The sequence below is a fragment of the Papaver somniferum genome, chromosome 7 (genome assembly GCF_003573695.1).
Source record: "Papaver somniferum cultivar HN1 chromosome 7, ASM357369v1, whole genome shotgun sequence".
NCBI classification, from domain to species: domain Eukaryota; kingdom Viridiplantae; phylum Streptophyta; class Magnoliopsida; order Ranunculales; family Papaveraceae; genus Papaver; species Papaver somniferum.
This window is the reverse complement of record NC_039364.1, coordinates 223,701,033-223,770,486: the sequence shown is the minus strand read 5'-3', so window position 1 is coordinate 223,770,486 and position 69,454 is coordinate 223,701,033. Positions and strand designations below refer to the sequence as shown.

General features: G+C 38.4%; 2 protein-coding genes and 1 non-coding gene across 4 annotated transcripts; 2 read left to right on the top strand and 1 right to left on the bottom strand.

Annotated features, from left to right (window-relative positions):
- Positions 1–20,114: 20,114 nt before the first annotated feature.
- On the top strand, positions 20,115–22,808 carry LOC113299669 (uncharacterized protein At1g65710-like). Its single transcript, XM_026548742.1, has 2 exons — positions 20,115–21,528; positions 21,641–22,808. The coding sequence occupies exons 1-2, from the start codon at positions 20,299–20,301 to the stop codon at positions 22,598–22,600; spliced, it is 2,190 nt and encodes a 729-aa protein (XP_026404527.1). The 5' UTR covers positions 20,115–20,298; the 3' UTR covers positions 22,601–22,808.
- Positions 22,809–23,800: 992 nt separating this feature from the next.
- TRNAG-UCC lies at positions 23,801–23,872 on the top strand. The gene has a single exon. It is a non-coding gene; the product is annotated as a tRNA-Gly (tRNA).
- A 300-nt stretch (positions 23,873–24,172) lies between these two features.
- On the bottom strand, positions 24,173–26,370 carry LOC113293405 (11-beta-hydroxysteroid dehydrogenase 1B-like). 2 transcript variants are annotated; one of them, XM_026542054.1, is made up of 7 exons: positions 26,046–26,370; positions 25,703–25,949; positions 25,406–25,598; positions 25,233–25,318; positions 25,007–25,138; positions 24,743–24,910; positions 24,173–24,651 (listed from the first exon to the last, which is right to left on the bottom strand). In XM_026542054.1, exons 2-7 carry the CDS (start codon positions 25,895–25,897, stop codon positions 24,397–24,399), a joined length of 1,029 nt encoding a protein of 342 aa, XP_026397839.1. In that variant the 5' UTR covers positions 25,898–25,949; positions 26,046–26,370; the 3' UTR covers positions 24,173–24,396. The 2 variants fall into 2 exon arrangements, with proteins under 2 accessions (XP_026397839.1, XP_026397838.1); XM_026542053.1 differs by having other exon boundaries at positions 24,174–24,651; positions 26,059–26,370.
- Positions 26,371–69,454: the final 43,084 nt, after the last annotated feature.

The following is a 69,454-nucleotide window of genomic DNA, read 5'->3' as shown; positions in this document are numbered from 1 at the left end:
CACAAACCTAATTCTAAGAGAATTTTGATCACAAGGAGGATTCAAGCTAGAGGATTTTGAGCTTTTAGAACTCCTTTTCATGCTTCTAGAAATCATCATAAAGAAATATACAAGAGGAAATTACTTACTTGAAGAGAACCTCAAACACCCTTCCTTTTGATTTCTTAAAAAAAAAAGCTTTAATGGTGGAGAAGCACAAACTCTAGTTCACGTACGCGGACGGAAGATGAGAAAGGAGAAGGTACGTGGACCACCAACATATATAAATCCCTCATTCATGGGATTGGGGTGTACACGAACTGTAACTCACAAGAATTAAGGAAAAATCTTAAACCTTTCCATATTAGAGGTAAACAACCAACATAAGTGTGGAAGATAACAGAAGCAATATGAAGTTAATCAATCAACAACATAACTGTACACAACTCAAGCCATTTCTTGTCCCACTTAAAGATATGTACAAATGGGAAAAGCCAGTCTTGTTACCAAGAGGCATAATGCGCAGAGGAGTTCTCATGAGACACGTCTGGTTGATAAGTGTGAACAGTACCTGTAGTATAATCAAAATAATGATGATAATCAGGGCAACTGGAGCTTTCTATCCTTCGTTGGTTCGGGGTAGAAGAAGGATATTTCCGATTTCTAGGTTGTTCAGTATTAACAGTTTTAACACGACCAACACCCTTTCCGGAAAGATTCTTAGACTTAACAGAATTAAGTTTTTCTAAGAATTTAAAAATGCCTTCGAACGCTTTAAACAGATCTTTATCAATTGATCCATCATGATAGTATTCCTCATAGAGATCAAGAGTTAATCTAGTGAGGTTCCATGTCCTTGAGCGTATTGAACGTTTTCCCGATTTTTCCTTCTTTTTATTTTTTCTTTCAGATTGCTTCTTATCATCTAAATCTCCCCTTTTAGATGAAGTAAGATTATCATGAGAACCCAGAGGTTTTAACCATAACAATCTCTGAACAATCTTTAAGGAATTCTGGCGTGCGTTACAGATGCCAGGAGCAAGTTTTCCAAAGAAATTTCCCATAGGGCAATTTATATGGAACGAACAAACAAAAACTTATTAGGTTTACCATGTTTGTCTGCTCTGATACCAATTGAAAAAACGAGGGTCTAACAACACCATCCAATATTTCGCATAGCAATCTATATGGACTAACTCCGAAATACTATGCTAGAGAATCAACTAGACAGACAAACTCAATCTAGATAAAAGTATCTCAAGGAGTTAATATCTCTCTCTTGATTTGATTTTTACTCAAGCTAAAATCAATAGCGAGTCTTTATCAAATACAAGGAATAACTTGGACGGTACCAAAGACCAATGTCCAAGGATGAATCAATATCAATCAACAACCAAAGGTTAGATTTCCAATTGATGATCACGAACGCACAACCAGTATTATTTCAATTATATAAAATATAATGCGGAAAAGAAATAACACAGACACCAGAAGTTTTGTTAACGAGGAAACCGCAAATGCAGAAAAACCCCGGGACATAGTCCAGATTGAATACACACTGTATTAAGCCGCTACAGACACTATCCTACTCCAAGCTAACTTCGGACTGAACTATAGTTGAACCCCAATCAGTCTCCCACCGATCCAAGGTACAATTGTACTCCTACACCTCTGATCCCAGCAGGATACTGCGCACTTGATTCCCTTAGCTGATCTCACCCACAACCAAGAGTTGCTGCAACCCAAAATCGCAGACTTGATAATAAACAAATCTGTCTCACACAGAAAAGTTTATCAAAGGGTAAATCTGTCTCCCACAGATAAACCCTAGGTTTTGTTCCGTCTTAAGATATGAAATCAAGGTGAACAGGAACCAATTGATAATCCGGTCTTATATTCCCGAAGAACAACCTAGATTAATCAATCACCTCTCTACAATCCTTCCTGACTACACAGGAGGTTTGTCGAGGAATCACAAACAGTGAGACGAAGATGTTTGTGACTTCTTTATCTTGCCTATCGGAGAACTCTCACGATCTCAATCCAATCAAAGATTGTACTCGTTGATAGACACATTTTTGTGTCTAAGTTGTCCTCAATTTTCTATATTGTTAGCACTCAATTTTGTACTAATTTTGGTATTTTATGTGTTTGTAGGCATTTTTGGGAAACAAACATTTTTGGAAAAATCGGCTCGAAAAGTTGTCTACAGCACCCCCCGAAGGACATTTTCTATGCGGACTCTCACTTTGGTTAAGGGGCACCTCAATTACTAAGGGGCACCCCAATTACTATTTACGCCCCAGGGGCACCAACTGCTATTCACACCCCCATCTCTGTTAGGGGGAGGTCGTCCCCTTCATTTGAGTTTTCAGTTTGGCGGGAAACTATGTGCATCAATGGCAGAATTTAGGGTTCGCGTTTTGGGCAGAATTGAAGGAGACTCAATGGCTGAAATTTCATGGGAAGGCCTGTTTAGGCTTAACAGGCATGGTATGATCGACATTTTGAGTTATAATTGGCTGGAGATTCAGATTGAAGAAGTCAGGGAGTTGCGTTTTTTTCTTTTAAAAACCCGATTATCCCTGTTTTGGATTTTGAGGAGTTTTAAGGAGATTCCTCTGAGTGTAACAGACGTTGTACAGTCGTTCGGTTCAGCTAGATTTGACTGGAGAATTTGTTATAAGTAAAACAGAGCAGTCATACACGGTGGCTTTATTCTCGGGATTTTGGTGATATTTTTGGGTAGCTGGCATGTGGATAGGCAGTGTTTTGCTCCGACTGATATGAGGATCAACGAGTATGGCATGTGTAAGCCTCCAATATACGCATGCATTGAAGAAAAAGGAATAAAAATATAATCCGGAGCTGGCAGAGTTAATGAGGATTACTCGGATTAATGATCGAAGATTTTTGATGTTGTCCAGTATATATGGGCTGCTGGGATGTTGTAGAGGGATGATGGAGAGTTTGGGAGAGGAATAGAGCACCACAAAGTCGAAAAATCAAGCTGCAGAAACTCTATTTCTGCTGCTGCAAAGCTGAAGAACACGAAGAACAGACTTACCAGGACAGTCGTTTTCCAACAGTGACAACGACACTTAGTCGTGGGTCGTATAGCTACAGTGGTTGCAACACATAGTGACAGTCGTAGAATCTACAACGTCAGTAACAGTTTATTGTTGTATTTGTAACAATTATAACTGTTACAAAGGCCCTGTTTTATACCTTTTCTCCTTGTAAACACCTTTTTGAGCAATGAAAAATGGCTTTGAGTGTGTTTTCACCATGCGGAGCTAGACCCCATTACTGGGACAACGGAGGAAGCAACTTTTCATGATTGTGGTAAATGAATTAATTCTTTTATTGACTTTTTGCATAGATTTAATTGTTTTATGATTTTTGTTAATTATTTGTTATTTTGTTAGATGTCGCATGCTTAGTTCTAAATACTTTAGATGCGTCATGCTTTTAACTTACAAATAATATTTTACGAAATCTATTTTTGGCAAAGAACTAGAGTCACAACTTCTTTTGTTTGAGCTATATTGTCTAGAGTTAATGACTGAACCATAAAAATATGAAAAGTAGTGGAATCCCGCGTCTCAGCGTCTCTTCATCTTGTGACAAATTGTGTATATATATTTTTCCTTATTTTCTTCATTAAGTCTTAAAACAAATTCTCAACAAATCTGAGTGAACGAATCGTCTTACTACAACATCATTGAAAAATACCATCACTCGTACGATAGAAGATGCAAGATCTGATCACACAACTACGATAAAAGTAGTATCGGTCTGGCTTCACAATCCCAATGAAGTCTTTAAGTTGTTAACCTAGTTTTAGAAAAGAAAACCAAAGGTTAAAGGAGAATCGACTCTAGCGAGCGCACTAGTATCACACAGACGTGTGGGTATTAGTTTTGCACAATGCTAGATGTCTCCTTTATATAGCCTTCAAATCAGGGTTTTGCCTTACTTACAAAGCTATCTATATTCACCGTTAGATGAAAACCTTATTTAGATTCAAGCTAATATTTCTCAACCGTTAGATCGAAAACTTAGCTTGTCACACACACTTGGGTAGACGTTTACTGGGTTTGTGAAAACCATGCCCAAACGTGTGTGTGTCTGTTGGTTCAACATAGTAACCCAAAAGGTTAACCATATGAGCATTTCATATTAACCTTTTCACCATAACTAGTTCAATTGACGCAAATGAACTAGTTAGAGAGTTGTTCAATTGCTATGAGATCTTATATAACTACACAAGACACAATTGAAACAAAGATGATTCGATTCGATTGAATCGGCTCATGAACTTTATATCCACGGTTTGCATAAAGCATTCCTTAGTAATTTAAGTTTCATGTTCAGAGCACATCTTTAAATCATAACCTCTTAAGCTCACAAACAAGTTCGCGGACTTAAGACAACCGGTGGATTTTTCCAAACTCAGCAGAATCTCGACAAAGAGACTTTCACCAGTTCGCGGACTAGGTTCCTGGACTGAGTTCGAGTTTTTGGAAAATCCCAGCAGAAATTCTCGGTGCAAGAACTTCCATCAGTTCGCGGACTGGGAAAAGCCAATTCCTCCGGTTTCTCTCAATCAACAAAGTTCAAAAACTTCGGATTAAGGAATACATGGTTATGTAATCTAAACTCTTATTTCAATCATTGAGACATTCTTAGAGGACGTTGTATAGCCGTTATTCACAGACCGTTTCGCGCCAGAGCAATTCTCAAAGTAATTGAAACTTTTCATGACTTTCGTCACTAGGTGAAGATAAACTTGATCAAAGCGAAACGCTTTACCAACACATGATTTCGAGATATAGATAGGCGAGATATACTCGGCTCGAAATATCAAATGTTATGATCCAGTCTATATAGCATACGACTTTTGTCTCATAAGAAGTAGGAGATAGAAGAGATAGACTTTTGAGTGATAGATAAGTTCAAGTCTCCACATACCTTTTTGTTGATGAAGTTCCACGGTTCCTTGAGTAGATCTTCGTCGTTGTATGATGAATCGCCATGAAGTCCTTGAGCTCAACTACACTTTTCTATCCTATTCCGAGACTTAGCTTTGTAAGCTAGAAATCAAGACTCATAGTTTTGATAACTAACATTGACAAACATGCTTGAGATAGCAATGCATGCGAGGTCGACCGAGCTATTCTCTAACAACTATCTCAAGCTTGTTTGTCAAGTTTAGTTGGCAAAACTATAAGTCTTGATTTCTAGTCTATTTATAGCTAAGTCTCGGATTAGGACTGAAAGTGTAGTTGAGCATTAGAATTAACGGCGTTCATCGATTGAAGACGAAGAGCTACTAAGGGGAGCTTGTGGAACTTCATCAACAAAAGGTATGTGGATACTTTAACTCATCTATCACTCAAAAGTCTATCTACTTTATTTCCTATTTGAGACTAAATTTTTATAGCTATATAGACTTTGATTATACACATTTGATATTTCGAGCTGAGTTTAGCTCGCTTACATATTTCTCGAAATATGTGTTGTGTTGGTAAGCTTTCGCTTTAACCGATTTCATCTTATATTCTTGACGAAAGTCAAAAGATGATCATGTGAAAATCGACTTGTAACATCTTACATGATTTGTGTGAGACAGTCATTTGATTTAGACTCGGAATATTTCGTATTGATCATTCGATCACTTGAAAATTGCTTTGAAGCTAATAGTTTGTGTGAGACAGCTATTGTCGTCTTCTAAGAATGTTTAAATGATTGAAATGAGCATTTAGAACAAATAACCATGATTGGATATAATACAATATGCGTACTTGTATGCTAACCGTTGCATGTTATTCCAAGTATGGGAACCATAGTATGCATACCCGTTTGCGTATTGGTTGGTTAATGAAAGTCCGGGAACTTAGTATGCATACCGGTATGCGTACTGGCGTGAATTTCAAGTTCCAGAAATTCAACTGAGTTTGGAAGGTATGCGCATTCGTTCGCATACTGACGAACCCAAACTAAGTCCGGCTACTTAGGTATGCGTACGCGTTTGCATACTTGAGTAGGTTATGTTCTAAAATCGGTTTGTTCATGAACTAATACATTTATATATTAAGGAATGCAATGTTTTGCAAAACGTGGCTATAATGTTCATGAATTGATTTTGCTTCAATTGTATCTTGTATACTTCTATGAGAATATAAACAATTGAACAACTCTAGAACTAGTTTCATTTGAGTCATTTAAACTAGTTATGGTTAAGATGAATATGGTTGATATGAAAGGGTTCATATGGCTAACTTCGGTTAATTATTGTTGAGCCAACAAGGTGTACACGTTATAGGTACGGTTACTCATATCTAAATGAAGTCACTTTTTATTTGTGTGTAACAAGCTAAGTTCGATCTAACGGTTGAAAGATATTATCTTAAGTCTAATCAGGTTTTCATCTAACGGTGAATATTGAATGTGTTTTTACCAAGGTAACATTGATTGCAAACCCTGATTTGAAGACTATATAAGGTAGAACTCTAGCAAATGGGAAACCTAATTCCTACACCTCCTGTCTGATACTAGTTGCGACTAGAGTCGATTATTCTTTAACCTTAGGGCTTTCCAAAACCCTGTAGGTTAACGACTGGAAGACTTCATTGGGATTGTAAAGCCATACCCAACTATTTTCTCTGTAGTTATGTTTTCTGATCTTGCTGTTTTCTATTGTGATTGAGTACTATCTTATCTAAGATTTGCTCGAGATTTAATCTCCGATAGACAAGATAAAAAGTAGTCACAAACGTCTTCGTCTCATCGTTTGTGATTCCACAATATCTTGTTTCGCTACCATACGATTAAGATTATTGTGAGGTGATTGATATTACTAGGCTGTTCTTCGAGAATATAAATCCGGTGTATCAATTGATTCCTATTCACCTTGATTTATCAAAAGACGAAACAAAACTCATAGGTATATCTGTAAGAGACAGATTTATCTATTCAATAGACTTTTCTGTGTGAGACAGATTGGTTTATCAAGTCTTCGACTTTGGGTCGTAGAAAATCTTAGTCGTGGGTGAGATCAGCTAAGGGAATCAAGTGCGCAAAATCCGGCGTGGTTCTAGAAGCGTAAGGAACGCGACTGTACCTTGATCAGCGTGATATTGGTTAGGGCTTAACTACATTCCAGTCCGAAGTTAACTTGAAGTAGGCTAGTGTCTGTAGCGGCTTAATACAGTGTGGTGTTCAAATCTGGATTAGGTCCCGGGGTTTTTCTGCATTTGCGGTTTCCTGGTTAATAAAATTTCTGGTGTCTGTGTTATTTCTTTTCCGCATTATATTTGTTTATATAATTGAAATATCACAGGTTGTGCGTAAGTTCAATCAATTGTGAATCCAACCTTTGGTTGTTGATTAAATTGATTGAAACTTGGATATTGGTTTTTGATACCGTCCAAGTTATTTCTTATATTCAATCGGGCTCGCAATTCCTATTTGTTTGATTGCAGATTGAATTAAGAAATAGAGATATAACTCTTGGATATAGTTTTCTTAAGATTAAGTCTGACTGTCTAATTGATTCTCTTGAAAGTATATTGGAGTTAGTTCATACATATTGCTAAGTGAAATATTGGGTGTGGTTGTTAGACCCCCGCTTTTTCAATTTGTATCAGAGCAGACAAACACTATAAACCTAATAAGTTTGTGTTTGACTGTTCCCTAAAGTCTGTCTCTATGGGAAATTTCTTTGGGAAACTTGCTCTAGGCATCTGTAACGCACGCCAGAATTCCTTAAAGACTGTTTAGAGCTTATTATCCATTAGACCTCTAGTCTCTCATAATAATCTCGTTCCATCTAAGACTTTGGAAAACTTAGATGATGAGAAACAGTCTAAAGGAAAAATTAAAAGTTCTTCTAAGAAAAATCGTTCGAGAAAACGTGGTCAACGCTCAAAGATATGGAATCTCACTAGATTAACTCTTAGTCTTTTTGAGGAATACTATCGTGATGGATCAATTGACAGAGATCTATTTAGAACTTTTGAAAGCGGTTTTAAATTCTTAGAAAATATTAATTCGATTGAGGAAAAGAATCGTTCTGATAAAAGTTCTGTACCTGTCAAATCATGTATTCATGATGTACGAATTATGCTTACTAACAACTCATGTGAAATTGATAAAAAGGTTTCTGGTGAGTTCGGTATAGGTTCTGATTGTCGGTAAACGTCATTCCTTGGTCATAAGAAAAGGGATTTAAAAAATTCTATTAACCCTGAATATCATCATTGCTATGATTATACTTCTGGTACATTTCAAAAATATCAACCGGAAAAGTTGCATGAGGATCTCTCTGCACATCTGGTCCCTAGGTACGTAACAAGCTTGGCTCTACCGTATTTGTATATAACTTGAGATGGGGCAAGTAACGGTTTGATTATTGGTTGTGTTTGGGTTAATTTATTTTTATCCTTTTCTTTGAAAAAAATTCCTTGACAAGGTTAATTAAAGTGATGTAGTTTTTTCTACTATCCTTTTAGTGCACTGTACGGATCCTTTCAATGTGCGAACCTTGGATGTTGAACGCTTTAAAAAGTCTTGCTTTCCTTTTGCGGGTCGCGGTTTATAAACAGGTTCAAGCCCATGTTTGGGTATATAAGAAGTATGGTACGTGTATCCTTCTTCTTCCTTTTCTAGTCCGCGTACGTGAACTTTTTTAGGGTTCATGTTTCATCTCCGTTAAAATTCATCTTTTGAGATTCAAAAGTGACTAAGGGTTTTATTCATCATCAAGGAGCAAATCAAGTAAGTTCTTCCTTCTCCTTGTATTCTCAATTTCTAGGCTCATGGGAAATTTCAAGGTTTTAAAGAAGGTTTCAAAAAACTTGGATTCATCATCTTCTAGCATGACTATGCCTCAAAATCAAGATTCTATTAGAATTAGATTTGTCAATGATTCTAGTAGTAAGATCTTTGAAAGGATTTCTTCTAGTGGTTTCATTCTAGAAAATAAATTGGATATGGTTAGTGGTCATAAAAAAGATTTGATTTGTTTTGAAAAATTTAGTCTTGGAAACATCTTTCATGGTATTGGTGAAGGTTTTGATACTCTCACAAGAATCTTCTATGCTGACATCCATGATGTTGAGCTTGATGACATGGAATTCAAGACCATGATAAATAGAGAAAGGATTCTTGTTAATAGATAGTTGATTTCAAGGATTACCAAAATTCGTTTGGGAAATTTTCTCCTTCCTAGACCAAGGGAAGAAAGACCATCTTATGAAACCATTTCTAATGGTCTTTATGGCAAGAGTGTTGATTGGATTGAAGGGAAATTTTCTACTAATTATCTTAGTCTTGCTTTGATGTCTTTCGGAAAACTTGGTATATCTAATCTTTGTCCCTCCACAATTGAGAATTCTCGGTGGAGTCGTGAGTTTGCGGAGTTAGTCTATTTCCTTGAATTGGGTTCTCAAAATCTTGATATTTGAGGATTCATCATTCTCCAAATGCTCTCAATGACGTCATCCAACAAGAAGTTAGGCTTTCCTTGCTTAATTGAGCAAATTTGTCGAGCATATTCTATTACTCCTATTGGAAACTCTATTGGAACTCCCAAACTTGTTCGTCCTTGTACTTTCAAACATATGAAGGAGAATGCTTGTAAAAGGCAAAGATGTGATTCCCTTAACGGTTCTTGCGATCCTACCACCTTGAGTCTTCTTCATCAATTTCACAAGGGTGTGTGTAAGATAAATTCCAATTTATGGGGGAGAGTTCTTATTTGGACTTGTGCTTAATTTCCAAATCTTTGTGGGGAGTGCGGTTGTGGAATATTGTAGGAGTTTTCTTGTATCTTTATTAACTCCTTGATGAATGCATTTAGTTTCGACTATATGATTGCATCTAAACAAAGTTGATATGTTTTCTTTTAGTCATGAAGAATCTCTATGAGAATTTCATTATGATCTCACTAGTTTTCGTACCTTTGCCAATTTATATTGACAAAAAACGGGAAGAATTAATTACTAGTTCACACTACAAATACATATGGTTTACGAATCATTATGTAGTGGGGGGGGGGGGGGGGGGTGGGGGTGGTTTTCATGTGAGATGAAGTATTGACTATGGGGGAGTGATACATACCACCATAGTATTGTTGTCAAAGTTGTGATACAATTGGACTTTGATGCTGTGTAATAATACTATGACAACACTGTATAACAATACGAAAACATCTTGTTTTTATAGATTATTATAGCTACGGATTTTCAACAACTATGATGCTGAGTTGAACACGTTCAGAATCACTGGAGTACTTGGAAGTGACGAAGATTTCGAGTAATGTTGAAGAACCAAGGAAATCAAGCATTTGTATGAGAAGCTATAAAGTTTATTTAATTTGTAATCCATATGTATTGATAGTTTTGTCACTAAAATTGACAAAGGGGGAGATTGTTAGAGCACTGCTCGGTCTAACTCGTAAGCGTTGATATCTCAAGCTTGTTTGTCAAGTTTAGTTGCCAAAACTATAAGTCTTGATTTCTAGTCTACTTATAGCTAAGTCTCGGATTAGGATAGAAAATGTAGTTGATCATTATACTTCACGGCGTTCATCGATCGAAGACGAAAAACTACTAAGGGGAGATTGTGGAACTTCATCAACAAAAGGTATGTGGAGACTTGAACTCATCTATCACCCAAAAGTCTATCTACTCTATCTCCTATTTGAGACAAAAGTCGTATAGCAATATAGACTTCGATTATACACATTTGATATTTCGAGATGAGTTTAACTCGCTTACATATTTCTCGAAATATGTGTTAGTAAGCTTTCGCTTTACCCAAGTTCATCTTATATTCTTGACGAAAGTCAAAAGATAATCATGTGAAAATCACCTTGTAACATCTTACATGATTTGTGTGAGACAGTCATTTGATGTAGACTCGGAATGTTTCGTACAGATCATTCGATCACTTGAAAATTGCTTTGAAGCTAATAGTTTGTGTGAGACAGCTATTGTCGTCTTCTAAGAATGTTTCAATGATTGAAATGGGAGTTTAGAACTAATAACCATGATTGGATATAACATAGTATGGTACCTGTATGCTAACTGTTGCATGTTATTCCAAGTCCGGGAACCATAGTATGCATACCCGTATGCGTACTGGTTGGCTAATGAAAGTCCGAGAACTTAGTATGCATACTGGTATGCGTACTGGCGTGAGTTTCAAGTTCCGAAAATTCAACTGAGTTTGGAAGGTATGCGTACCCGTTCGCATACTGGCGAACCCAAACTAAGTCCAGCTACTTAGGTATGCGTACCCGTTTGCATACTTGAGTAAGTTCTAAAATCTGTTTGTTCATGAACTAATATTAAGGAATGCAATCTTTTGCAAACAATGGCTATAATGTTCATGAATTGATTCGAGTGGATCAAAATCGATTTTGCTTCAATTGTATCTTGTATACTTCTGTGAGAATATAAACAATTGAACAACTCTAGAACTAGTTTCATTTGAGTCATTTGAACTAGTTATGGTTAAGATGAATATGGTTGATATGAAAGTGTTCATATGGCTAACTTCGGTTAACTATTGTTGAGCCAACAAGGTGTATACGTTTAGGTACGGCTACTCATATCTAAATGAAGTCACTTTTCATTTGTGTGTAACAATCTAAGTTCGATCTAACGGTTGAAAGATATTAGCTTGAGTCTAATCAGATTTTCATCTAACGGTGAATATTGAATGAGTTGTTACCAAGGTCACATTGATTGCAAACCCTGATTTGTAGACTATATAAGGGAGAACTCTAGCAACTGGGAAACCTAATCCCCACACCTCATGTGTGATACTAGTTGCGACTAGAGTCGATTCTCCTTTAACCTTAGGTTTTTCAAAAACCCTGTAGGTTAACGACTTGAAGACTTCATTGGGATTGTGAAGGCAGACCCAACTATTTTCTCTGTAGTTACGTGTTCTGATCTTGATGTTTTCTATCATGATTAAGTACTATCTTCTCTAAGATTTGCTCGAGATTTAATCTCCGATAGGCAAGATAAAAAGTAGTCACAAACATCTTCGTCTCATCGTTTGTGATTCCACAATATCTTGTTTTGCTAACATACGATTAAGATTATGGTGAGGTGATTGATATTACTACGTTGTTCTTCGGGAATACAAGTCCGGTGTATCAATTTGTTCTTGTTCACCTTGATTTATCAAAAGACGGAATAAAACTCATAGGTATATATGTGGGAGACAGATTTAACTATTCAATAGACTTTTCTATGTGAGACAGATTGGTTTATCAAGTCTTCGACTTTGGGCTGTAGCAACTCTTAGTTGTGGGTGAGATCGGCTAAGGGAATCAAGTGCGCAGAACAATGATGGAGCTAAGATTTTTGGGTAGGTGGTGCATTATGGAAATAAAGTTTTTACCTTAACTAATGTTGGTCTTTTTGTAAGCAATTCATAACTTTTTGCATCCAAAACCATAAAGGGAAAGATAGAGTAACTAAAAAAAAAATTATGATCTTAAGCAATTCATAAAGTTTTGCATGAATAATCGGCTATATAGGTAAAAGAAAACATCAATAATCGGCTACAAGAAATAAAAAGGCTAAACATATACCCTTTACCTAAAAAAGCATAAGAAGAATTCATATTGTCCTTTCTGACGTTTCGTTTTCTTGGAAGCTTCCATAAATGGAATTGGAAATAGCCTTTTGTCAATATATGTGATTAAGCAATCGTTAACCACTCAAAATTGATCAAATCTTGGAGAACTAAATCTTAAGACGAGTACAGCTATAGGGTATTTACAACCCCGCAAAAGAGTACTAGAATTGATTTAGTAGAAGAGGTCTCAGTGTTCACGAAATAAAAATGGAAGAAAACTCAAATAATTTAGCCTCTTTCCAGTTTCCAGTGCCTAATCCTTTAATTTGACGTCTACCAATTGACTTTCTATCACTCAAATTCCGAACAAGTATGCTGGTTAAAGACATTTTGAAAGTTTGGGTGGGTCCATGGTACCACCTACCCCATTAACAGCTCCGCCTCTGGTGGAAAATCCGTCGTGGTTCTTGAAGCGTAAGGAACGCGACTGTACCTTGATCAGTGTGAGATTGGTTATGGCTCAATTATATTCCAGACCGAAATTAACTTGGAATATGCTAGTGTCTGTAGCGGATTAATACAGTGTGGTGTTCAAATCTACACTAGGTCCGGGAGTTTTTCTGCATTTGCGGTTTCCTCGTTAACAAAATTTATGGTGTCTGTGTTATTTCTTTTCCGCATTATATTTGTTTATATAATTTAAATATCACAGGTTGTGCATAAGTTCAATCAATGACTCTTGGATATTGGTTTTTGATACCATCCAAATTATTTCTTATATTCAATCGGGCTCGCAAATTCCTATTTGTTTGATCGCAAATTGAATTGAGAAATAGAGATATAACTCTTGGATATACTTTTCTCAAGATTGAGTATGTCTGTCTAGTTGATTCTCTTGAAAGTATATTGGAGTTAGTCCATACATATTGCTAAGAGAAATATTGGGTGTGGTTGTTAGACCCCCGCTTTTTCAGTTGTGTTTTCATTATGTGCTGTAGTAAGAAGAATGGGACAACGATCACGAGTAATTGTTACAAGTTGATAAACTACAGTTGTAGGGAAGTTAAATAACTAATCAATGGTAGGAGCTACATTATCAAGTCTATCTAGAATAACATATTCTCTTGTTCTTCTATTTCTCCAGGTAAAAGGGTCAAAATAAGACACAAAATGAAGATTAGCATTGTCCAAAAGGTCTTTGAACTTATCAATTGATTCTGACTCACTTGTGTACTTCCTTCTTTTTCACTTTGACTTATAATGAAAATTAAATCACCTATAACAACCCATGGAAACTTGAGCTATAGATGTCATGGAATCCCATCGTTCGTTCCTTATATTAGGATCAAAAGAGTCATATCTAAAAGACATAAGAGAATGATTTGTTCTAGCATCTATTATTACGAAACAATTTATCACATTTAACTTACATTCAACTACTTGAATATCAATGTCATCCTTTCATAATAAGCAAAGGCCACCAGAGTGACCTATTGGCTCAAAAAAACAGTATTCAGATAGTTGAAACCAGAGACATAGAGTTTCATTTTCCTAAGCTGGTTTTTTGTTTCACTTAGGAACATAATGTCAGGTTTGTTGGTTCTTATTAAATCTCTAAGATGTTGCCTTGTGTATTTTTTACCAAAATCATATATATTCCAAGACATGAATTTCATATTGTAAGGAGAGAACATTTTATAGTAAGCAGACATGTAAGGTGATAATATGAAAGGCAATATGAATTTGTAAGTACGAGTAATTGAGTAAATGAGATGAACAATAGAAATTACATGTTCCCCTCTTGATCCAACCACAAAGTTCTATTCTATTGCAGAAACTTGCTTGCCATCCAGTGTTGTGATAGTAGTTGTTATGTTAATCATCAAAGAGTTGTTACTTGGATCATATTTTCGAATGGACTGTGACCTAGAGCTTCTTTGTCTCTTTCCAATTCTTGTATCTCTTTCCTCGTCCTCCTTTTCAATCATCTTTGCTTCAGAACTTGCATTTACGCTTATCATTTTTTTCACCAATACACCATCTTTAGGTGGAACAAATAGTGTAGCCTTATTCATTTTCCTCACAGTAATTTTTGGTGCTTGATTAGGGATTTTTCCTTTCATTGCACTTGATTTTTTTTCCCTTTAGCAACACATTCCAAAGTAATAGGGGCTCTTCCGATCTTTTCTCATATTCACACTTAAAGTGGTCTAGGACATAGCATTCTGGGCATATATTATGTAGCTTTTTCTCATAAAAAAAACCTTACACACCTTGTATGGCCAGAAGCAATTACAACCAAAAATTCATCTTCTTAATGGGGTTTTGGGATCGATGTTGACACACACCTTATGAGTTGCTCTATCTACAGAGCACCCATTTTCCGGTTGAAGAGCAATCACTTCTTCCATTATAGACACCATTTCTTTAAGTACCTTAGCATTCATAAATTCATGAAGCAGATGTTTTATTTGAATCCAAAAATACCGATGATCCCAATCAACAATCAAGATCCTGTTGTACTAATCCATCATAGCAATTATGCAGAACCACCAGATTACCTCCAATGCTTTATCTCTCATCAAAAACCTTATTTAGCTGAATCCAGTTTGCAAATTTGAAAACAAGTATTTTAGGATTAATTTCAATGATTTTGAGATATTATTCGATAATAACCAAGTGAAACCAATGTTATTCTCTACAACTTTTGAAGAAAATTTTCCTTCCTTGATTATCTTTTGTTGGAAATAGTTAACTGAGACTTACTCACATGAGTCGAAGTTCTACTATGTTGAAACGTGAAGATTATATGCACAGAAGGAAAGTGATGTGAAGATTATATGCACACAAATTTAAACAAGAAAATGCGGTACACTGTTGCTTGACAATCAAGCATTGAAGTTTCTAGAAGGTGTTTTTTTTTAGGAATGACTTGAGTTTTGAATATTCTAGAAGAGTTCTATTTTGGAGTTTGGTTTATGTTAGGAAAATGTCTTTGTTTAGAGTTTGATCTTTGATAGGAAAGTTCTTTGAGTGGTCGTCAAGTTTGTGAACACTATCAATAGGTTGTTGAGCCATGAGAGTTTGTACACAAAACTGATTATCAATGTAATCGTTTATTTGCTTTCGCTTGTGCTCTTCTCTCTCTTGCTCGATCCTACATTTGGTATCAGAGCCAAGTTAGAGGAAGAGAGAGGAGAAGGAGATAGAGTTAGAGAAGATTCAAAAGTTTTTCGGTGGTAAAAGAAGAAGAGTTAAAGAGAATTCATCGGTTGAGAAATCTGTAGAAAAAAAAAAGATGTTGGGAATGTTGTTGCGGGAGTTTAAGGTGTTGGTGGGTTGAGAACGAACAAGGGTTAAAGCTCAATATTGAGCGGAGATGCCAAATCAAGGATGGAACTCAAGCAGATGAATAATGAAGCTGTATTTGCAGTTGGTGACGGCGATGGAGCTATGCTGTTACTGGGATGATAGCTCGAGAAGATGAGATAGTCTCCGTTGTGCGTTTAATCAATGGTTCGAGTCTGTGATGGTGTTCGGATAATGAAAATTGGTTGTGCGTATCTGAACGTCTAACCAAAATTCGAGTAATGCTTATAAAGGGTTTTGAGAGAATTTATGAAAGCAACGAGGAAAAAAAGATTGTTCTACTGGATGGAAGACGAAGATGATCAGGGAGAGATGGCGAAACTCGAGCAAGGTGAAGATTGTTTCTCGATAAAAATCAGTTGAAAACTGATCCTGACGTCGACAGTGGTTGCTGCTGTGAAGCTCAGAAGAAGACCTTATGCTGTGGTGGACTCGAGGAAAAAGTGTTGGGTCTGACTTTGAAAGTGATTTCACCGAAAAAACAGAGAAGTGAGTATGTGATCGATGAAGCTTAGAAAACTTGGGCCTGAGAGAATCAGAGTTCGAATTTGCTGAGGAGAAAACTGATCGCTGTTGTGAGTTGAAGTTGGTCAAGAAACATGGAGGTTTAACAGCTGCAAAGAATGGATCGAGTATGATGCTGATTTGAGTAATGGATGACTATGTTGGTTGGATGGTGATTGATCGCGGTAATGATAAGGAAGAAGTGGTACTGGTAAGCGTTTGTTGCCGAAAAAAAAAGAGGTTACGATAGTATGAGGGGAATGTTCGATGTAGTAAAACAAGTGTGATGCTTCATGAACAAATGTGTGTTGTGGCAGATCATTGATTTATTTTTTTGATGACGAAGAAGCTTTGGGTTGAGGTTGTATTTGAAGGGTTAGGTCATGGATTCAAAGTCAAAGAAGGATCAAAGTATTTCAAGACTGTTGATAAGAGGGATTGGTACAGTTTGATGAAGTTGAATTCGAATTCAGGGACTTGGAAGGACAAGAAATGTTGGGTAGTTAAATAATTTTGTGGTGATTCAGAGTTATAGCAAGACTGTTGATAAGAGGTTGGCTGTTGTAAATTCGAATTATGCACAGTGTGGTTGAAGAGTTTGTGGCAGAAACTTGGAATACCGACAAAGTGTGGCAGACTCTGTAAAGAAATGTTATATCTTGTGGCAGAAGCGTGACAAACAAGAATGTGAGAGAATCTTGAAAAACAAAGAAATGTGATGGTTTCGCAACATAAGCGTGACTGGATCAAAGAAGAATGAATGAATGAAAGAAAGAAAGAAAGAAAGAAAGAAGAAAAATCCTACTCGTAGGTGATTAAAGAAGAAGAATGATTTATGGAAGAAACGTCACAAGGTTGTGATCGTGGAGAAAGAGAAGAAAATCCCGCGAGTGAAGTAGGTGATGAAAGAGAAAGGACTTGGTTTCGCGTTTGAAAGAAACGTTGAAGAAATTAAGGGAATGAAAAGATTGGTTACAAAAGATTTTTGAGAATGTTTTCTTAAGTAAGTCTCAGTTTAAGGGAGGTTGTTGGAAATAGTTAACTGAGACTTACTCACATGAGTCGAAGTTATACTATGTTGAAACGTGAAGATTATATGCACATGACGAAAGTGATGTGAAGATTATATGCACACAGATTTAAACAAGCAAATGACGTACACTGTTGCTTGACAATCAAGCATTGAAGTTTCTAGAAGGTGTTTTTGTTTAGGAATGACTTGAGTTTTGAATATTCTAGAAGAGTTCTATTTTGGAGTTTGGTTTATTTTAGGAAAGTGTCTTTGCTTAGAGTTTGATCTTTGACAGGAAAGTTCTTTGAGTGGTCGTCAAGTTTGTGAACACTATAAATAGGCTGTTGAGCCATGAGAGTTTGTACACAAAACTGATTATCAATGTAATTGTTTATTTGATTTCGTTTGTGCTCTCCTCTCTCGTGCTCGATCCTACATCTTTCCCACTAAACATATATCCCATTGTTTAGTTTCTTCCTCCTCATTCATTTCTGATTATGCAACATGATTCTTTGTTATCTCATTAGTTTCCAAAGACGCATTTTCATTCTAAGTGTGATGACTGGCACCTCTCTGATTCTTCCTTACGGGATAAAGTTAAGATCAGAGTCCATTTTTGCAGAATGATTTAAGACTTCCGATAACTTCTAGTATGGAGAAAAAAATACTATGATATAAAGTTATAAAGCCTTCCTCATTAGGATTTAGATGATTAATTTTAATAATTTCTATAAGATTTTTCGGCATGATTAGATGGATATGATCACAACTGACTAAATCCGGAAAGAAAACAATTCCGGTTGAAATGATCAACAATCATAAAAGGGGGAAAGTTTTTCTAAATTTGTAACTAAAATTTGAAAAATACCACGTGTCACCTCTTCTGTGACGAGATCGATGGAATTTTTTTGAATTTGATTTTTACAAGTGAGTCTATGTACTGCCCCAGCCCGATTCCTATATGATTTTAACAGTCATGTTGTTGATCAAGGTACCTCTTGCTTCCAAAAGCATTACAACAACTACTGCAAACACCGTTAACAATACTGGATTTAAGGTACGATGAAAACTCCGCAAACTCATGAGAGAAACAAGAAGAAAATTAATTAGCCATTAATTTAGAAATATTTTGTCGGATGGGTGGGTTGGGTTGGGTGAGGGAAGCTGTCACCCACAGTCAACCCACCATACGATGGGTTTTGATGTTGTGATCCATAGTCGACCCGCTCCTAGGTGGGTTGGATTGGTGGATTGAGCCGGTTTTGTGCAGCCCTATATCAAAACCAATGAAACAATGAAAAACTCAATTAAAAGCGCTAAAATAAACACTTAATAGGTCACTAGATGCGGAAACAGTCTTTAAAATCATTTAATAAAATGAAAAGATTTGAGAAATCATGAAGAGTGGGATACATTTTCATAAACATTTAACACTGAGTTGACTCATTTGTCGTCGAGTTGCAGAGAAAAGAGGAAAAAAAAAATATGGGCGATGCGGTCTGTCCCAACATAAACATTAACAAAAATAACTGGACAATTAGCTTTTAATTTTACTTCAAAATATCCATTTTTCTATTCTAGTGGTATGCCTCAAATAATTAAGGTAGACATCGAATTAGCCAGGTCACCTGTCGGTTTCATTTGCTAGAAGAAACTATAAGACGTGTGAGTTTTACCTATTGGGCGTTGAGGAGTTTCAAAATCGAATCACCAACTGCATCTGCTAGCTTTTACCTTGTCGGATTTAACAATAATGTTGGTATCAAATCGAAATTCCCCATTTCAATGATCTCATATTCTTTGGGTGTCACAATTATGCAACTGTGGCCATGTGGGCAGGCAGTGTAGCTTACATTCATCCGAAGTAACTCTGGTTCTTGCCCCAACTTAAGACAAACTTAAATGTTTAAACTTCCAGACTTGTTGTTTTGCATTTCAATTTTACACGCCTGAAGTGGGGTCCTAACGAGATGCTACACTTGGTAGTAGTATCAAGATTTAAGTTATCAGAGCAGTCTCCAAAGTACATACCCTTTCAAGGTTTACCAAGTATTACCTTTGACTCCGTCATAAAGACCTACATCAACACTAGATCCCATTGGATGATTGGACTGTAAATTCCAACCCTACATTCATGGGGTAATGCCATGGTGGTGGTGGTCAACATTCAAAGGGAGAGGGTATTGTATTGTATTGTATATGTGTGCCTGCCAATATTGGTGATCTGTGATCCTATCTTATGACATCAGTCATTCAGAATTTTAGCACATGCAACTCTTTAACGGTCGAATTCAAAACTGATCATTAATCCACTTTAATCACAATTTAGTACTACTCATCAAATTTAGCCGAATCTACCCGTTATCCATAAATTCAAATTTTGCCCAAAAAGTTTCAAAAAAAACATAACAAGTAAAATTAAAACTGTAAAGGAACAGAGTTGGTAGATCGAAAAAAATGTTTATACCGGTGGACCCTCCTTTTTTATTTGTACTACTGACTGACAAACTAGGTAAAGATAAAATCCAACGGCTCTCTGTCTTTATAAAAAAATTACAAAAAATTCTCAATTCCCTAACGGATACTATTAAAATCCCTCATTTTTGCACTCCAATTTATGGAAAAATTTGAATTCTCTCATTCTCTCTCTCTCTTTTTTGAATCTTCTCTGCAAATAAAAAGTTGAGACAAAAGTGCTTCTTGGTCATTGTGTCTCTCTACCCCTCTCAACTCCACATCTCATATTCTCTTATCTCCTTCTTCTTCTTCTTCTTCAACCTTCAACTTCACTGAATCCTGCTCCTGTTCTCTGGGTGTGTTTTTCTTAAACAATGGGGAGTTGTTTGAGTAAGAAAGAGAGTAGTTCTAGTACTACTACAACTTGTTCAGCTGTTACTGTTACTAATAAAACAACTCCATTACCAGATCCACCATCTAAAGATGAAGAAAACAAGAAGAAACCAGCAATCACCACCACCACTACCACCACCATAACAGCAGCAACTACTACTAAAAACCCACAGGAGGAGAGTAATAATGGTGTGATGAAAAAAGAAGTGTTTGTGATTAAACAAAGAAGAAGTCATGAAAGAAGACCATCTGAAGGTAAAATTACCATCTCTACCCCTACTACTAGTAATACCAAAGAAGACCCATCTTCATCTTCCTCTGGAGAAGGTGCTGGTAATGGTAATAATGTTGTGGAAAGAAGTGGAGTAGTAAGAACATCAAGCTGTACTAAAGAAGAAGTTGATGCTATACTGATTCAATGTGGTAGATTAAGTCGGAGTTCATCTGGTAATAATCTGAATAATAACAGTAATACTCGGAAATACTCTGGTTCTAAACGGAGTTATGATTTCGATCATGATGCTATTGAGAAAGGAAGCGATGATATTGATAATGATAATGTTGGTATTGATGCTAATTCTCATCATCATCAGCGTCGTCATTCAAGATCTTCTCATAGAAGAAATTCAAGCAGGGATAAAGATGTTGAAGGGGGGTCATCGACTAAGCGTTCTGGGAGTAGAGAAAAGAGGTCTTCATCAAGAGAAGAAGATAGAACTAGAAGCGGTGGTGGTAGTGGTAGTAGAAGGGTTAGTAGATCCCCTGGAAGACGTTCAGAAACCCCTTCATCTGCAAATGCTGCTGGTGGTGCTGGTGTTACTGAGAAATCAAGACCAGGAAAAATGGTGTCGGTTCCTGCTTCCAATCGCGTTGGTGGTGCTGATTCGGGAACAATAGCGGGTTCTGGTGTGAAAAGGGTTTCAGTGAGGAGAAGTGGAGAAATTGGTAGGACTACAGCTGCTTCACCGAGATCTCAATCACCTGCTAATGTTAGGGGGGCTGGTAACAATGAGAACCACCATCAACACCCACATTCACTCAGTCGAAGTAACTCGAGGAAAGCCGAGCATTCTCCTTATAGAAGAAACCCCATGGCTGAAATTGATGATAATTCCCAAAGACCTAATGAAAATACCAATTTGAAGAACCAGAAAATCAAAGACTGTGAGCCTACATTGAACAAGAAATCCTCAATTTTGCAATCTCAGCAGGTAAATTTAGCTACCCCCATCTTTCAGTTCAATTTCTCTATATCTGATGTTAATTAGCACTTGTTTATCATAATGCTGTTGTTTGATTCTAAAGATTGGTATCAAATTGCAGAAATCTGAATTGAAAACCCAAAGGGTTACTGAAGCTATTGTGCAAGAGACTAATACCAATGGCAGTAGAGATGTAAAGGAGAACATTGGGTTAACAACAGGAGCTGCTGTAGGAGAAAGCTTGAAACCTCATGGCATTACAAGGACTAGGTCTGCCAGAAGGTCAAGGGATTTCGATCTCAACTCAGCTTTGGAACCTGACACTATTCTTAATCCTACATCTTATGCTTCTTTACTCTTGGAAGACATCCAGAATTTTCACCAGCAAAACACTACCACCACTACCCCTACAGCTGCAGCTGCCACAGCAACAGCTTTTACTCTCCCAGCTTGTGTCACTAAGGCTTGTTCTATCCTAGATGCTGTTGCTGATCTCAATTCGTGTGCTAGTTCTAATATCTCCAATGATGATAGAAACTGTTTTGAAGTATCTGATAATCGATCTAACAACAACAAGAACTTCAGCAAGAGTACTACTAATGCTGTTCCTTTCAATCCACTCGGGAAAAAGAGATTGGATGCCAAAAAGAAAACTTATGCGGAATCTGAATTAGTTGTGGGCAATGATGAAGAAAAGGAGGACCTCATGGAGCCGAGTCTCCACAAATACATAACAGTAAGAAGGGGTGTTAATATTGTGAATGAAGAAATGGATATGGAACAGCAAGAATCCTCAGGGAGTAACAGTGTTGTTGCTGCGCAACATAATTGGGCGTCTTCTTCGTCATCCTGGGAACCAAATTCTGCAGATTCCACTGATCGATGGACTTCGAGATCGAATACAACAGGAGGAGAGCAAGAAGAGCTTAACTTGGTCATCTCTGAGAAGGTGAAGCAACAGCAGAACATCTCTGGAACACCAATGAGGAGGAAGAAAGAGACTAATGAGCTTCAAGGGAAGGTTATTGGTGGTAATGTTAGAGGTCAGATGAGGATTCCTATTGCAGCTGCTTCAATGTAAGAGTTTTATCTTGAATTCAAGAGTTTGATGTTGAAGTTGCAAACTTGCAACATTAGGCAGAATTTGTAGGGTGTAGTTAAGGAAGACATATCTTATTTCTTCTTGTTTGTTGCTTATTCAAATTATTGTATTTTCAAGAAATTGTTTTCTTCATTTGTATCAAATTATCATTATCCAATGTTTTCTGTTTAAAGTGGATTTATCTTGGTCTCCGAAATCCAGTATTAAAAACCATTGGTGTGAAGAGTATATTTCAGTTCATGATGAGAATTCATGTGATTTGTGTTTACACAACAAGTACATAAACTTCTCATCTTGCAGAGAATGTGAATGATATTTCAATAGTGGTGGTGGTAGGGGCGCTCTCTCATATGGAGACAGAGGCAAGGTCTTGGAATTGTGCACAGTGCAATTCTCCATAGCTGAGAAAAAAAATTCCGTATCAGCCATTTTGGATATGATTGTTTTCAGAAGAAAGCAGATTGAGATTTGAGGAGATAGGACTGATTTGAGACAGACCAAAATCAGGAGTACACAAATCTTCTTTACCAACCCCTCAAAATCCAACTTCTTGAAATACCCAGTCCCAAAAGAACATACCTTTAGATTGGTAGGACAACTGTTTTATGAGTTAACCATGAATTTTATTTTGCAGTTCTTTGGAATTGGATGCAGATGTATTAGAGAGTGCACAAATCCTTGAGTGCAGGATTCATATGTAGTGAGTTTGTACATTCTTTGCCTCTCGTGGGTATATTCTAGCATGGCTGGTGCCGGACTCGTATGCAGCGAATTTGTACATTCTTTGCCTCTGGATTGGCGACACCTAAAATTATGTTGCTGAGACTTGGCTGTGAGTAAACTGCACTGAAATTGCTTGTTCCCGAGGCTATCAGTCCATAAGATTGGTGTCAGATTCTCTATGTGTTTTGTAGAGCATCTGTAAGAATGATGTCTTGTGGGTGGTGGTGGCTGCTGGATGACAAGCATTTTGAAAATCCTGTCATACAGTTTGGGCATATCTACAGGGAAGTTGATTTCTCGGCTTACACGATGGCAAATAGATCTGTTTGTTTGGGTTGTGGTGCAGTTGAAGATTACAACAGCTGCCAGGATTTTGGGAATCATTGAGCATCCAAATACTTGTTCTTCAGAGGCTTTGATTTATTTAGGTAGCATATGCTGTTTACTCAACAAGCGGCGTTTGTAGTCCAACGGTTAGGATAATTGCCTTCCAAGCAATAGACCCGGGTTCGACTCCCGGCAGACGCAAATTTTTTTCCCTGGGTTCCCCAATTTGGTTACGGAAAACTGAAGCAACAAATGTATGAATTACATCTTTTGTCTGTTGTAGTTTTTGCCCGCACCGAGTCACAGTAAACGGTTAAACAGCTTGGCACTTTAGTCTGTTGCAGCTTGAACTTTGTTGATACTTTTTTTAGTTTTAAATTTTAATCTTCAACAGACTATTGCAATATGCCTTAAACTGGTATTTTGTTTAGATGCATTGACAGAAGACATGTGAACCATTATCATCTTCCTATTATAGCTGCTTCAAAGTAAGAACTGCGTTAGTAAAACCTCTGGTAGATAAACGAGAGTTGCATTATTAACTGTATAAGAGGCTTGATTACATATCACCTACAAAGACACCAACCATATGCATGATTTTCTACTTGTTTTCACCAAGAATGATAAAGGTTACAGTATTACGTTCCAGCATCTCGCAGAATTGAGAGTCACGGCAGTAGGATTTGAACTGAACTATTTACATGGTACATCAGTCTTTTGCGCCTTTAGCTCTGCTCGATAACAGCTGTACTAGTAATATTATTAGAATGGTTCTTAATAACAGGTTTGCGAGAGTCGATCCAACTGAAAATCCAATAGTACATCTCTGGGCAAAACACTTTCACTAGATAAAATGCTCCAAAATACGCAGGTTCGGTTATCGATCCATCTCCTCTGCATGCTCCATTGACAATCGTCTTTGCACATAACTCTGAACTAATAACCGGCATCGTGCCTAACAAGAACGTTTCAATCATGTCCTGCACCATATGAGAAACTAAAGTCAGTCAGATACCATAAAGTAAGAAATTTTAGTAAGCATTTGTGATTGAGTCATGTAGCATAGCGTACATCCATGCTCTCTTTGTCAACTTGCATTACACCTTCCTTGCTTAAGATCTTGCCTTGGGTCATCTCTGAATCCTTTACACCTGGAGACGCTATCGTTATTTTGACTCCATCAGGTTGTAGCTCAACTCTGAGTGTATCGTAGAAGTTTATTAATGCAGCTTTACTAGCCTGTTGTTTAACATAACATGATCATAATTAATAACTTGAAGGAACAAGTAACATAGTTTAACGAATCAATTGAAATCAAGTCGTTGAGGTTCTTACATCATAGAAGCAAAGTCTTGATGTAGGCAACCATCCGCCGACTGAAGCAATCGCAACAATTCGACCTTTGCTCTTTTGAAGGTGCGGAATTGCAAAATGAGTAGGATAAACTGATCCCCAAAAGTTAACATCCTGCAAGAATATGCAAAACAGAATCAATTCAATCAATTTGGCATTATTCGCAAATCACACATATGCATGCTATAGGATCGAGTAGCAGTGTTACCATTATAGGCGTAAAATTGAGTATGTTCTTGGCTTCCTTAAATGGGCATAAACTAATGATTCCCGCATTATTCACCAAATGATCCACTGTTGTATTTCACATATTCATTAGTACTAACGAAATCGAGATTAATTAAACTCAAATATAGGTACCTAAATGCAGATAATACTTACAACGTCCAAAGTAGTTTATAGTTTCTTCGATAAACCGTTCACAATCATCGACTTTAGTAACATCTGCGCATACAACTAAAACATCAGGGGAGCCGAACTGACGGGCCTTATTTGCAACTTCTTCAAGAAGATTATTTCTTCTTGCAACAATGACTAGGCGAGCTTTTCGTCTTGCATATTCATACACAAGTTGCTATACAAGAAACAAAAAGAACTGCGTTAACGCTAAGATATAAGTCGCAAAAATACTGCTAGCTAATTAAGAGTTAGAAAACACAAAGTAAGATTAATGGGTACCTCTCCAATGCCGGATGAAGCCCCAGTAACTAAAACAACTTTCCCGGCCATGTTTTCGACGAAGAAAAGAGGTTTGATTAGGATGGAGTTGAGAAGCTTGAAGAGGTGATAAGGAGGTGTGATGATACAGAGAATGATGAAAACGATAGGAGGAATAATCAAGTTTAGGAACTTGTGAATTAGGAGTGGTTCCATAGCGATCCTCAATAAACTCCCCCTTGTTGCTTTATTCTTTTTAATTTAGTTCCTGTAAACCAAAATTAAAATCCTAATTAATCCAAGATCAGAAAAAGTTCATAACCCCAAATTGTAAATAATTAGGCAACTTCTTGAATGAAGTTACCAATTTCATTGACCTTAGCATTTGTCTTCGATTTTTATCAGAAGAAAACAGATTGAGATCTGAGGATAGCCGACCGGATTAAAATCGTTGCAAATCTACCAGGAGTACACAAATCTTCATTACCAGGAGTACTCAGACTGAAATTCCCAATCACAAAAGAACATATCTTTAGATTGGTAGGAATACTTGTTTACGGATGCACAAGTCTAGCAAAAATAAATAAATACTAGACAATAAGGAGTACACAAAATCCTTGTGATGAGGCTTGTCGCTGGAATCCTGCCATATCTGGTGCAGGACTTGTACTTAGCCTCTGGGATTGCGGAATGCCAAGAATTATGTTGATGAGACTTGCCATAAGGGGCTGTTTGGTAACCATTAATAATGGATTTTGAGCCCATAATTGGATGTTGGTTAAAATTAGTCATAACGGGTTATTTGAAATACCCAGTCTCAAAAGTATTTGAACATGCTATTAGATTGGTAGGAACTAGGAACCACTATTTTATGAGTTAACCATGAATCTTACTTTGCAGTTCTTTGGAATTGGATGAAGATATATTAGGAGTACACAGGATTCGAGTTTGTACATTCTTTGCCTAGTCTGGATTGGCGGGCGACACCAAAAATTATGTTGCTGAGACTTGGCTGTGAGTTAAGTGCACTGAAATGGGCTTGCTCACGACGCTATCAGTCCATACGATGTCAGATTCTCTGTCAAATATACAGTTTGGGAATGTCTACCACACTACAGGGAAGTTCATTTTAGAGCTGCTTGTTTGGGTTGTGCCGTTGTGGTGCAGTTGAAGATTACAAGTTTACAACAGCGGCCAGGATTCTGGGAATCATTGTGCATCCAAATACTTTGGTAGCTGCTACTGCTGTGATTGGAACTCACATATGTTGTTTACTCTGTAAGCAGCGTTTGTAGTCCAACGGTTAGGATAATAGACCCGGGTTCGACTCCCGGCAGACGCATATATACCTTTTTCTTGGTTCTGCAAACGCATATGCTTTTTTTTTTCTTTCTATTGGGTACGAACAACAAATGCATGAATTACATCTTTTGTGCGTTTTGTCATGTTTTTTTAGTTTAAAACACTTTCACTAGATAAAATGCACCAAAATAATCTGGTTCAGTAATCGATCTATCTCCTCTGCATGCTTCATTGACAATCTTCTTTGCACATAACTCTGAACTAATAACCGGCATGCCTAACAAGAACGTTTCAATCATGCCCTGCACCATATGAGAAACTAAAGTCAATCAGATACCATAAGTAAGAAATTTTAATGAGCATTTGTGATTAATCATGTAGCATAGCGTACATCCATGAGCTCTTTGTCAACTTGCGTTACACCTTAAAAACTTGCCTTAAGAGTGATCTCTGAATCAGTTACACCTGGAGACGCTATCGTGATTTTGACTCCACTAGGTTCTAATTCAACTCTGAGTGTATCATAGAAGCTTATCAATGCAGCTTTACTAGCCTGTTGTTTAACATAACATGATCATACCTAATCAATTATCAACTTGAAGGAATAAGTAACATACTTTAATGAATCAGTTGAAATCTGGTTGTTGAGGTTCTTACAGCATAGAAGGCAAGTCTCGGTGCAGGCAGCCATCCGTTGACTGAAGCAATCACAACAATTCTACCTTTGCTCTTTTGAAGGTGTGGAATTGCAAAATGAGTAGGATAGACTGATCCCCAAAAGTTAACATCCTGCAAAATTTATAGAAAACAGAATCAAACCAATTCAATCAACTTATTTCTATAAAGTGCATACATACACATGTTATAGGATGAGTAGCAGTGTTACCATTATAGGCGCAAAATTGAGTATGTTCTTGGCTTCCTTAAATGGGCATACACTAGTGATTCCGGCATTATTCACCAAATGATCCACTGTTGCATATTACATTGTCATTAGTATTTAAGTAAATTGAGATTAATCAAACTCAATATACACTTAATGGTGGGTTTACTGGTACTAAATGTAGATAATACTTACAATGTCCGAAGTAGTTTATAGTTTCTTCGATAAATCGTTCACAATCATCGAACAGTCAACACCTCCACAACTAGATGCTCATTTTCAGTTTCAGACCTTTTCTTCACATTACTTGATATGCAGATGACTTTATGTCCCCCACTTCCTGAATCAAATCCTAAAGCGATGGACTCAACTTACGCCTAGGTTCTCCATATAATTTCCTGAGTGGTGGTAGTTTCAATCCAAGGTGATGTGTCACCAGTGGTGGGATTATACAAGAGAAACGCATCCTTGGTGGTACTTAGAACACTGTTTTTGGTAGAATATCTCCCACACCAACCTTGTGGAGATTAAACTCTTATTTATACAAGATATAAGGTTACAGAGTTTTGATAAAACACAAATATTGTTACTGACTCTTAGAACGAGTTTATTGCTAACAAAAAGGAACGACTAACTTGCCTATAGACTAGCGCTAACTTACTGACTAACCGAGCAGAGAGTCTTGAGGAAGACTCTCTGTTGTATGGTTAACACCCCCCCTCAAGTTGTACTTCAGTTGACGAATGTGCAACTTGCTTTGAATGTAGTGAAACCTTGGAGAAGAGAGCCCCTTCGTAAATATATCAACCAGTTGATCTTTAGAACAAATGAACCGCACCTGTAACTTCTTTTCAACCACCCTTTCCCGCACAAAATGATAGTCGATCTCTATGTGTTTAGTACGTGCATGAAAAATCGGGTTTGCAGTGAGATAAGTCACACCAAGATTATCACACCATAACGTTGGAGTGGCTGTACCAATTCCAAGCTCTTTGAGTAACGACTGAATCCACATTACCTCAGAAGCAGCAATCGCAACTCCCCTATACTCAGCCTCTGTGCTAGACCTAGAGACAGTCTTTTGCTTTTTGGCACTCCAAGAAATTAAATTCCCACCAAAGAATACACAATATCCACTTGTAGACCTGCGGTCATCCAAAATGCCTGCCCAGTCCGCATCAGAATAAGCATGCAAAGAGAAATCTCCAGAGGACCTCAGATGTAAACCATAGTCAACAGTATGCTTCAGATAACGAATGATCCTTTTTACCAGCTCCCAATGCTCCACAAACGGCTCATGCATATATTGACAAACTTTATTAACTGCAACTGAAATGTCAGGCCGCGTCAGATGCAAATATTGAAGTGCACCAACAACACTGCGATACAATGATGGATCTGCAAACCTTTCTGTACCAAGCTTCTGAACCTTGGCATTTGAAGCTAATGGTGTATTCACTGGTTTAACACCATCCAACTTGGTTCTACACAGAAGATCAGTCACATATTTGCGCTGAGTTAAAACAATATCCGATCCTTGCCTGAGAACCTCAACTCCCAAAAAGAAAGACAAATCACCCATGTCTTTAAAACAATATCCGATCCTTGCCTGGAATTGAATATTGCTGACAAACTTTGGAGACCGTACGCAACATAGGATGACCTAGACGTTGGTGCCACAGTGGTAGAGTAGAAGAGACATGTGCTTGCGGCTTTATTGAAGGTGCTAGCATGTCTATACCCAAGAAAACGTAGAGACCATTCCTATTCAGCCCTCGCAGCAGTGTTGCCCCCGTTTGCTTGTCCTTCACAACAAAGTAAGAAGTGTGAAACTCAAAAAATACATCATTATCCTTGTAGAATTGAGTAACTGACAGTAGGTTTGTTTTTATTTCTGGAATATGATAAATGTTGTTCAAAGCAAAAGATCTTGACTTATAGAGGAAAGAGGCATTACCAACATTGGCAATGTTGAGTGCATTACCATTACCAACGTTAACTTGTTCAGTTACATCATACTCATGAGGAATAGTGAGATTCCTCAAATCTGCAGTAAGATGATGAGTAGCCCCCGTGTCTGTGACCCAACCATTATCATTCTGACCACCTGGTAAAGCAATGTAAGCAGCAGACTGACGTTGATTGTCATTACTTTTATCATAACGAAACCAGCACCGATTTTCCGTGTGATTCCTCTTCTTACATATTTGACAGACTTGATCTCCCTGATTACCTCTTGACTGCAGTTGAGAATTGTTGTTTCTTGGGTTGCTGTTGTTGTTCCTCCTGTTGTTCTGATTGTTATGGTACTGATATTGATTGCCATTGTTGATGAAACGTCTTTGATCAGGATTGCTACTGGCAACAGCAACATTAGCCAAAGGTTGCTGCAAAGACTGTAACTGTTGTTCTAACCGCATATCAAAGGTTAGTAAATGAGTATAGAAGCTATCTATAGTCAGATTTTCAGCAGTGCTCAATGAAGTTACAATTGGGTCATATGATTGATTTAGACCATTACTTATGGCCTGTTTCTTCTCATCATCTGAAACTGTGCATCCATATGCAGTAAGCTGCTCAAATAAACTCTTAGCTTCTTGCAAAAATTGTTTAAGAGTTTTGTTACCTTTCTGTAGTGAATGAAGTTGTCTTTTTAGATTCACCTGATATGCAAGTGTTTTTGGCGTAAAATGGCTCTCTAGCTTATCCCAAACTTGTTTAGCTGTATCCAGTCCACCAACCTCAGCTAGCACTTCAGGTGTTAGAGTCGAGTTCAGCCATCCAACCAACAGGGAATCACAAGCCTCATGTTCTGTAAAATCTGGGTTGATTTCGTCACTATCAGGTAAGGTTCTAGCAGGTTTTACTTTGGTTCCATTAATAAAACCAGTTAGACCATAACCTTTTAGAATAGGTTTGAACTGTGTCTTCCAAAGGGGATGATTGGTTTCTATGTGTTTGAGAGTTACCAGGTGATGAATCTGGATTTGTCTAAGGCTATATGTTGAAGCCATTAGTGATGTTGTAGGGTTTTGTTGGGTAGGTGTTTTTTTTTTTGTTTCTGCGGAAGCGTTGGATCGACAAGCTGATACCAACTTAGAACACTGTTTTTGGTAGAATATCTCCCACACCAACCTTGTGGAGATTAAACTCTTATTTATACATGATATAAGGTTACAGAGTTTTGATAAAACAAAAATATTGTTACTGACTCTTAGAACGAGTTTATTGCTAACAAAAAGGAACGACTAACTTGCCTATAGACTAGCGCTAACTTACTGACTAACCGAGCAGAGAGTCTTGAGAAAGACTCTCTGTTGTATGGTTAACAGTGGTAATACACACCACACCCATTACTTCTTGTCTTGGTAATCCATACGGACCAATACGTTGTAATGCTAATCTCCTAGTATTAATCAACCCTGTGTGAGGCGAAGCAGTTGCGAATTCAATAATTTCTTCTCCTCCTGACTCGCGGTGGTGCTGGATAGATAATAGTAATCGAGAATGACATGTTTCCAATCCTGTGCCACATAATGAATCTCTCAATTGTGTCCATCCCTCCTGTAGGAGTTTCCGCTTCTCCTCTTCAATCTTTTTATTCCACAACTCATATGGTTTTCATATAATTCATCAATTTATCGTGTGAGTCAATAAATATCTCCTTTTCTTCTTATCTTATTAACAGCTTCTGTAGTTTCAGTTTCATCTACTGCAGACGAAGGTTTAATAGATGTTCCATCCACTTTTACCATTTCAGAGTAAGATCGTATATTAGCCGTTCTATCGATTCCAGAGGATACAAAAGCACGGATCATCGATGATGCCCCAGGATTCCCATAAATCTTCTTCATGATTGCTCTTGCCGCCATCTCTCTCTCTCTCTCTCTCAATCAGAGACTAATAAAAGAACCCCCATCCCCCAAATCTCTCTCTCTCACTCAATCAGTAGCTAACAATCTCTCTCTCTCAATCGCTAACAGCAGAACCCTAACCTTTATCCCTCTTTCTCAGTCAGCAGCTAACAGAGAACCCTAAACCCCAATATCTCTCTATCTCTCTCTCAATCGCGAAGAAAACCTAACCTCTCTCAATCGCGAAGAACCCTGATTCTGGGCATACTGAAATCTTACTAGGCATACTGCATAAAGACAAAAAAGGTTGTGAAATAGCAAAATCATATTACCCTTAACCCAAATTTTGTTTAATGACAAATCTGCCCTTTACGTATTAGTGTTAGTAATATTGATTAGTGATTAAATATTGTGTTTAGTGATTAAGATAATTTTCAGAATTATAAAAGGTTGTTTAGATGATTTTTTGGATCATGGTTCGGCGAAACAAGTTGAGGTTCGGCTCGCATCTATGAGCCGAATCTACCAATTGATGAACGGTTCGGCTCACTGAATCTGTTTACTCATGTGCCGAACCTATAATTTTCAATTCCAACCCTTTTGCTAGACACTAGTTCGGCTTATATGAAAGTTTCATAGTAAGCCGAACAACATCCTGAATAGCTCGGAAAAAAAATAATTACTGGTTCGGCTTATATTTCGAAAATCGTATGAGCCGAACATCAATTTGTTATTTTTTGGGTTAAAATATTGTTATTGGTTCGACACATATTGAGAATATCGTAATAGCCGAACCTCGTAAATGTGCTAGGTTCGGCACATATTATGATTGTCGAATACGCCGAACCCCTATGCATCTCTATCTGTGACTAGGTTCGGCTTGAAATTTCATGCCGAACTGTTCATATACACTTACATGAAGCTTTTGTGAAGAACAGTTCGGCTAAAAACGCAACTCAATTTTGAGCCGAACCCAACACTGTAACCGTCATTTGATCGATGAAAAACAGCAAATAGGAGATTGGGTTTGTAAAACTTGCTTTCTGATCCTCATTTCCGGAGTTGGAGATGTAGTTGGTTCAATTTCTGGTTCAATTGGTGGTTGATTTTCAGTTTCTACACCTTCATCTTCAATTGGTTCTTCTTCTTCTTCAATTGATGGATTAGAAAACAATTTGGTTTGTCTAGTCCCTGCTTTTCTTTGTACGAGTCATTATGTGGTTGAGTTTAATCGACGATCAAATTTTTACGAATCGACAATTAATCACGATGATGAATTTATTTTTTCGCGGCAGGGGGAAGAGTTCGGCTAGAGGAGGAGGAAGAAGAAGAGATGGTAAGAGAAACTGATTTTGATTTTTTAGAAAACTGATTTTAGATTTTTGTATTAAGGGTATATAGGTAATTGAACTACCCATGGGGTATCCCTTATAAGGTCACCCAAGATGGGACTACTGTTTTGTATCCCTAGAAAGATTTAGGTATGCCCAAAATCAGGGTTCATTGCTAACAAGAAGAAAATAAAAAAAAGGCTTTTCTTAAATGTAGCCCACACTTTTATTAACCATAGCCCAAAAAATGTAAGTTAAAATAAAAAACTAAAAAGTTAAAAGGAAGAAACAAACAAATCTTAATTTTGATAACAGTTAAACCTAAATCCTTCTTCCTCAAAATTAAAATAAATCCTAATTTTCTTTCTTTCTTGATCATACTTAAATTAATCATGATTGTTCTTCTAGTATTCTCACAAATTGAACAATTATGTATAAAGTATAAACCCTAATTTTTACTTTTTCCCCAAAACAAAACAACTCTAATTCTTATTTTCTCTAAAATATATTTATCTTAATCATGATTACATCAAATATTTTGGTGTATATTCCAATTGTTCCCTGAAGAAAATTCACAACAACGTAAATGGAAATGAGATTAACTAAGATTTTAATTTTTTTCCTATTACCAATCTCCTAGGAACTCCCTAAACATAATTTATAAAAAGAAAAAATTTGTAAAATGATTTTTTTTTCCTTCTCAATCACGATTATACTAAAATTGAATGAGAATGTTCATTATTCTTAAAAGAAACATTAATTATATCAAATATCTTAAATAAACTTGATTAGCTAATCAACTTTTTTTTTGTTAATGTTGATTGAGGGAGTTTTATGATTATCTTATTATTAAAGGCTATATATAATAATTATACATAATTTCGTGGGCTATGTCGAATGATTATAAAGATCTGTTTGGTTAAATTAATCGCTTAATTAAATGGATTATGGTTAATAAATGTGTGGGCTACATTTAAGAAAAACCAAAAAAAGATAAAGCCTTACACCTATATGTTCTCATGCTCCCTCCCGCTGTGAGGTAGGAGTTTAAACCCCGTAATCGCCAGAATCCGCTCTAATTGAGCTTTTTTAAAGGCACCAAAGGAAAGAGTCTATTTTATGATCATTTTTTTGTCAAATGAAATCCAACACAAATTTGTCATTTTATAAAAAAAAAATTGATTTTAGTGGTAGTCTCTGGAACCTGAAAAGTTCGAAGTACCCTTACACTTAAAAACTAGTTCCTTCATTGTCCTCAGCTCTGTTTCTTTTTCTGCCCCAAAATTTCAGCTCTCACTATTAATCGTTCGTAGTCATTCCTCCTCCGCCGACACTATCGCCAACCAGTACTACCGTCGTAACTAACACCACCACCAGCTTCCGCCACCGCCACCTTAAACAGCACTAATCACTCAATTCATTTCTTTTCCACCAACACCATCGCCATCACTAAAACCAGTACTACCAACCTAACCAGGACCACCGACCTCCGCCATCTATCAGTCAGTCATTCACCATAAGCACTACCGTAACCACTAATCATTTCTTCCCCACCAATACCATAACCCGCACCGCTGTAACCTCCACCATCATGACCAGAACCGCCACCACCTTCTAATCAAACAATAACCATTCCTTCCATCACCACCATCATAACCAGCACCTCCGCCGCCTCCACCACTATCAGGATTCAGGACCAGAACCACCAATAATCACTCAATAATCATTCCGATAATCCCCACTATCAGTACCGGAAATTTCACCTTAATCTAACCTCCCAGACTTATAATTTCAATTTCAACAGAATCTTATATTTTCCCCTTTCAATTAATCAATCAAATAAACAGGTCTTCTAAAATAAAATAAACCCTGACTATGAATCCTTTACTAATTGAATGAATCAATACCAATTTGCCTCACTTAAATAACTCAAATTCCAATCCATAAGCAAATTAAGGTGATTGATTGAAATATGCAATCCATCTCCAACCGAAATTAAGAAATACTGAGGAGATTTTGATTTTCTTTTCTCTCTGTAAAGGAAATAATAGAGAAGATGGAGATGGAGAGCGACATAATTACAAATTCATCCTTTTCTTTTTATTACTCCCATCACGTTACTTGTTGGATGGCATGCATTGGGTGGCCGTACACGTGAGCAGCATTTACCAAGGGAAAGCTTCAACATTTGATCCGCCGGACCCTTATGTAAGGTGATGAAATATGAAGTATGACTGCATGAGTCCCAATTCGTCTAATCTTTTTAGACTTTTCTTTTTTAAAGATTTTTAGTATGCGTGTACAATTATGTCTTTTTTTTTTTGATACACTTGACGCAGCTAGCTAACACTAAAGCACCAAGTTCCTAACTAAACGTGGTGTCGCTCTACCAGAGATATCCTCGTCCAGAACACTACTTATTACTTCAGGTGCAGTCTGTTACCATTGCCCTTCAAGAACTTTCTTGCTTGCCAGTTTAGCAAGGCAATCCGCAGCTCAATTTGCTTCTCTATATTCATGATTTAACACAATTCTTGTAAACTTGGTCTTCAATAGCTTTATATCTTCAACGAGTATTTGAAGTCTCCACGACGGCTTGATTTTTGCATTACAGATTTGTATGGTGTAGGTGGAATCACTTTCAACCTCTAACTTTTGAATACGCAAATCAACAACAATACTGAGACCACCACGAACAACCCACACCTCAGCATCATTACTTCCATTGAAGTATATGTGTTTGCAATAACATGCCACAAACTTCCCATCATCATCTCTAATAACTCCAGCAGTCCCTGCAATGACACCACTAACAGAAGCGCCGTCCGTATTAAGTTTATGGAATCCATTGTTAGGGAACCTCCAAGGTATATCAAAGCCAAACAGTATTCTCTGACATTTGTTAAAGTTGTTGCAAGAATCATCTTAGCATCAAACATAGTTTTCTCGAACACAAAATTATTCCTTCTAATCCATATATTCCACAATAAGAAAGGAAAAATGAAACATCAATCAATTCCTCTTATACTGCCTTTAAAAGAACACATAGACTTAAAAGACGAAAGAGAAATATTAGCATGTACAAGGCTAAAACCACTCCACTCAGAATATTTATTCCACAAAGGACTAACAGATCTGCAAGCAAATAAAAGATGGAAGTTTGTTTCAAAATCCTGATCACACAAAGGACAACCAGGGTGATTGCACATATTGTACCTTTCCTGTAAAGAGATTCCTGAAGGTTGAGTTTATTGTGACAGAACTGCCACAGAATGAATTTAATTTTATGTGGCCATTTAAGCTTCCACAAAAATTTCCAGTCTTGATTCCTCTCAGGATAACCAGGGGATTTGGAGTTAATATAATGATAAGCATCCTTGACAGTAACCACACCATCATTATTACTAGACCAAATTGGTTTATCTCTAACATTCTCACAGACAAGGGAATGAATCTAATTTTCTCACAAACTTGAGTATTCACTAAGTTTTTAATACTACTTAGGTTCCAATCCCTACTGCTAGTATTAATAATGTCACTAACTCTAAAATTAGGAATAAATATACCATCCAAATTGACAATAGCAGAGATAGGTAAATCACTTATCTAAGAGTCATGCCAAATATCCACATCCTTACCATCACCTATACTCCACCTTAAGCTATCTTTTATGGCATTCTTACCTTTGATGATGCTTTTCCAGCTAGTAGAATTCCCATTACTAGCCTTACAAGACTAGAAATCACCATCCTTCACATACTTTGCCTGCAATAATCTGGACATGTCAGAAAGCGGAATCTCAAAGACTCTCCAGACCATTTTGGCCAAAAGAGCTCAATTGTCAGTCTCCAAATCCCTTAGGCCAATACCCCCATGTTCATAAGGGCCGCAAACAGTGCTCCACTTAATCTTATGCATCTTAGAACTCTCCTTATCACCTCCCCACAAAAAATTTCTCTTATATCTGTTAATTTTGTTGAGTAAAGCCTTAGGTAACTTCAAAACAGACATTACATGATTAGTGATAGGGCCCAAAGAGGACTTAAGTAAAGTGGTTCTACCAGCTATATTCAAATCCCTAGCCTTCCATCCTTGCAATCTATTTTCAATTTTCTCAATTAGGTCAACATAAGTTTTTTCACTCGTTCTTCCCTATTGTAAAGGTATATTCCTAAGTACGTTTAAGGCTCTTTAGCCACTTGGACATTAAGAGCTCTAGCCATACCCTTAGTGAAGCTTCTTCCCAAATTACTAGAACTAATAAGCGTAGACTTCGCTTCACTAACAATCTGGCCAAACCAGCTACATAATTTATCTAGAATCTACTTTAGGTTACAAGCATTTTTATAATTGTCCTTCAAAAAGATTATACTATCATCTGCATAAAGAGAATGAGTAATCTATGGAGCCCCCTAGCAACAACAAAACCGTCAACGAACTTATTGTTAACACCTCTCTGAATCAATCTAGATAAATATTCAAGACATAAAATAAAAATAAGTAAGGACAGAGGGCCCCCTTGACTTATCTCATTAGATGGTTGAAATCTAGTACTAGGTGATCCATTAATTAAAACTTGAAAAGAAACATAGTTGATACTTTTCACAACCCAATTAATGAACCTTGGCTCAATATCGATGCTAGATAAAATTTTCGAAATAAAAGACCAATTGAGCCTATCATAAGCTTGTTGATGGTGGTTTTTAGTTTATGGCGAAAATTGCAAAATTCTGTCTACCTGACCCGGCATCAGAAGTAGTAGACCTTGGTATGTCTATATTCCACAAGGAATTTGAAGAATATATCAAATATGATGAGTGCATGTTCCTCTCTTCATATTGTATTGAAACTCAAGCTCTTAGATGAATTGTTCACTAGTATAGAGCCTAATGAGTATTCAAGCTCCTGGCTGCATTATCCACTAATGCAGAACCCGCTGAGTATTTATCCTATGCTATATTCCCGGCTAAACTCTTAACATTGACAAGATATGACATTTGATGTTCGCTCTCAGCTGAGTAGCATGAATCGATTACAAACAATATTTTATAAATATCGATTTTACAAATAATTTAATTATTTAACCTAAAAGCGTCATATGCTATTCTTTGAGCGCTGGCTCAGGGCGAGTCTCATTCGTACAATTTGACTTGCCACTTACGGATCTCATCCAGGTAAATAAAATTATACGAGTAACTTTTACCTAGCAGTAGTAATATAAATCATGTCAGTCATGACTAATTGCTATATTCTACCAAAATACTCGAGACATCAAACATGTCACAACTGGGGGATGTTCATTGGGGTATTAGTCTGGAGGGTTAAAGCGTGCAACGTGCAACACGCCCATTAAGAGAAAGTGTCTGGAATAGCGGATATGTGACGGGTAGAGGAGTAGTGGGAGTGAAAACCGTCAGGTCTTCCCATAACTACAAGACACGTTTTTTTCTACTCACCCATGATCTCCACTACTTCATAACTCTCACTTCCAGCGGGACCAGTGTTCGACTATGACTTTTATAAATAGATTTTCAATATATTTCAACCGATATCATTGGTTATGAATGCAAGTATTCAGAAAACCATCTAGGATCTACAACTTACATTTTGCAAGCCGATTCTACATTCTGAAACAAGTCATAAAAACTACACTTTACAGATTTCTTCATTCTGATCTCAACACCTTCTCTGCTTTCCTTCCTAAGATCAACCCTTCTCCTTCATTTTGTGACTGAAGCAAGATTGGAACGACTATTTATTGGTTTAGGCCAGAATTGTACAGATTGATCTCTCGAATCTAAAGCACTCCCGTGCAGTACATTTGTTTAGGGTTTAGATTTGTTTCTCATCAGGATACCCAATTTTCCATTTTTCTTCAGGATCAGTTTTTACCCTACTACAAATTGGCGACCACAGTGGGAGGTTAATCTCTCGGTTGCAAAATTGAATTCTCAATTTTCATCTCGATTTTCTCAATTTCAAAATGGCGGATCTTAGGTCTGGATCAGTAACCAATCCTGATGCAACTGGCTGACAATACTCTTGGCACCACTATTCATATTGCTGACATCAAAGCATAACCTGCCGGCGCTGTCAACACACTCCCTGCTGTTATATCTTATACAAAAAACACCAGTAGCGCTGACAAGCTACCACTAGAGCCACGTCAACCCCAAATGGAGAAGGCAAGGAACACTTTCATGACTCCTGGCGCAAGCATTTCAATAGGGCATTCCTTTATATATGAAGAAGCTCGTGTTGTCCCTGAACATCAATCAGGAAGGAATCAATGATCTAATTTCGTCACGCGTGAAGACCTGGAACGACTTCTCCAAAATCGAGGCAAAGAATCAATGATCTAATTTCGCAAAGAGTTCCTCTTCCAATAGGATATTTCTCTCCTCAATTCTCCCTTTATGATGGTACTGGTAACTCTCGTGAAAATATCTCTTGTTTTTTGGAATCACTAGGAGAGCATGAATACAACCATGTCCTTTGCCTGAAGGAATTCTCAAAATCACTTACTGGGAGAGCATACACCTGGTACAAAAATATTGCACCAAACATCATAACCAATTGGTGTGGGATAGTTAATGCCTTCTACAAGAAATATTTGTTTGTGTCTGAGAAAATCACTTTATTGGACATGGGAAGAATATTTCAGCGAAACAATGAGCATCTGAACGATTATGTCACGAGATTCAGAATCCAGGCACTAGATTGGCGTGATCCAAATGTGATTGAACAACAATTGGTGGAATTATGTATCGATAGGATGGTGCATTTCTATCGTTCTTTGATGGAGAACCCGTGTTTTCATACATTCTCTGAAATTTATGAAGCTGCTAAACGCTCAGCTACAACTGCACCTGCCTTACTAGAAAGAACCAGGCCTTCTAGGAATGAAGAGCCTCATGAGACTCGTGGAAGCATACGTTTCACCAACGAGCAATACAACCTTCGGCCTTCTGTAAGCAGTTTCACTAAAGCAACAAGGGCAAAGCCACCACTTTAGAGATGTGACATCCTGCGCGTCCATACCCGATGGCTCTAATTCCAGTACCATAGGCGTGACTGCCACAATGAGAAAACCACGTTCAAGTTACGCCATATCTGGCCCGACGACAAAAACGTCAAAGAGAGTGACGCTTTTAGAATTTCTTCTCCCATGGAAGAAGTAGTTGAACTATTGGAGGAGATTGCACCTGGGGACTGAAGAGGTACACATTGAATCTCTCCATGTCGGGAGCTTCATCATATTTGCACAACCCATTAATTAAGTCGTTCGCATAAGAGAACTTCCCTAATCCTCAAAGGCACGATGGGAAGATGATAAAGGCAAAAGAATGTGGTTGGGGACTGTTCAACACTATTCATCTCAAAGATGTTGAATTTAAAGAGACGCAGGTACGCTGTCATTGTCATTCCAAGATGTCCAAAGACGTAGACATACTCAAGAGAGAAGACGTATTTTCAAAGCCCAGTGATATGCCTGATCGCTATGAAGCACAACAGACCAGCAAAAAACTGCCAAGTTGAAAGCTCCGCGGGTACTCTTGGACGGGGGATTGTCTCTCTCTTTTCAACTCCTTCCATAAAGTTATCAGCAACTCTTCTACCAGGTTGATTGATCATATTGATGAAGCCTACCTTGCCATTTTGAGGAGATCAAGCAATCCTAATGAGTTTTACATGCCTCAGTCAACATCAAGGAAACTACCGGCCCCATCATCAGCTTCTCCGCGCGTGTCTTATCCCCTACCTTGGCTTATATGAAGCAACTTTCAGGAGAAGATGCAAGTTCATACACTCGAAAGTTCCACACACAAGTAAGTCTTGTTGAAAACCTTTTTTACAATCAGCTATTCTTCATCCCATTAGGACCCGAGGACTGGATCCAACTACAATCCAACTGTGACTAGACGATGTAAATGGAAGGTTGGCCCCTTTTAATATTTCATGCTTACAAACTATTTGAAACCAAGATCTCGATAAACTAAAAATCTTTGCAAGACAATTACCTACTTATTCGAAAACCAGAAAATCAATCCACAAAAGAACAACTTTTTCTTTCAAAACACCTAAGGAGAAAATGTTCTAAGTAGAGAATACATGCATTCAAGAGAAATCATTTAGTAGAATCTCATCCTTCTCAGAGAACACTCTCCTATCTCTTGAAAAACACCTTCTTTCAACTCCAGTTCCCGAGTCAGCTTCTCAACTGCTTCGTTTTTCCTTGTTAAACCACTAAAAAGAAATAAACATGTTGCAATTTTCAAATCCATGGCAGTAGCAATTCCTTGATGGAACCAGGAAACATTAAATTCGAATTCTACATACATGTCTCGATAATACTCCCGATCGCTCATTCATAAGAAGCATGCCTTGTCATACCACACATCTCATCCACTGAAGATAGATATTCCTCCACACACTTTGTTAATACAACATTGTTACTGTATTTCTTGGTCGTGGCAATCCACCATTGGGAATATTCACGTCCACGATCATGATACAGATACCTTATGTTAGAGCACTGCTTGGTCGAACTCGCAAGCGTTGTTATCTCAATATTGTTTGTCAAGTTTAGTTATCAAAAATATAAGTTTTGATTTCTAGTCTATTTACAACTATATCAAGCTTGTTTGTCAAGTTTAGTTGTCAAAAATAACTGTCTAGTCTTCCCATAACTACAAGACACGGTTTTTTCCACTCACCCATAATCTCCACTACTTCACAGCTCTCACTTCCAGCGAGACCAGTGTGTTAGACTATGATTTGTATAAATAGATTTTCAATATATTTTAACCGACATCATTGGTTATCAACGCAAGTATTCAGAAAACCATCCAGGATCTACCTCTTACACTTTGCAAGACGATTCTACATTCTGAAACAAGTCATAAAAATTACACTTTATAGAGTTCATCATTCTGATCTTGTAGATGGTGGATTTTCGAAAAAGGATAAAATCGTAAACCCATAATTATATGAACTCCTGATCCAACAATCAGATGTGAGTATTGAGACGCGAGTCTCTCATCGAATCCTCTGACTGAGAATACTTTCTCTCAGAGTACATGCAGATATGTAGTCTCTCGGCTGGACAACGACATATCTCATGAATACTGAACACTTTAGTAATTATTTATATATAGAATCACGAGATTGACGTCTCCTAGACAGCTTTCTCTGCTAGTATAGAGCGATAACGTCTTCAGGATACAAACAACGAGTTTCCATGACTATATAAAGGATATGAAGCTCCAGCAAGCTCATGTCAGAATAATTAATGCTCCTAGACAACTTGCTCTGCTAGTATAGATCCATAAGTTAATTATCCTAAATTCTTGGATTAATCCACTGAATTTCCGAAAATATTCAAATATTTTCGCAGTATTTCGTTACTTCAATCTATGGTTCTTCCCAGCAGAATTCCATGGGTTAGTAATAAATATTCAATGCACGGGCATCTGAGCTACCTCTGAGTAAGCCCCGGCTCAAAAGGTGCAAGTGTACTCAACGATGATACACTAACAATCACCGCACGAACGAGTATTTCAAAATACGACAAAACGATGAATCTATGCAAAATAGGAGAGAAAATAATAAATAATTAAAATATTGACCAAGGCGCCAAGGGATTGGGCTCATCGACCGGACAATCGTGCCGTGGCCAATCCCACGCCAGTTTTATATTTTATCATATTTTTTTTGTTATTTTCCTTGATCTTATGAAAATCCTTTCATCTGAACAAACATCCTTCGTTTTGAGGCAACTTCTCAGTTTCATGGTGTTTCCTTCGCACCAAGGAAATAATATAAAATTGGGAAAAACATTATGGGGCCGTGATTATTGGCCAACCGGCCATTTCTTGATCCCGGCCGGCTCCACACCTCATGGTTCCTCATTATTTTATTATTATTTCCCTAATCTCATGAAAACTCCTTAATCTCAAGGTATTTTCATAAAACCATGAAAATATAATATAAAATTAGGGAAACTCGTGGGACCAGGCCCCAGCCGGCCGGCCATGCCTCAGCTGGTCCCACACGCCCCTTATTTTATTATTATTATTTTAAAGGTTTTTTTGATCCCATGAAATTCCTTGATTTCATGGTATTTCTTTCAAATTATGAAAATTCCTTCAAATCATGGAAAATAATACACAAAAATTACATAAAATTAGGAAAAAATGTGGGACCGGGCCCAAGCCGCCCGGCCATGCCCTAGCCGACCCCACACGCACTTATTTTATTATTTTAATATTATTTGCTTCCTTGATCCCATGGAAACTCTTTCACTTTAAGGAAACTCCTTAATTTTAACAAAATTCCTTGATTTCATGATATTTTCATAAAATCATGAAAAATATTATAAAATTAGAAAAGGCACCATGGGACCGTGGTCACTGGCCGGTCGTCCATGCCTTGGCTCCAGCGGTCCCACGCCTCATATTCCTTCATTCTATGATTATTTTCCTTCATCTCATGAAGTTTCCTCAGTTTCAGCAAAACCCTGATTTTATTGTATTTTCTCAAATGGTTGCTCAAACGCACGCCAGAAAATATCAAAATTCTCAAGACTGAGACGCGAACGTGTTGACAACGTGAGCATGTTACCTTGACCGACCAAGGTTGGCTCTTTGGTTCGCAATGATCCAGTCCCACGTATTTTCATGGGTTGACCTAATTTGCGCAATTGCACGTTTTAGGTCCAAGACTCTTCCAAATAATTTTGGAATTTCATGAAGTGATCATCATTCGATCCCACGACCATCCAGGGTTGGTTTCATGTCCCCTTGGTCGGTCTCTCACCTCTCCATAATTAATTAGGTTTTATCACCTAAGGCTGAGACGAGCATTATATGAAAAATGATTGAACCAACATTTGATCATCTTTTCAACAACTGTTCAAGGGGTCTTGGTATTTGCTCACACGAGCATATGGACGCTACATAATCGACCCACGGTCTCATGTAGCCGGTACTCCTTCATTCCATGGTTAATTCTAAAATAAACCATCAATTGATAAAATTAGGGTTTTTGAGTCCAAGGATCATAATTCTCGACTCGAACGCTAATAATTTTACGACGATCTCATGATCACCATTTTATTATACTCGGTTCAACTACCAGTATTCTAATTAATGTTTTATTTCGGTCACGCTGCCAATAATTCATCAGACGAGCAACACTTGCTCAGATGAGCAGTGTTTGCTCAAACCAAGGAATATTGGTTCAACTATCAATATTCAACAATTCATCAAATGAGCAATACTTGCTCACCTAAACGTGAGAATTATACCTCTGTCTCAACAGACACGTTCAATTCATGAGTCTCAGAACATTTTGCAAAATCATGTTCAACTCAGCAAATACATGGACTCATCGTCCCATAAAGTCATGAAGTCAACAACTGACTAATTAACCACGAGACATCAATCGTGTCACTTGGGGGGATATCAACTAGGGTTTTGGTATGGCGGTCTACGACACATGTGTTCATACACAATATGGAATGTGAGCAAGTCGTGCAATCAGTTGAAGGAGTTAACAAAGTAGTGGATGGAAAATCGACCAAGTCTCCGCACGATGAGCAACTGGTTTCAAACACGATTTCCATTTCCCCACTCTTTGATTCCATCAACTGTCACACTTCATGGGATCATGGTGTCTACAATTCCAGCAATATAAATAAGTCTCTGAAATCATGATTGAATATACAAGAATCTCACGTCAAACAGACAACACGAGATTAACAACTCAACATCTGAGTAATCACTCTCAACAGGGATTCAATCATTCAGAACTTATCTTATTCAGAATACATAACACACCCACAATCTTTGATTACCATTGATTCCACACATTTCTCAGCTTCCCTCCTACAGATCAACCCATCCTCTCTTGTGACCGAATTTACTCTGGAACGACCATTATCTTGGTTTAGGCCGGAAAACTATAGATTGATCTCTCGAATTCAAAGCACTCCCTTCTTGCGATGCATTTGTGTCTGGTTGAATATTTCGCTCGGTTCAAGGAGTTTCCTCCGTACGGTCGTCTCCTCAATCCCGTGAAAACCAGCAAATCGTTTTGCCCCATCTACAGATTGGCGACCACAGTGGGAGATCATTCTCTCGGTTGCAATATCACAACTCCACAAAATGGCTGGTCTGAGGTCTGGGTTAGTCACAGGTTCCAATGCAAACGGCGCTAGCACTAGCAACAACAATAACAACGACAACGAGGATATCCCGGGAACGATTCCGGCCTCTAACACTGACGGTGGTAATGTTACTCTTCCTCATGTCAACGCGGAGGGTCATCCTTTGTTCGGCCGACACCCTGAGGAAGTCAGAGGAAATCCACCACCTACCATTGCTGATCTCATCAAATTGCAAGAGACTCTTGCAAAAAATCAAACCGATATGGCTACAACACAGAAGGAGCTATTTAATCAACTAAAGGCTTTCACTGATACAATGTCAGAGAAGATCCAATAAAAAGGGAAAGAGAAGGAGAAATCCTCATACACTGATCCTAAGGTAATTCCAATTCATACAATAGATGATGATAAAGTCCGCAAAGCCGCAGACGCGAAGGAATCATCAAACTTCATCACTCGGGAAGATTTGGAACACCTTTTGGAGAACCGCGGAAGAGACAAGACCCCACATGTCCATCGTCACCAACCTACATACCCTGCTGCTACACAAATGATCCCTCTCCAAAAAGGTTATGTCTCTCCAACCTTCACTTTGTACGACGGAAATGACAACGCTCGAGAACATGTTTCTCGGTTCCTGGAAGCTTTGGGTGAACATGAGCATAACCATGTTTTTCGTCTCAAAGAATTTTCAAAACCCTTGAAAGGCAGGGCATATACCTGGTATAACAACATCGCTCCAGGAACTATCAACATTTGGGGAGAAATGGTTAATGCTTTCTATAGAAATTATTTCTTTGTTTCAGATCAAGTCACCCTCTCTGATCTTGGAAGGATGTTTCAAAAGAACACCGAACATCCTAACGACTATGTGAAGAAGTTCAGAGTTCAAGCGTTGGATTGCCATGATCCGAGTGTTACAGAACAGCAACTTGTGGACCTATGCATCAATGGAATTATTCCAGTCTACAGAGCCTTATTGGAGAATCTCAGGTTCCATACTTTCTCAGAACTCCATGAAGCAGCCAAGAGGTCGGCAACTACTGCACCTGATCTACTAGAAAGGACTAAGACTGCAAAAGCTGAAGAACCACGAGAGGCCAGAGGAAGCAAAAGACGTTTGATCAACAAACAATACAACCTTCAAACTTCCAAAAATGCTGTTGCGGAAGGAAGCAAACGGAAAGCTGATCCACAACATAAGCATACTTCTTCAGCCCCTCCAAAGGCACAAAAGAAAGATAATGGGCAAACTCCTCCCCAACACACGGAAGATCCAGAAGCACCTGATTTCCCCTGCTCCATTGAAGAAGTCATCGAATTGTTGGACGCCTGGATGCAGGATGGTGCAATCAAGTTGCCATATGTCAAGAGGGAACCAACTGAAGAGGCCATGGAAAATCTTCGGTATTGTCGCTTTCATAGGTTCGTCAGTCATCTCACAAGTGATTGTAAAACTTTGAAGCGCATAATTAAAGAAAAGGTTGAATCGGGAGAACTCAACTTGGGGACTGAAGGAGTACACAAAAACCCCCTTCCAGTCAGGGCCTTTACTATCTCTGAACCTCCCGTCAAAGAAGCAGTTCAATCCTTGATCGAGCATGTCTGCGAATTTCTATACTTATCAAAGGCTCAAAGGAAAGACATGTTTGCCGGCATTAAATAACATCATGTCAGGCAAGCGTCTACTGATTCAAGAGACATTCACTGAGCTTACAGCGACGGACAAAGAAATGTATGACTGGGGAATGCTCACCACAGTGCACATCAAAGGAAACGATTTCAAGAGAGCATTTGTTGATGTTGGCACTGCCGTCAACATCATCCCTTTGAAAACTCTCAGAGCCGCTGGCATTACTCGACAGGAAGCTACTCATGCCCCCATGGCAATCAAAGATCACGAAGGAGTTTCCAGAAACGCGTACGGCTACGTCATACTCAAAGTCAAAGAAAATTTGGTCTGCACTAAGACCAAGTTTTACATAATCCAAGAAGATCCAGGATATGACATGATTCTTGGACGCACATGGATTCATGATGGGAAGGTGACACTGACACCTTCAATTACACATCTCTCCGCTGAAGAAACCTCTGACTCAGAGGAAGAAAAAGAAGATATCTCACCATTCAAGTATCTGGAGGAGGTCAAAGCCTTGACAGAACTTACACAAAAGCCTGAGGAACATCCAAACGCTTTCGTCAAGAGATTTCTCACTCAGGCAAGTCTTATTCCTTCTCAAGTGCCCATATCATCAGTTTTCAAATATTCTTATTTGGTTAAAGGGATGCACTCCGCAAACAATTTAGCAATTGCAAAATGCTATGAGTGGATAATTTCGCCTCAGCAATATTACACCCAATGGTTGGATTCAGAACTTCTTCAGGTTGATCATCCAATCAAGAGATTCATTGCGGAGGATGTGTCTAAGCATGACATACATTATGAAGGATACTACTTTCTACATGAATGTCCATATGTGCCACATCCACGGACTTTCGTCATACGAGGAATTCCGAATCAACAGAAGATATTCAAAGCGCGGTTGACCAAACCTAACAAATTTCATGAAGGGGACCTGGTTCTCAAAGCAGCTCAGCGTGGTCTTCATTCTACAAGGAACTCCAATTGGGAAGGACCATTTATGGTTGCTAAGTCCATAACCAGAGGATACTACAAACTGATCAACACATATGGCAGAACCCTACCAGTAATTCACGAGATTGGCTTAAGGCGTTTGTATGAAATTATCAAACATTTGAGGTACTGGGCGTTTGAAGCATTCATGACATCTGGATTTGGCATTTAGGATTTTCTTTCATTGTATTTCAATTCCTCCAAAACGTTTGCAATACTTGCATTCATTATTTTAATTCAACAATTTATCAAAATTCAATTCATATTTCTTAAAGGAAAATCTCTATCAAATCCAAAAGAAAATCCTTAACCATCTACCAATCCAAAACCAGCTAATATCAAAACCCAAATAAAAACCTCACATCTCTCAGAAGTTCAGAAGCTCAAGAGATCATGAAAAAGGAAATCAAAGAAAATCAGCAAAAAAGGATTTTCGCTCCTCTGCATCCTTCAAGGCCTGCAAAGCCGCCTTCTCCTTGTTCAACTCTTCAGTCAACCTAGAGATCTTGTCTTCTTTATCCATCACAGCATCATTGGGAAAGGGTATGTTGTTCTTACACGAGTCCTTGATAGCGTTCATTTTCTTACGAAGCCACTTCACATTGAAGCCAAGTCTTTCTGAATTCTCCAAGTTAAACTCCCAATCAAAGAGTATATCTGGGGTCACAGTACTTCTGGCCTTAGTGCATATATCACTTACAACACGCAAGATAATACCTACTTGCATTGTTGAGGCATAAGCACGCCCAGGATTCCTGTCGACAATTATGTGACCAAACTTCTTCCATATTTTCTCGTACAAGTCTGCATATCCAATGGGAACACTGAATCCACCAACTAGTTCATGATACGGGAGTGAAGCATCAAATGTAGGATCAAAAGCAACTCCTGCACTTGGATATTTATGCACCACTATACGGTTCTCAATTATTGGGGCAACTTCTACAGTCAGAGCAACAACATTCTCCGGTGTTTCAGTTTCTTCTATCACTGAATCAGCAACAATCTGGGTTTCCACAACTTCAGTGAAAACCTTCTCATGGACTTGAAGTGCAGAGATGGTTGTCACTTCATCAATAACTCCAGGGCAGTTCGAGTTATCCTCATTGGTTTCAATAACCTCAACTTCGGTATTTGACACCTAATACGAAGATTACATGAGGTTAGAGTCACATAAGCATGAAACCAGAGAAGATTACGAAATAAAGTATACAAGCAATACGACATCATCAAAGTTCATCATCATATACTCAAGGCACGAGAAAATGGCATGAAAGTCATGAAAATACGTTTTACGGTAACCTCGTCTGAAGAAACTGTACTCTTCCATGTACTAGAAGACGAACTGGGAGCAATCTACAAGGAATCTGAGGATGGTTACATACCATTCTCTTCGTATGGATGTCATCTACAGCGTGTCAAAATTTCATGACAATCTGATGAACAAGCAAGGAGATGTGGTCAAAACATTGAGCAACATACCATCTGAAAAAGTTCAGAAAGTCTCCTGGAAGTTTACTGTTTCGCCTTTTTCAGGCCCTAAACATGCTCAAAACTTAAAAAAAAAAACCTTGGAAATTTTCCGGGCTTGAATATGCATATGCAGATCATGAAAATCCGACTCCAGATGAAGGTTTTACGGCGTTTTTGCTAAAAAAAACTGAGTTTTGAATTTTCTGACGACGAATTTCGACTAAGTTTTTTCGTGTATACACATGGCTTCTCATTCATTCGTTCACAAATCAGAACTTTCATACTTCTATGAAGAGGATACAGGACATGTACTTACTTGGGGGGTCTCCGAAGTATTCAAGGAATTGGGATTGTCCGTGTTAATGACAAAAGGCTCATTACTTCTATTCGGCTCCGAATATTTGGAAGTGCTTTTGTCTCTATTCTCAGAGGATGGATGGGTATCAGCAATCTCCGTCTCCATGACGACATCCTCCTGGATACATCCTCAACAATAAGCATTTTATCTATAAAGCATCATAATTGAATATGCGAAGAAATACTTACGGCTTCTTCTTCATCGCTCAAATCAGGAATTGTTTTCTCAGTAGCAGAAAACTGAAGACCGTCGATACTTGATGGAGTAAAATTCTGCAACGGAATAACAACATTGGTTTCATGATCCTAATAATGTGGGCGAGAAAAAGTCACGACAAGGGGAATACCTAGAACTCACCAAAGAACCAACTGGGGACTTTATGGTATTAGGTAACAGCTTATAACTCTTGTTCCTTCCTTCTCCGCCGTGAACAATCGCTTCAGTTTCTGAGAAATCTTCACGGATTCGAGGTCTTACATTACGACCGTCCTGTGGTAAAATTCAGTAACATAAATTAGAATAAAGTTCTCATAATTTCATGAAGATTATATGAAGAAACATACCTGAGAACATCCTGGAGACGATTTTCGTTTATCACCAGAGAGATACTTCAATCTTGGTCGACCAGAAATCATCTCAGTAGAAGGGGGATCCTTCACTGGAGGCTGACCAACCATCACGAATTCATGCAACCACTCAAGTTGTTGATCCCAAAAGTCTACATAACCTGGAGTTACATACGCAAATCTCTCGGAGCAAGGAAACCAGTAATTACTTCCTTCCACATGAGTATGGTCCAAATGAGTCCTAAGCTGCTCAACTAACGGCTTCCTTCTCCGTATAGTTGGAACACACTGATCCATACCCATCTGTCGAGCCGCCCTATCAATTTTATATTCCTCCATTGAAAACTCTCCATACATGGTAGATAGAAAATGACCGGGGGTGCAACTCAACATGAAAGATCTCTCGCCATCATTCAGATTCGCACCAGACGTCAGAACCACACTCTCTCCAGTATTGAAAGTTGTTCGCTGAGAAACATAAGCAGGAACTGACACCCACGGGCGGAATTTGAACTCAGATTCATCATCTAACACATCAATGAGGCGTGCTTTAGATCGGGGCTTCTTTGTAGACCAGCGCATGATCCTGGCATTATCTTTCTTAGAGAAGATGTGACGAGCATCAGCATTCGGTCCTTGCAAAATATTACGTGGAATAGGTGCATAGTTCTTGAAGTGTTCCCACATCAAAGCTTGAAGAAACATCGTGTTGGCATAGCACTCAATCTTCATAAAGACATTCGACACACTGGAGTCTATTATCAAGGAGTCCAAGTTATAATACAAAGAACCAGGAATAAGATACCTATCGGAAGTTGGTCACCTTGAGACATCTTAATAGCAAAGCGAATCACGAAGGGTTTCAACAAGTTTCCACTGTCTTCAAATATGTCTCTGGACGACAATAAACATAAGAAAGCAGCAATGGGAAACATACCGTCGATGGGACTATCATAAACCTCGACTTTTGGCCACCAGCGTGTTAACTAGTGAGCATAGCATCCTTTACTGCCAGACGCCTTATTCACTTCCTCCATTGCGGCTATCAAGATGTTAGAAACTGCAGTCTCCTCATCTGAAATATCTCCAGGAAGATTGACCGTGATTGGGAGATACATCAAAGCAGCCACATCCTCTAAGGTAACGGTAAACTCTCCCCATCTGCATATAAAGGTGTGAGTGGGAATACACCAACGAGCAAGTAGAGCCACAATACCTCTCGCATCATGGAAAATGAATAAGTCTCCAGAAGCTTGAATAGCTCTAGTCACTTGCGCCTTATCGAGCATAGACCTGACATGAGGGAAACCCAGCATATGTCTCGCCCATCCAAAGAATTTTTCCAAAGGTCGTCGAGAAAGATTAAACTTCATGATTGATGCAAGGAAGATACCTTGTTCAAGACAAAACCGAATCACTGTCTTAGGAGTCACCAATTTCTTCTGAGTAACATTTCTGGGATTTATCAGAAGACGATACACTGGAAATTTGATATGATTCTCAGTTTCCTGCTCAACCTACGCAAAAAATGCATCATCTATATTCGGGACATTCTTAATTCCAGAGGCTTCATCCTCTTCTTCGCCAACGTAAGTCTCATCCATACATGTCTCATCTCTGGAGGTATCATCATTAATACACATTTCGTCCCTTGGAGTGTCGTTAGCTTGGGAGTTGGACATCCTTGCGGAGTAGCTGTGAAGTTCACAGTACATTCTACTTCAGTATGTCGCCCAGATATAAATCAAGGGAGTACAAACATCTAATGGTAACTCTTAACTCTTACTTTTTACGCTTCCACTAACGATAGTGATAGTAATGCTAGAGTTAACACCTCAAAAATCGTTCGTTTCTTCTAAACCTACAAAAGACGAACGAAACTCAGATTTTTCATAAAATCATGAACATTTTCACTGCGTGAACATTTACCATGGAATTATGAAACTAAAACAATATTTCATCATAAATAATTGTTTACTTTGAACATTATTCAAAAAAATCAGTGTTGAAAATATATGTTTACAAAACATGAAATAATAACTCACGCAAAAAAAAAAAAGTATGCCTTTTTTCGTGAAAGCATGCCACGGTTTTGTATGCAAATATATTTTTCATGGACAGACCATGATTTTATTAAAAAAAAAACTCTTTTCCTTCGTATCGTCGTTCGTCTTTAAAATGAAAGTTTATTTCAATTTTGTGAAAGCTCACACCTTATAAGATAAAGTTTTGATTTACATGAAAGCTTATAAACAAAATTTTATCCCTGGACACAAGTTCATGTATAAAAAAAAAACTTTTCCTTTGTACTATCGTCATCCTCTAAAACGAAGGTTTATTTCGGTTTTGTGAAAACTCACTTCTTTTATGATAAAACTTTGGTTCACATGAAAGCTCATAAACTAAACTTTATCACTGGACCTAGGTCTACATATATTAAAAATATCTCCTAAATCAGGAATTATTGTTAGTTTTCAAAACTAACGATCAAACGAACATACGTTTCCAAAAAACAAGGGTTTTTCAACAAAAATCCTACTCACCTACACACATATATGATTTCAACATGATCACTTCATGAAACTCATATATACATCAGCAAAAATAAATAAATTTCCACACCTGGTCGGCGCCGTCCGGAAGTTGGTCGGATGGTGGCGGAGGCGGTCGGTGCTCCGGCGTGAAATCTTTCTCCTCCTGTTGCTGGCGTGAAGGTGGTGGAGAGGTGATGAAGGTGGTAGTCGGTTTATATCAAATTTTATTTCCAAAACCTAATTTCACAAGGATTTCCTTATTGGGCCCGACCCCGCGAATCCTAAACGACCAAGGTCCCGTCGTCCAAATCAGCGGTTCAAAACCAATTTATGCTCATTAGACGATGCTCTATCATGCCACTGGGGTCTTCATTCAAGTTGTGGTTTTATCGTACTATCAGAAACCCGGTAACGTCTTAACTTACGACTAAATTCAATTACTTACATTGTTTATGACCGGAAAATCACCATTCAATGCTGACTGAGGAACACGACTTTCCTCACTAAGCAGGGGACTTAATTTAGATGGTGGATTTTCGACAAAGGCTAAAATCGTAAACCATAATTATACGAACTCCTGATCCAGCAATCATATGTGAGTATTGAGACACGAGTCTCTCATCGAATCCTCTGACTGAGAATACTTTCTCTCAGAGTACAGGAAGATATGTAGTCTCTCGGCTGGACAACGACATATCTCATGAATACTTAACACTTCAGTAATTATTTCTATATAGAATCACGATATTGACGGCTCCTAGACAGCTTGCTCTGCTAGTATAGAGCGATAACGTCTCCAGGATACAAACAACGAGTTTGCCTGACTATATAAAGGATATGAAGCTCCAGCAAGCTCATGTCAGAATAATTAATACTCCTAGAAAGCCTTCTCTGCTAGTATAGAGCCATAAGTTAATTATTCCTAAATTGTTGGATTCATCCACTGAATTTCCGAAAATATTCAAATATTTACGCAGTATTTCGTTACTTCAATCTATGGTTCTTCCCAGAAAAATTCCATGGGTTAGTAATAAATATTCAACGCACGGGAATCTGAGCTACCTCTGAGTAAGCCCCAGCTCAAAAGGTGCAAGTGTACTCAACGATGATACACTAACAATCACCGCACGAACGAGTATTTCAAAATACGACGAAACGATGAATCTATGAAAAATAGGAAAGAAAATAATAAATAATTAAAATATTGACCAAGGCGCCAAGGGATTGGGCTCATCGACCGGCCGGCCGTGCCGCGGCCAATCCCACACCAGTTTTATATTTTATCATATTTTTTCTTTTTTTTCTTGATCTTATGAAAATCCTTTCATTTGAACAAATATCCTTCGTTTTGAGGAAACTCCTCAGTTTCATGGTGTTTCCTTCGCACCAAGGAAATAATATAAAATTGGGAAAAACATTGTGGGGCCGTGATTATTGGCCAACCGACCATGCCTTGATCCCGGCCGGCCCCACACTTCATGGTTCCTCATTATTTTATTATTATTTTCCTAATCTCATGAAAACTCCTTAATCTCATGGTATTTTCACAAAACCATGAAAATATAATATAAAATTAGGGAAACTCGTGGGACTGGGCCCCAGCCGGCCGGCCATGCCTCAACCGGTCCCACACGCCCCTTATTTTATTATTATTATTTTAAGGTTTCCTTGATCCCATGAAATTCCTTGATTTCATGGTATTTCTTTCAAATTATGAAAATTCCTTTAAATCATGAAAAATAATACACAAAAATTACATAAAATTAGGGAAACTTGTGGAATCGGGCCCAAGACGGCCAGCCATGCCCTAGTCGGCCCCACACGCCCTTATTTTATTATTTTAATATTATTTGCTTCCTTGATTCCATGGAAACTCTTTCACTTTAAGGAAACTCCTTAATTTTAACAAAATTCCTTGATTTCATGATATTTTCATAAAATCATGAAGAATATTATAAAATTAGGAAAAGGCACCATGGGACCGTGGTCACTGGCCGGCCGGCCATGCCTTGGCTCCAGCGGTCCGACGCCTCATATCTCATGAAGTTTTCTCAGTTTCAGCAAAACCTTGATTTTATTGTATTTTCTCAAATGGTTGCTCAAACGCACGCCAGAAAATATCAAAATTCTCAAGACTGAGACGCGGACGTGTTGACGACGTGAGCATGTTACCTTGACCGACCAAGGTTGGCTCTTTGGTTCGCAACGATCCAGTCCCATGTATTTTCATGGTTTGACCTAATTTGCGCAATTGCACGTATTAGGTCCAAGACTCTTCCAAATAATCTTGGAATTTCATGAAGTGATCATCATTCGATCCTACGACCATCCAGGGTTGGTTTCATGACCCATTAGTCGGTCTCTCACCTCTCCATAATTAATTAGGTTTTATCACCTAAGGCTCAGACGAGCATTATATGAAAAATGATTGAACCAGCATTTGATCATCTTTTCACTAACTCTTCAAGGGGTCTTGGTATTTGCTCACGCGAGCATATGGACGCTACATAATCGACCCACGGTCTCATGTAGCCGATCCTCCTTTATTCCATGGTTAATTCTCAAATAAACCATCAATTGGTCATCAATTGATCAAATTAGGGTTTCTGAGTCCAAGGATCATAATTCTCGACTCGAACGCTAATAATTTTACGACGATCTCATGATCACCATTTTATTATACTCGGTTCAACTACCAGTATTCTAATTAATGTTTTATTTCGGTCACGCTGCCAATAATTCATCAGACGAGCAACACTTGCTCAGATGAGCAATATTTGCTCAAACCAAGGAATATTGGTTCAACTATCAATATTCAACAATTCATCAAATGAGCAATACTTGGTCACCTTAACGTGAGAATTATACCTCTGTCTCAACAGACACGTTCAATTCATGAGTCTCAGAACATTTTGCAAAATCATGTTCAACTCAGCAAATACATGGACTCATCGTCCCATAAAGTCATGAAGTCAACAACTTACTAATTAACCACGAGACATCAATCGTGTCACTTGGGGGGATATCAACTAGGATTTTGGTCTGGCGGTCTACGGCACGTGTGTTCATACACACGATGGAATGCGAGCAAGTCGTGCAATCAGTTGAAGGAGTTAACAAAGTAGTGGATGGAAAATCGACCAAGTCTCCGCACAATGAGCAACTGGTTTCAAACACGATTTACATTTCCCCACTCTTTGATTCCATCAACTGTCACACTTCATGGGATCATGGTGTCTACAATTCCAGCAATATAAATAAGTCTCTGAAATCATGATTGAATATACAAGAATCTCACGTCAAACAGACAACACGAGATTAACAACTCAACATCTGAGTAATCACTCTCAACAGGGATTCAATCATTCAGAACTTATCTTATTCAGAATACATAACACACCCACAATCTTTGATTACCATTGATTCCACACATTTCTCAGCTTCCCTCCTATAGATCAACTCATCCTCTCTTGTGACCGAATTTACTCTGGAACGTCCATTATCTTGGTTTAGGCCGGAGTTCTACAAATTGATATCTCGAATTCAAAGCACTCCCTTCTTGCAGTGCATCTGTGTGAGGTTGAACATTTCGCTCGGTTCAAGGAGTCTCCTTCGTACGGTCGTCTTCTCAATCCCGTGAAAACCAGCAAACCAGAATTGTACAGATTGATCTCTCGAATCTAAAGTACTCCTGTGTAGTAAATTTGTTTAGGGTTTAGATTTGTTTCTCACTAGGATACCCAATTTTCCATTTTTCTCCAGGATCAGTTTTTACCATACTACAAAGCTTTATCAAAGTCAAGCTTCAAAGCCATCCAACCCTTTTTACCTTTTTTTGTGCTTAAAAGAGTGCAAAATCTTATTACAGCTTCTGTTGTGCTAGTTCTTAATCAATTGATGTTATTGCTTAAAATCTATACAAATTTTATTTATCGGGTGATTATAAAACTGGGGTATGGATTAGAAGTGTTGTTTGAGACGTGGAATTCATTTTCGCTGGTTAAAAGTGGCGACATTCTTGATGCTTGCAAATTGTTTGAGAAAATATGACAGCATGTTACCATATCGTGGAGTTCTCATTCGAAAGTTTTTGATGCTTCCTGTTTGATCTTAATTCATATTTCCCATAAGTACACTAGAATGACGGATTTAGGTCCGGATCTTATGTGTACAAGTAATGAAGATTGTTCCTATGATATCCTGGTTTTTACTGGAAGGGTATTTGATAGAGGAAGGTTGGTAGAGTTTATTCAGAGGAGTACCGAATTCTTCCTAGACTCACTTGCTCTCTGTATGTTTGTTCTTAATGGGTTAAAGTTGATAGTTAGATACAGTGGGAATGTATTCCTGATTGTTACAAGTGATGGCAGTCTAGAGGTTTGTGAGTGGGTCCTGCTAAGATGTCTTCTGGGGATAATGCTGATGCCAAGTCAGGGAGTGTTGACAGCTTCAAAGATATGCCGAACATAGATGATGAGTTGTTCACCGCGCCCTTTCAACTATCTGAAAATATTCGTTCCACAAGATAACCCTTCTCCTATCGCCTTCAAGGTTTGTCATGCTCCGCTGGGACCTTATGAAGGATGGATGAGACGTATGTTGAGAAATGAGTACATCAAAGATAACTTGACCAAAGCGCAGATTATTGATGTAGCTTGCGTGTTGAAACGTCTCGAGAGGATGTTAAAGTGGCTTCTGGTGCGAACGTTGAACCGACTCCTGGATAGAGTGTTGAAGAAGGATTCTGAAACGAACGTGGGTCCCGGAGAGAGCGTTGTGGCGGCTCTTGAATAGACCATTGAAGCAGCTTCTGAAGAAAATGTGGAGGTGGATCATGGAGAGAGCATTGAAGCAGGATTCCAAAGCGAACGTGGGTCCCGGAAAGAGAATTGAGGCGGCTCTTGAATAGACCATTGAAGCAGCTTCTGCTAGAGGGAGCGTTGAAGTGGCTTCCTATTTAGTTTGATTTACTTTTGTGAATTCCCTGCTTCTTGATTGACCATCTCTCTCGTGTTGAAGAAGTCCTTGACTGACGGTGAAGGAACTTCGTGCTTTGCCTCAGTCCCCAAGCGTGGTTTACATGGTTCTATCTTGTATGCCCGATGGGTCTTTTGTAATGGTCGTTGATATGGTGAAGCTGTTCATCCTACAATAAAATAAAAGCGGGGGAGTCAGTACTTGTATGAAAACGCATGGGATGTGTAGTCACGCACGACAGGACATACATTCACGTTAAAATACACCAGGCTGGGCAAAGCAAACAAGGCTGATATTGGGCCACGTCAGCAAACGAGGTCGGGGTTAGTCAAGTCCGCAAAGACGGTGTTGGTCGAGATCACAAGGCTAATATCCCGTCACGCAAGCAAGACTGATATCACGTCACGCAAGTAGGACGGTATTGGGTCACGTCAGGCCGGTATTGGTCAAGGCTGATCAAGGTCACAAGGCTGGTACTGGTCCACGTCAGTAAACAAGGCTGGAAAACAAAGCCGGTGTTGGTCAAGTCCACAAAGCCGATGTTGATCAAGGTCACAAGGCCGAACGAAACAAGACAGCAAGGCCGGTGTCGATCGAAGCAGCGATGTCCGTCAGCAAGGTCGGGGTTCGTCAAATCAGCAAGGCCGGTGTTGGTCAAGGGGCAAGTATGGTGTTGGGGCGAGACAACAGGTATGGTGTTTGGTCGAAGCAGGCACAACCGCCCCCAAGAAAAGTCGACATGCGACGGGTCCCACTTGATCAGGCACATCCAGCCCCAGATTGGTCGAAGCAGGCACAGCCGGCCCCAAGCAAAGACGGCATGCGGCGGGTCCCGCTTGATCAGACACAGCCAACCCAGATTGGTCGAAGCAGGCACAGCGGGCCCCAAGCAAAGCAGGCACGCGGGGGGTCCCACGTTGGAGCAAGGCAGGTATAACAAGCCCATGTTCGAGCAAGGCAGGCATAACAATCCCATGTTCGAGCAAGCAGCACATGATGAGTCCCACGATCGAGCGAAGCAGGCGCAACAGTCCGTTGAGCAGGCATATCAGCCCCACGCTCGAGTGGAGCAATAACGAAGCAGGCTCTCGACCGAAGCAGGCATAGCAAGGTTGATCGAAGCAGGCAAGACCGACATCATGCTAGGGGAACGCTCGCCTGGACGCCTCTTGAACGTGACATGCTCCAAGGACAAGACGACTCGTCTCTCCTGGTAACATCTAAATTTGTCTCATAAGTTTTATCTGTATATGTCACCATCTAATGCCTACCCCACAATAGTGTAACCATTATGTGCTAGGAAGGGGACTTAATGTTGATGGTGTATTTTAGTTCAGGGCTAAAATTGTGAAACTAAATTTATGCGCTGACATCCTTCAAAGGATAAAGCCACTGATAAAATGATGAATACTTCTTCACTTCGCTAATTTACCTAGAATGGAGCATGTGGCAACAAATCGCATATACCCTATGAATTTATAGCATTATCAATTAATGCATGACCAGCCTTGTATTTCCTGTGTTGTTCCCGCAGAACTCTCATTATTAGTGCAACATGACGACTGAGTATTACTCTCAGCAGAGTAACACGAATCTCCAAGTATTAATAGTGAGGCATGCACGAAATACGCATACAGGCTACATCTCTCGATGTGTTATACTAACCCGATTGAGCATATTTGAACCTGAACTGTCCATATTAGTCTCAGAAACAATCATGACCACGCAAGTTGGACGCACGATTTAACCATCCTAGACGATCCTCAGCAGGAGCAGGCTACTACATTAATGACCACCAGCGGGCCCACTTATTCCCTGGTCGGTCGAATACCTACCATGCCTCTCAAACTACCACCGAACACCAGCCTGAAGTTGGATGTCCAGACTGGTGTGGAGAAGCTTGGAGGAATCGTACAAACAAAGGCCGCCTATAGCAGTCTCAAGTTCATCACGTCCGTCCAACTTCACCAGCGTGGTTGGATGGCGTGGATCAGCCCAAAGCCGGTCGAACAAGCGTCGTGGTGTACACCTGCGGAACTTCTTCCTACATGCATGACCGACTCTTCCTTAACCTGACCAGATTGCAATATACAATTTTCCGAAGTTGTGTCAGCGTGAAGAATTGAGGGTCGCAGGAAATTCCACTAAAGGTCCCAAATTGATCACGATCATCCAATTTCACCGACATGAATGAATGGCTTAGATCGGACCCATAGCCACCAGGAAGGTATTGGCGCGTTCACCACCGGACCAACGTGGGCTCCACATGGTCAGCATCCCCAAAGGAGAAGCTTGGCTTGCCAATTCGTCCAGCCAAAGCAGCGTGGACGTGAAACCCTAATTAGGGTTTGCGACACATCACATGTGTCGCAAATCAGTCTCAACCATCCATCTTCACAGGCATAGATGGAGGGTGTAGATGTAGATTCAAAGGGCCCAGAGCATGTCAACACAATCACCGTGGGACCACTTACATACATGACTAATCGGTCAAGATCAACTATGGTTGGTCGTATCGATTCGTGCGCCCAAACTAGGCATTGCCGCGCGTTTTCAATTGCAAATCGATCTCGACCACTCAACTTTTCCGGACAAAATGAGTGGCTTAGATCACATCTTCACGGGACAGTGAGGTACAGACGTGACAGTAGCCTGCCGACTGCACGCCTGACTGATCGGCCAAGACCGACCATGGTTGGTCGTCTCGAAACGTGCGCCCGAAGTAGGCACGACGTGCGGTCTTCAATTCCTTTACGACATGGGATTTCTGTCGCAAATCAATCTCAGCCGCTCCTCTTTGCTAGACAAATTGAGTGGCTTAGATCGCATCTCCATGGGACAGTGAGGTACATACACCTACACCAGCATGCCGTCTACACGCATGCCCAATCGGTCTTGCCAAAAACGTGTCCCATGCCTGGATTAGACCAAGCTAAAGGTTGGTGTTCGAGCACCTCCTAAACCCTAATCCGACGGTCGCAGATATGGGTCGCAAGCCATCTCGTCTTTCCAACTTCACCAGCCTAGACAGACAGCCTAAGACAAGAGTTAGGCGACCCGCGAGGTATCACCACAATCACCGTCCACCACTCTTCCAGACAAAGTGATCGGTCAAGTCAGGGATTACATATACAGCCTCCAAACAATCAGTCGAAGATGGTTGGACGTGATGCTATGCTTAATCCACGACTTACTCCGTTAAGCCTTAAAACAATGATGCTTCATACACGCTGAATATATTCGATGCGTTACATGCATAGAATGCACACGATATTTCATAAATATCGACTTCCTAAATAACTTAGTTATTTAATCTAGCATCACATGCTTTATATGGGTCCCACGATCTACACACTCGAGACATTAATCATGTCACAAACTGGGGGATACATAATGGGGTATTGGTCTGGCGGTTTACAGCGTGCAGCGCACAACGCGCCATCACAAGAACGTGTCAGGGAGATATGGACGGTTAGTGATGATGGGAGAAGTGGGCAAGACTGATCGTGTAACACTAACACACGTAACTCCACTACTCCATCACTCCACTTTCTCCACTTCCCACGAGAGACGTGGGTAAGGCTCAATGACTTGTATGAATAGGTTCTCCTCCCTATTTCCAGAACAGAACGAGAAAACAGAAACCAAGTGTTGATACAACCGTATCCAAACACCAGAAATGATAGCTTACATTCTGCAAGCCAGTTCAGCTTTCTGATACAATTCATACACAGCCAAAACCTCCACAATCTCAAAACCTTCTTCGCTTGCCTCCCTAAGATCAACCCCATCTCCTTCACTTTGTGACCGAAGCAAGTCTGGAACGGCCATTTCTTGGTTTAGGCCGGAGTTGTACAGATTGATTTTTCGAATCACAAGCACTCCAGTGAAGTGCATTTGTTTAGGGTTTAGATTCATTTCTCATCCACACACCCCAAATTACCAAAACCAGCAGAAATAGTTTTCACCCATAAATACCAGCAGGATACTGCGCACTTGATTCCCTTAGATAATCTCACCCACAACTAAGAGTTGCTACGACCCAAAGTCGAAGACTTTAATAAACAAATCTGTATCACACAGAAAAGTCTATGATAATAGATAAATCCGTCTGCCACGAATATACCTACGAGTTTTGTTCTGTCTTTTGATAAATCAAGGTGAACAAGAACCAATCAATAATACCAGACTTATATTCCCGAAGAACAGCTTAGTATTATCAATCACCTCACAATAATCTTAATCGACGCAGCGAAAAAAGATATTGTGGAATCACAAACGATGAGACGAAGTTTGTTTGTGATTACTTTTCTATCTTGCCTATCGTAGATATAAAATCTCAATCCAATTATTTCAATTGTACTCGTACGATAGAAGATGCAAGATCAGATCACACAACTATAAGAAAAGTAGTATCGGTGTGGCTTCACAATCCCAATGAAGTCTTTAAGTCGTTAACCTGGTTTAGAAGAAGAAACCAAAGGTTAAAGGAGAATCGACTCTAGCTTAGCACAACTAGTATCACACAGAATGTGTGGGGATTAGGTTTCCCAGTTGCTAGAGTTCTCCCTTATATACACTTTCAAATCAGGGTTTGCAATCAATGTTAGCTTAATAACACAGCATTCAATATTCACCGTTAGATGAAAACATGACTAGATTCAAGCTAATATTTCTCAACCGTTAGATGGAAAACTTATCTTGTCACACACAAATGAAATTTCCAATTTTGGGTTTATGAACCGTACCCAAACATTAACATTTGTTGGTTCAACAAGTCAACCAAAAGGTTAGCCATATGATTACTCTCATATCAACCTTATTCTTCTTCACCATAACTAGTTCAAATGACTCAAATGAACAAGTTAGAGAGTTGTTCAATTTCAAGGAAAAATTATGTAACTATACAAGACACAATTGAAGCAAAATCAGTTTGATTCACTCGAATCAGTTCATGAACTTTATATCCATGGTTTGCAAAAGCATTCCTTAGTTTATTTAAACATTATTTCAAGAACAACCGACTTTACATATAACCTGCTCAAGTTCGCGGACTTAAGCTCATGGAAGGAGTACACAAACTCCAGCAGAAAATCTCGGGCCGAGAAGTTCCGCAAGTTCGCGGACTTGGCTCACGCCACTTCCAACTTCTCTTGATCAACAAACTTTAGAAAACTTTGGTTCAAGGAATGGGACTTATGCATATACGTGTTTCCACAACAATGCTTATATCCATCAATGGTTATGTAATTTAAACTCTCATTTCAATCATTGAAACATTCTCAGAGAACGTTATATAGCCGTTATTCACAGACCATTTTTCGTCAGAGCAATTTTCAAAGTGATTGAAACATAACATGACTCTCATCACTTGGTAAAGATGGATTCGGATAAAGAGAAAGCTTACCAACACATATTTCGAGAAATAGATAGGCGAGATAAACTCGGCTCGAAATAACAAATGTGTATAATGAAAGTCTATATATCAAAACGACTTTTGTCTCAAGAGTAGGAGATAGAGTAAATTGTTTGAGTGACAGATAATTTCAAGTCTCCACATACCTTTTAGTCGGTGAAGATCCACCAGTTCCTTGAGTAGTCCTTCGTCTTGTATGATGATTGCCATGGAGTCTTGAGCTCAACTACACTTTCTATCCTAATCCATGACCTTATCTCTAATAGGCTAGTAATAAAGACTTATAATTTTGATCACTAATATTGACAAACATGCTTGAGATAGCAACACATGCGAGTTCGACCGAGCAATGCTCTAACAACTTGTACTTAATTGTCAAATCTTTGTGGGGAGTGCAGCTGTAAAATATTGTAGGAGTTTTCTTGTATCTTTATAAACTCCTTGATGAATACACCAAGTTTCGACTATGTGAAATCATCCAAACAGAGTTGATATGTTCTCTTTTAGTCTTCAAGTATCTCTATGAGAATTTCATTATGAGCCCACTAGTTTTTGTACCTTTGCCAATTTATATTGACAAAAAGGGGGAGAATTATTGTGTATTTCACACTACAAATACATATGGTTTATGGATCATTATGTAAGAGGGAGTGGTTTGTATTGTGAGATGAAGTATTAACTAAGGGGGAGTGATACATATCACCGTAGTATTATTGTCAAAGTTGTGATACAATTGAACTTTGATGATGTGTAATAATACTATGACACTGTATAACAATAATTTAGAACAATTGTTTTCTTATTGTTATGGTTATGGATCTTCAACAACTATGATGCTGAGTTAAACACGTTCAGAATCACTGGAGTACTTGGAAGTGACGAAGATTTTGAGTAATGTTGAAGAGCCAAGGAAATCAAGCATTTGGATGAGAAGTTACGAAGTTTATTTATTTTGTAATCCATATGTATTGATAGTTTTGTCACTAAAATTGACAAAAGGAGAGATTGTTAGAGCACTACTCGGTCGAACTCGCAAGCGTTGCTATCTCAAGCTTGTTTGTCAAGTTTAGTTGTCAAAACTATAAGTCTTGATTTCCAGTCAACTTATAGCTATGTCTCGGATTAGGGTAGAATGTGTAGTTGAGATTTAGACTTCACGACGTTCATCGATTGAAGACGAAGAACTACTAAGGGGAGTTTGTGGAACTTCATCAACAAAAGGTATGTGGAGACTTGAACTCATCTATCACTTAGAAGTCTATTTCTATTCTATCTCCTATTGAGAAAAATTCGTATAGCCATATAGACTTTGCATTATACACATTTGATAATTCGAGCTGAGTTTAACTCGTTTACATATTTCTTGAAATATGTGTTGGTAAGATTTCGCTTTAACCAAGTTCATCTTTTATTCTTGACGAAATTCAAAAGATGATCATGTGAAAATCACCTGGTAACATCTTACATGATTTGTGTGAGACAGTCATTTGATGTAGGCTCGGAATGTTTCGTATTGATCATTTGATCACTTGAAATTTGCTTTGAAGCTAATAGTTTGTGTGAGACAGCTATTCTCGTCTTCCAAGAATGTTTCAATAATTTAAATGGGAGTTTAGAACAATTAACCTTTGATTGGATATAGCATAGTATGTGTACTTGTATGCTAACTACTGCAAGTGTAATGCAAGTTCGGGAATTTAGTATGCATACCCGTATGCGTACTGATTCAACAGTTGAGTCCGGGAACTATAGTATGCATACCCGTATGCGTACTGATTTCAACTGAGTTCGGTCATGAACGATATTATGCATAGTCGTTTGCGTATTGGTGAACAAGACCAAGTTCGGGAACTTAGGTATCCGTACACGTTTGCATACCTGAGTGGGTTAAGTTCTAAAATAGGTTATGTATGTTTACATACTCATGAACAAATACGTTTATATAATAAGGAATGTAATCTTTGCAAACCGTGGTTATAGTGTTCATGAATCGATTGAAGTGAATCAAAACCGATTTTGCTTCAATTGTGTCTTGTATACTTCTATGAGAATATAAACAATTGAACAACTCTATAACTAGTTTCATTTGAGTCATTTGAACTAGTTGTGACAAAGATGAACAAGGTTGATATGAAAGTGTTCATATGGCTAACTTCGGTTAACTATTATTGATCCAGCCAAGCGTACACGTTTAGGTATGGTCACCTATATCTACATGAAAGAACATTTCATTTGTGTATAACAAGCTAATTCAATCTAACGGTTGAAAGTTATTAGCTTGAATATAATCAGGTTTTCATCTAACGGTGAATATTGAATGCTTTGTTAACAAGGTAACATTGATTGCAAACCCTGATTTGAAAACTATATAAGGGAGAACTCTATGATACATGTGTATCTTCCTTTCCCTGGGAACTAGTGATCCTCAAGACGAATTGAGGATAAAATACTATATTAAGAAGGATCCCTTGTTTAGGATAAATTTCTAGTTTAGGAAGGGGTATTGTTTTGAGCAGTATTCTTAGTTTAGGTAATACACCTAGAAAAGGAATTAGTCCTACAAAAGGAAATAGATTACTAAGAGGTTTGGGAAACCAAACCAAGCCTATAAATAGGGATGTTTAGCTCATAACTAAACACAACTAGCTAGTGTGTTCTTGTGATAGACGTACATACAGATTCTAGGCACAGAAAACCTAGCAAACAGTTTAAGGTTGATCCACTGTTTAGAGAAGATTGTGAGCGTAACAAAGAGAGAATTGTAAATCGTTTTCTTGTTAATATCTAGAGAAGATATTTTCTTTGAATTACTACTTGTGTTCCGTATTCTTCTAAGTTTCTCGTCTATTATTATTTTGAATTCCTCCTTTATAGTAATAGTTACCAAGGTAAAGAGATCATACGTATCAAGTTGGCATCACGAGCAAGGTTAGTTTCTAGGGTAAATCCCTGTGGTTTATGGTTTTCGCTAGATCTCTCTATATAAATCTTGGTGAGGTACTTGAGAAGCTAGAAGACGTTAAGACAACAAGAGGATCAAGGATGACAAAGTCAGATGATGATCCTAAGGAAGGCGAACCACAAACTATGGAAGAAAAGGTGGATACACTGCAAACATACATGAAGTCTATTCAAGTTACCCTTAAATAATTGAGTGAATGTATTCGTTCTCATACACCTAAGAAGGAGACAAAGAAAAAGGTTACACCTTCACCTGCAGCTTCGGAAAAAGATGATTCGGAAGAAGACGAGTCGGAAGAAGAAGAAGATAAGAAGATGAGGATGAAAAGGAGGAAAGCGAGCTTCCTAAAGGTCCTACAACAACTAAACCTCATGGTAAAAATCTGAAAATTGATTTTCGTGTTGATATTCCACTTTACGATGGGAGTGTCGATGTAGAAAAATTAGATGATTGGATTGAAAGTCTAGAGACGTATTTCTCTTTCTTTGAATATGGTTCAAATGAAAAGATAGCTTTCGCGGCATTGAAGCTACAAAAGCATGCTCTAACCTAGTGGAAAGCTTATCAAAGACAAAACCTAGGAAAAGGAGTATTGTCGTGGAAAAGATTCAAGGTAGTTGTAAGGAAACAGTTTTATCCGGTTGGCTACCTTGAGGAGAGATGGTTCAAGTGGTACAACTTGAAGCAGACTTACAACCAAACCGTGCAAGAAATATACTTCGGAATTTCAGAATCAAGCTATGGTTTTGGATTTAGACTTGGAAGATCATGCTATTTGTATGAAGTATATTTTCGGGTTCCATGAGTATATAAAGAAGGAGTTGAAGATGTTTTCAGTTGATAATATTGCTGAAGCAAGTATAAAAGCTAATGCTATTGAAGGCAGGCTAAAAAAAACTGATGTTGAGGGAGACGTCAATGGGAAGTCTGGAAGTTTCGTCGCTAAAGGAGATGAAAGGAGCAAAGAGAAAAGGAAGTCAAGTGACAAGGAAGGTTTGTCTTGCACCCATTTCAAACAAACATGGCATTTTGTTGACAAGTATTGGATGAAGTATCCTAATCTAAAACCAAAAAGGTTGCAGAAGAAAGAAGCCATGATGGCAACACTAGTCGCACAAGATCCAAAAGAAGTCCAAGGACTAACAGTTGCTAATCAAAATCTCTCTATAATGGCAGGAGGCGTAAAAGAACTTATGGAGGACGATCCTAGGGAACGACTCTTCACAGTTAATATGCAGGTTAAGACAACACTGATATATGTTGTTATTGACCCGAGAAGTCAGAAGAATTTACTTTCACATTATTTGGTAGAAAAGTTGGGATTGAAAACTTTCAAACATCCGAAACCGTATCCTTTAGGGTGGCTTCAAAAGGAAGGTGGCTTACAAGTTTCACAGCAGTGCACATTAAAATTTGCTCTAGACGATTCATATATTGACGAAGTTACATGTGACGTAGTTCCTTTGGATGTTTGTCAGGTGGTACTAGGTAGTCCTTACCTATGGAATAGGGTTGCAACTCTACATAAGAGGGAACAAAAGTACACCTTTACCAAAGATGGAGAAATTTTTGTGATTCGGGATATAGAATCTCCTCTTGAGGGAGCAAGCTTAATTACAGCCACTCAGGCTAAACGGTTGGTGAATGCTAGTACAAAGTTCAATCTCCTTGTGATCCGTTCTCTTGACAAGAAGCCGAGTAGAGTTAGTTTGGAATACATTAACAAACAATAAGAAGAAGACCTAAGAATGTTAAGTACGTTTGAACCACCATTACTAGATAATGTTGGAGATGACAAGATGATCTTGCCACATGCGGAAGACTTGTGGTTTGATAGAGAAGAACCACTCGAGGAGTATTGCATTATGGAGCGAAGAGTGACTAAGACAAAACAAGAAGATAAAGACGCTTTTCTAATTGGATGTCAAAGTCAAGTTTCCAGCAAGGAGAAATGGTTCAGGTATGGTCACCCATATCTAAATGAAAGAACATTTCAATTGTGTATAACAAGCTAAGTCAATCTAACGGTTGAAAGATATTAGCTTGAATATAATCAGGTTTTCATCTAACGGTGAATACTGAATGCTTTGTTAACAAGGTAACATTGATTGCAAACCCTGATTTGAAAACTATATAAGGGAGAACTCTATGATACATGTGTATCTTCCTTTCCCTGGGAACTAGTGATCCTCAAGACGAATTGAGGATATAATCCTATATTAGGAAGGATTCCTTGTTTAGGATAAATTCCTAGTTTAGGAAGGGGTATTGTTTTGAGCAGTATTCTTAGTTTAGGTAATATACCTAGAAAATGAATTAGTCCTACAAAAGGAAATAGATTCCTAAGAGGTTTGGGAAACCAAACCAAGCCTATGAATAGGGATGTTTAGCTCATAACAAAACACAACTAGCTAGTGTGTTCTTGTGATAGACGTACACACAGATTCTAAACACAAAAAACCTAGCAAATAGTTTAAGGTTGATCCACTGTTTAGAGAAGATTGTGAGCGTAACAAAGAGAGAATTGTAAATCGTTTTCTTGTTCATAATCTAGAGAAGATATTTTCTTCGAATTACTACTTGTGTTCTGTGTTCTTCTAAGTTTCTCATCTATTATTATTTTGAATTCCGCATTTATAGTAATAGTTACCAAGGTAAAGAGATCAGACGTATCACTCTAGCAACTGGGAAACCTAATCCCCACACCTTTTGTGTGATACTAGTTGTGACTAGAGTCGATTATCCTTTAACCTAGGTTTTTCCTAAAACCATTATAGGTTAACGACTTGAAGACTTCATTGGGATTCTGAAGCCAGACCCAACTATTCTCCGTAGTTGGGTCTGGCTTCAGAATCCCAATGAAGTCTTCAAGTCGTTAACCTATAATGGTTTTAGGAAAAACCTAGGTCAAAGGAGAATCGACTTTAGTCGCAACTAATATCCCACAAGAGGTGTGGGGATTAGGTTTCCCAGTTTCTAGAGTTCTCCCTTATATATTCTTCAAATCATAGTTTGCAATCAATGCTACAGATGTAGTTTTTAAGTGGTAGTAAAGTTCGTTCAACTCGGACTTGCGTAGACTTGATTCTAGACTTAAATACTAATTCTAATAAATATATACAAAAATATGGTAGCAGTATCGGGAGAAACTGGGACTTAGGATTCCACCAAACTCACAACATAAGGTTCAAATATTAATTCTTTTAACAATTATAGATCAATAAAGACATGGACTCTTATTTTTGCCAAGGTAGATTCTCAAAACTTTAGTTGTAAATCCTAAGCATGGGACATCAAAACATCTAAGAAAGCA

Excerpts from the sequence above, each read along its gene's own strand:
- LOC113293405 (XM_026542054.1), bottom strand. The coding sequence starts at position 25,897 with ATGGAACCACTCCTAATTCACAAGTTCCTAAACTTGATTATTCCTCCT. Across the intron at positions 25,599-25,702 it reads CTTCATCCGGCATTGGAGAG|CAACTTGTGTATGAATATGC; the intron begins GTACCCATTAAT and ends TTTCTTGTATAG. Across the intron at positions 25,139-25,232 it reads TCAATTTTACGCCTATAATG|GATGTTAACTTTTGGGGATC; the intron begins GTAACACTGCTA and ends ATATTCTTGCAG.
- LOC113299669 (XM_026548742.1), top strand. The coding sequence starts at position 20,299 with ATGGGGAGTTGTTTGAGTAAGAAAGAGAGTAGTTCTAGTACTACTACA. Across the intron at positions 21,529-21,640 it reads CAATTTTGCAATCTCAGCAG|AAATCTGAATTGAAAACCCA; the intron begins GTAAATTTAGCT and ends ATCAAATTGCAG.